At 34.6% G+C, this 72,089-nt stretch overlaps 5 protein-coding genes and 1 long non-coding RNA gene across 6 annotated transcripts in view; 4 read left to right on the plus strand and 2 right to left on the minus strand.

The window, feature by feature from the left end:
• Positions 1 to 5,300: 5,300 nt before the first annotated feature.
• Positions 5,301 to 58,749, minus strand: LOC128558280 (major facilitator superfamily domain-containing protein 1-like). Its single transcript, XM_053547195.1, has 15 exons — positions 58,596 to 58,749; positions 48,972 to 49,180; positions 48,454 to 48,521; positions 47,193 to 47,301; positions 45,963 to 46,059; positions 44,934 to 45,032; positions 43,103 to 43,214; positions 42,573 to 42,629; positions 41,582 to 41,738; positions 35,400 to 35,497; positions 29,293 to 29,405; positions 23,483 to 23,637; positions 23,077 to 23,222; positions 6,214 to 6,377; positions 5,301 to 5,458 (listed from the first exon to the last, which is right to left on the minus strand). Exons 1-15 carry the CDS (start codon positions 58,747 to 58,749, stop codon positions 5,301 to 5,303), a joined length of 1,896 nt encoding a protein of 631 aa, XP_053403170.1.
• LOC123558246 (uncharacterized) lies at positions 30,637 to 32,689 on the plus strand. The gene is made up of 3 exons (XM_053548431.1): positions 30,637 to 31,202; positions 32,158 to 32,283; positions 32,574 to 32,689. The coding sequence occupies exons 1-3, from the start codon at positions 30,845 to 30,847 to the stop codon at positions 32,648 to 32,650; spliced, it is 561 nt and encodes a 186-aa protein (XP_053404406.1). The 5' UTR covers positions 30,637 to 30,844; the 3' UTR covers positions 32,651 to 32,689.
• Positions 38,151 to 41,442, minus strand: LOC123534767 (uncharacterized). Its single transcript, XR_008371755.1, has 5 exons — positions 40,910 to 41,442; positions 40,047 to 40,106; positions 39,183 to 39,242; positions 38,786 to 38,843; positions 38,151 to 38,556 (listed from the first exon to the last, which is right to left on the minus strand). It is a non-coding gene; the product is annotated as an uncharacterized LOC123534767 (long non-coding RNA).
• Positions 58,750 to 66,060: 7,311 nt separating the features above from the next.
• Positions 66,061 to 66,756, plus strand: LOC128558281 (uncharacterized). The gene has a single exon (XM_053547196.1). The coding sequence runs from the start codon at positions 66,061 to 66,063 to the stop codon at positions 66,754 to 66,756; it is 696 nt and encodes a 231-aa protein (XP_053403171.1).
• A 9-nt stretch (positions 66,757 to 66,765) lies between these two features.
• Positions 66,766 to 69,807, plus strand: LOC123540116 (uncharacterized). The gene is made up of 3 exons (XM_053547197.1): positions 66,766 to 66,890; positions 66,977 to 68,070; positions 68,393 to 69,807. Exons 1-3 carry the CDS (start codon positions 66,766 to 66,768, stop codon positions 69,805 to 69,807), a joined length of 2,634 nt encoding a protein of 877 aa, XP_053403172.1.
• A 1,728-nt stretch (positions 69,808 to 71,535) lies between these two features.
• Positions 71,536 to 72,089, plus strand: part of LOC128558282 (coiled-coil domain-containing protein 1-like) — an 816-nt gene continuing 262 nt past the window's right edge. Inside the window, exon 1 of the mRNA XM_053547198.1 lies at positions 71,536 to 72,089. This exon is cut by the window's right edge and continues 262 nt beyond it. Within this exon, the coding sequence (XP_053403173.1) occupies positions 71,536 to 72,089 (554 nt within the window).

The following is a 72,089-nucleotide window of genomic DNA, read 5'->3' on the forward strand; positions in this document are numbered from 1 at the left end:
TTCAGGGGCCATAACTCTGGAACCCATTATGGGATCTGGCCGGTTCAAGAAAGGAACCGAGATCTTATGGTGACACAAGTTTTGTGCAAGTTTGATTAAATTCAAATCATAAATGAAGCTGCTATTGTGCAGACAAGGTCAAAATAGCTAATTTTGGCCCTTTCAGGGGCCATAACTCTGGAACCCATAATGGGATCTGGCCAGTTCAAGAAAGGAAACGAGATCTTATGGTGATACAAGTTGTGTGCAAGTTTGGTTAAAATAAAATCATAAATGAAGCTGCTATTGTGCAGACAAGGTCAAAATAGCTAATTCTGGCCCTTTCAGGGGCCATAACTCTGCAACCCATTAAGGAATCTGGCAAGTTCAACAAAGGAACTGTGATCTTATGGTGATACAAGTTGTGTGCAAGTTTGGTAAAAATCAAATCAAAAATAAAGCTGCTATTGTGCAGACAAGGTCGAAATAGCTCATTTTGGCCCTTTCAGGAGCCATAACTCTGGAACCCATAATGGGATCTGGCCAGTTCAAGAAAGGAACCGTGATCTTATGGTGATACAAGTTGTGTGCAAGTTTGGTTAAAATAAAATCATAAATGAAACCACTATCGTGCAGACAAGAAATTGTTGACGCACGGACGGACGGACGGACTGACGACGGACGAAGGGTGATCACAAAAGCTCACCTTGTCACTATGTGACAGGTGAGCTAAAAACAAAGTCCCATAACTCTGCAAATTTTTTTTCTAAAAGAACCTAACATGCCCCATGCACAACTACTGTTGGTACTGATCACTTGTGTGGTTTCATTAAATTCTGTCAAGGGGATAAGGAGAGATGGTGCGCACAAGATTGCGTCTACGGACAGACGGCCAGACGGACAGACGGACAGACAGACAGACAACCTGAAACCAGTATACCCCCCCTTACAACTTTGTTGTCGGGGGTACAATAACAGAGATAGAGTGAAAGTGCATCAAAACTTTAACCTGAAAATCTAAGTGAAAAGGGGGATAATTCATGAAATATTGGTGCCAGAGTTATGGCCCTTATGATAGATGATGTGGATGATGATGAGGAATAAGTATTTCAAGTTTGAATCAAATCCATCAAATAATTACAGAGATAAGTTGAAAAAAGAGAAAGTGCACCAAAACTTTAACCAAGGTGGGGGCCCCGGAAAGACGCCAACACCGGGGTGAGTAGGATAGCTCTCCTTATACTTCGTATAGTCGAGCTAAAAATAAAGTCCCATAACTATGCAGAATATTTATCTAAAAGAACGTAACATGCACCATGCACAAATAGGGTTGGTACTGATCACTTGTGTGAAGTTTCATTAAATTGTGTGCAAGGGTTCGGAAGATTAGGCGCGCACAAGATTGCATATGCAGACTGTATGTACATACTATGTTAACAAGAAACAAAGTCCCATAACTCTGCAATTTTTGTTGTTGAAAGAGCCTAACATGCCCCATGTACGCAAACTTTAACATTACATAAACATATTCTAAGTCGTAAAGGGGCCATAATTCAGTCAAAAAGTTTGACAGAGTTGCCTCCTCCTTTTTATAGACTGGGGTCATGATGGTTAACAAGTATGCAAAATATCAAAGCAATATCTCAATGGACTTTGAAAATAGTTGGGGTGGTATGCAAACTAACATTTGTGTGACACTCACGCTAACGCTCACGCCAACGCCGGGGTGAATAGGATAGCTCCCCTATTCTTCGAATAGTCAAGCTAAAAATGAAACAAGAGGGTCACTGACCCTAAAGTGCTCACCTGTGTACAAGGCTTCAAGTGTGTTTGTATAAGTACAGAGTTAGGTTTCTTCTATGTTAGCCTATATTATATACATATCACACACACTTTTGAACCTAGGGCAATAATTTAAACAATTATGGTAGACATTACAAATCTGATATTACATGCCAAATATCAAGACTCTAGCTATTAATGATTCAGAGAAGAAAAGTGACCACGCCCCCTGGCAGCCATGTTTTTTGACAAATCGGAATAATTTGAACAATATTGGTACAGGGTCACAAAAGAACCATTTTGTGTAAAATTATTTTAAAATCGGGCTTGCAGTTTCAAACAAGAAGATTTTTAAAGTTTCCACTATATACATATAGGGAAAAGTGACCAGGCCCTCTGGCGGCCATGTGTTTAGACGAAACCAAAATAATCTGAACATTCTTTGTAGAGGGTTACACTAGGACCATTTGTGTAAAATTATTTTAAAATTGGTAGCAGTTTCACACAAGAAGATTTTTAAAGTTTTCACTATATACATATAGGGAAAAGTGACCACGCCCTCTGGCAGCCATGTTTTTTTGTACAAAAAATAATTTGAACAATTTTGGTAGAGGGTCACACAAGGACCATTTGTGTAAAATTATTCTAAAATCAGGCAAGCAGTTTCACACAAGAAGATTTTTAAGTGTCCACTATATCCATATTGGGAAAAGTGACCATGCCCTCTGGCGGCAATGTTTTTTGATGAATTAAAATAATTTGAACAATCTTGGTAGAGGGTCACACAAGGACCATTTGTGTAAAATTATTCTAAAATTGGGCAAGCAGTTTCACACAAGAAGATTTTTAAAATTTCCACTGTATTTATATAGGGAAAAGTGACCACGCCCTCTGGCGACAATGTTTTTTGACGAATTGAAATAACTGGAAGAATCTTGGTAGAGGGTCACACAGCCATCTGTGTAAAATAAAATCGGGCAAGCAGTTTCATAAAGAAGATTTTTAAAGTTTTCACTATATACATATACATGACCAGATGTGGGTACACAACTTCACATGTTTATAATAAATGTACAAATATGTGTAAAGTTCGAAGGTCCTGGGTGAAGTGGTTTGCGAGTAAAGTGCCTTCATGCAAAAGGTTAATGTTGGCCCCCGTGACCTTGACCTTTGACCTGGTGACCTCAACGTCAGTAGGAGTGGTGTACTCAATAAGTACTATCAGCATGTGAAGTTTGAAGGTCCTAGGTGCAGTGGTTCGCGAGTAAAGTGCCTTCATGTAAAAAGTTAACGTTGGCCTCTGTGACCTTGACCTTTGACCTGGTGACCCCAAAGTCAGTAGGGTTGGTGTACTCAATAAGTACTATCAGCATGTGAAGTTTGAAGGTCCTGGATGCAGTGGTTCGCAAGTAAAAGGCCTTTATGCAAAAAGTTAACGTTGGCCCCTGTGACCTTGACCTTTGACCTGGTGACCCCAAAGTCAGTAGGAGTGGTGTACTCAATAAGTACTATCAGCTTGTGAAGTTTGAAGGTCCTGGGTGCAGTGGTTCGCGAGTAAAGTGCCTTCATGCAAAAAGTTAACGTTGTGACGAACGAACGAACGAACGAACGAACTAACGAACGAACGGATGGACAGTTGAAAACTATTATGCCTCCTTTCGGGGGCATAAAAAGTATATTTCCAGTAACTGTTCCCTTGACCCAATTTCATCAAAATGATTTTTTTCATCACAAAAATGTCCTGATCCAGATTTGAACCCCGGCTCTGTTCCACACCATAAAAGGTAACTATGATCAATCGCTTAAGCATGCAGAAGTTCTGCTGATCTTGCTCTTGACCCTTCTGACCCAATATAGAATCCCAACCTTGGTATTTCTATAAGCTACCTATAGGTCAAGTTTGAATTCAAGACATCAATGCATACTTAAAGTTATTGAGGAAAAACCGTTTTTTTTTCTATTTTTAGCAACAGTGACCTTGACCCTAGTGATCTCATACGCAATCCCAAACTCTTTCTCTTTGTAAGCTATATGTATACCAAGATTCATTGTGATCGGTCACTCAAGATATCAAGCGGAAACCAAATATTGACAGGCCCGCCAGACCTACATTACAATCTAATAATCAGTTTCTTTTTTTTGACCTGGTTAAAAATGTCAAATGTTGAATAAATCTGACTGACCACCTTTAACTAGAGTTCTCCAAGATATAAGCTAGTGGTCTGTTTAAAATTAAAGATGACCACATAACAATCTTGACCTAGATTTTATTGAGAACAAACACTCAGGTCATATTTCTTGAATATCAGGAAACAGTTTGGCCTCATAGCTTTTCTATGATTTGACCTAGTGACCTAGATTTTGTCCTCAGATGGCCAAGCTCTGACAGAGATGTCATTAAAATAATCATTCTGTGTTCATAAAGTAGAAAATTTGACCCCTGGAGTGATAATATAGGTCTTCTATGATTTTACATTGTGAGCTAGTTTTAGACCCAGTTACAGACTCCATACAGACATACATTCTCACCATGTTTGATGAAGATCAAGTAAAAAAGTGTGGCTGCAAGAGTGTTATCAAGGTTTTCTATGATTTGACCTGGTACTTGAACTCTTGATCCAGTTTTTAAGACCTAGATGTCAAAATGTCATATATTTTGACTAAATTTCAAGAAGATTGGTTCAAAACATGACCTCTAGTGTGTGAACAAGGTTTTACTTATATTTAACCTAGTGACTAATATTTAGATCAAAGATGACCGATTTACAAAGGTGACCTAGATTTTATTGAGACATACATTCTTAATTGGTTTCATGAACATCAGTTACAATATGTAACCTCCTGAGTATTAACAAGGTTGGTCTACAATTTGACCTTGTTACCTAGATGTTGATCCCAGATGACCAGGTTTACTCAAGGTTGGACCAAAATTGTGATCTCTCGAGTTTTAACAGTAAAATGTGATAGACACAGGATATCACAATAGTTCATTTTGAATACTTCATGCTCAAATAAGCTAAAAAGGACAGTTTACAACAACTTTCATTTTCTTATCTATAATATCTACAATTTCGAACGTGGACAACACAACATCAATTAAAACAATGTAAATATTTAAATCAGTCACAGTTAGTAATTTTCATTTAGGTATGAAATACATTGTACATGGTTGTGTTTAATGTGTAGAAACATTAAGTCTTAACAAACTTTAAACATGCCCACATATTTCTTATATAAATGTAAACTAATATATTAACTATATTACACATTCAGTATATTTAAACATTTGTTTTGAAAATTAAAATTTGTGTCATACAGTATGTGTATCCCTATATTTCATTATTTATTGTGAATTCCATAAGGTCCATCCAGCAGTTACCTCCCGTTTTTTAACTGTGAGAGATAAATCTCTTGTTTTACCTGAGAAAATGTATAGATGTGTAAGGAGATTTGATTTTTATCAAAATCCCCCATTAAAAAAAACAAAATGTATTTGATCACAATTTTGGCGGCAAATTGAGTATTTGGTATGTTAATTGTCAGGTCATCCTAGACTCCTTCATCTCTTGTAGAAGAGTATTCACTGTTTGTTTCGCTTGTAGCCCATCTTTAAGGGTCTGAGGTATATCTTTGCCTTTGTTTATTGCATTAGCCCCAAGTAAGGCTCCTAAGACAGCCCCTCGATGGCAGTTTTCTCCTGTAATTAAACAGAAATAAACAAAAGTTTTAAAATCTCTACAGGTTGGATATTTACAAACAGACGACAAATATGGTTGCTCTTCCCTTGGTTGTTCTGTAGGGATGTTTATTGCCTATATCTGTTATCATTACATACTCGTTTCTTTTCTCTGTTAAGTTACAATGGTAACGGAAACGTCAATGTTTTTCCATATACTGACGCCTGAATTTCATATCGGGTGCATGACGTAAATCAAAGTCTGTCGTTGTATTGATTCTTTATTTAGTTCAGTATTGTCAATCTTATTCAGGCTATTGAACAAATTCATAATATTTACATTACATTTATACTTGTAGATACGTATGTAATAAAAAGGTTATCCTCTTTGCATCAGGAAATATGCACTCGTTCTTTAGCGGAAGAATATTGCGCTCCTAAAGTCGCGCAATATTTCCGCTGCAGAACTCGTGCAGATTTCCCAAAACAAAGCTAATAACCTATTATTATTAAATTTGATGGAAGGCAACAGCCAATTCTTTTTTGATGGAAATAAAATATTTTTGTAGCTAGCAGAATATTGTTTCAATAGAACTGCAGAATAAATTCAAAAAGCACATGACCCAGTGTGATGTATAAAAGATTCTGTTTTAATACACTTAAACATGGCTCTGCTATATATTATTTCAACTGTGATATGTTTATTATTAAAAAAAGTTGGACAAAATAGTGAAACAAACAACCACTATCAGTAAAACTTCATATGCCAGATTTACCTCCACAATTAGCATTATTAAGTACACCAGCTTGGAAATCATCAGCAAACTCATATGCGATAAATAGCATTGAGCTCATAGCGTCCTCTATATAACACGCTGAACCAAGAGTCTGTGTAGCTCTCTGATATGCTTTTAGCTTCCCCTCCGAACCCTTGGGATAACTGTAAGGTGAAACAATATTTAAATTTAACAGTGGATATGTTTTTAGAAATAAGACATTGAACAATGTTACTTATCCTGCTAAATTTCTATAATGAACTTGTCTTCTTTCAATTTGGACTGTACCATTAACTGTTAAAAGGGGTGCTTACCTAAAAGATACTGACTGAATAGCAAACAGTGTAGATCATGATCAGACTGCATGGCTGATCATGATCTACACTGGTTGCAAAGGCAGGATCAATCATGTTCAGCATGATAAGGGTTAAATACAACCTGTAACCACAGACTATCAGTATATAAGGACATCAGATTCTCTCCCCCCACCCCATTTAAACATTTACTGTGTAAATGCACCTGTGAATAACACTTGTGAATAAAAAGCACTTTTTTTTTCATCCAAAAGTGGTTTTCATACATCTTAAGGGTATATGCTTATGGCCTGCAGTTCTGAGAATGCACTTATCAATAGAGTTGTAAACTTTAATCTTTCTTAGCTTTTACTGAATTTTCTTCCTTTTCAATTTCAAAGAACATGCATGAAATACTTCCAGGTTTTCATATAAGTTTGTTAGATTTTATCAAAATATGTTTATCTTTGGTAATTTGGAAGTGTGATAGATGTAGACGATGAACAAGAGCTTGTCGAACACGAAATGCCCCCCTTGGTGCATTCAGTAATTGCACAAGGAACAGAAATTGTATGCTCACTGTAAACAAAAGTTCTACCGTTCTGGTTCAATCTGACCTTGACCATTAACCTATTAACCTAACAAGAGATCACAGAGTGATCTTGGCGCCCACCACTGAGCCGTTTTTAAATGTTCCAAATTTCAAGACTAGCTCAAGGTCAAAGTCAAGGTCAAATTTCATTCGGTACAAAACACTGTGCATGTGGTACAAATTTGAAAGCTGTGGCTTTAGAAATGTGAAAGTAGGTCACTAGATCAATTTCAAGGTCAAAGTCCATTTCAGTACATAAAACTATGCATGTGGTTCAAATTTGAAGGCTGTAGCTTGAGAAATGGTAAAGTAGGTCACTAGGTCAAAATCAAGGTCCAGTTATATTTCAGAACACAGAACTATGCATGTGATCCAAATTTGAAGCCTGTACCTTCAGAAATGTGAAAGTTTCATTTAGTAACTATCATATTTAAAACTAATGCTGTAGTTTTATTTTGTTGTTTTTCCGATATTTTCATTATGTATGTATCATCTTTAAAATTAATGCAGTTTTCTGTTGTTTTTCAGATCGCGTGTTGTTTTCTATTGTTTTTTCGTTTGTGTTATTATGTATTTTTCATTAAGTAACTATCATCTTTAAAACTAATGCTGTTGTTTTATCTTGTTGTTTTTCCCATATTTTCATTATGTATGTACCACCTTTAAAATTAAGGCAGTTTTCTGTGGTTTTTCAGATCGCGTGTCATTTTCTGTTGTTTTTTCGATCGCGTATTTCTGTATTTTTCATTTAGTAACTACCATATTTAAAACTAATGCTGTTGTTTTATCTTGTTGTTTTTCCAATATTTCATTATGTACGTATCATCATTAAAACTTATGCAGTTTTCTGTTATTTTTCAGATCACCTGTTGTTTTCTGTTGTTTTTTCGATCGCGTATTTCTGTATTTTTCATTAAGTAACTATCATATTTAAAACTAATGCTGATGTTTTATCTTGTTGTTTTTCCAATATTTTCATTATGTATGTATCATCTTTAAAACTAATGCTGTTTTCTGTTGGTTTTTAATTTGCGGTCTTTGATATTTTTCATTCGGTAAGCATCATCTTTAAAACTAATACTGTTGTTTTATCTTGTTGTTTTTCCAATATTTTCATTATGTTTGTATCATCTTTAAAACAAATGCAGTTTTCTGTTGTTTTTGAGATCGCGTGTCGTTTTCTGTTGTTTTTCAGACTGTGGGTTGTTTTCTATTGTTTTTTCGATCGTATATATTTTTCATTAAGTAACTATCATATTTAAAACTGATGCTGTTGTTTTATCTTGTTGTTTTTCCGATGTTTTCATTATGTATGTATCATCTTTAAAACTTAGGCAGTTTTATGTTGTTTTCCAGATCGCTTGTTTTGTGTTGTTTTTTGATCACGTTTTTCTGTATTTTTTATTTAGTAACTATCATATTTAAAACTAATCCTATGGTTTTATCTTCTTTTTTTCCCAATATTTTCATTATGTACGTATCCTCTTTAAAACTAATACAGTTTTCTGTTGTTTTTCAGACCACGTGTTGTTTTTTGTTGTTTTTTCGATCGCGTATTTCTGTATTTTTTATTAAGTAACTGTCATATTTAAAACTAATGCTGTTGTTTTATCTTGTTGTTTTTCCTATATTTTCATTATGTATGTATCATCTTTAAAACTAATGCAGTTTTCTGTTGTTTTTCAGATCGTGTGTTGTTATCTGTTGTTTTTTGGCGGTGTATTTCAGTATTTTTCATTTAGTAACTACCATATTTAAAACTAATGCTGTGTTTTTGTATTGTTGTTTTTCCAATATTTTCATTATGTATGTATTATCTTTAAAACTAATGCAGTTTTATGTTGTTTTTGAGATCGCGTGTTTTCTGTTGTTTTTTTATGGTGTATGTCTGTATTTTTCATTTAGTAACTATCATATTTAAAACTAATGCTGTTGTTTTATTTTGTTGTTTTTCCGATATTTTCATTATGTATGTATCATCTTTAAAATTAATGCAGTTTTCTGTTGTTTTTCAGATCGCGTGTTGTTTTCTATTGTTTTTTTCGATCATGTATTTATGTATTTTTAAAGTAATTATCATCTTTAAAACTAATGCTGTTGTTTTATCTTGTTGTTTTTCGAATTTTCATTATGTATGTATCATCTTTAAAACTAATGCAGTTTTCTGTTGTTCTTCAGATCGCGTGTTGTTTTCTGTCGTTTTTTCAATCGCATGTGGTTCAAATTTGAAGGCTGTAGCTTGAGAAATGGTAAAGTAGGTCACTAGGTCAAAATCAAGGTCAAGTTATATTTCAGAACACAAAACTATGCATGTGGTCCAAATTTGAAGCCTGTACCTTCAGAAATGTGAAAGTTTCATTTAGTAACTATCATATTTAAAATTAATGCTGTTGTTTTATTTGTTGTTTTTCCTATATTTTCATTATGTATGTATCACCTTTAAAATTAATGCAGTTTTCTGTTGTTTTTCAGACTGCGTGTTGTTTTCTATTGTTTTTTTCGATCGTGTATTTATGTATTTTTCATTTAGTACATATCATATTTAAAACTAATGCTGTTGTTTTATTTTGTTGTTTTTCCGATATTTTCATTATGTATGTATCATCTTTAAAATCAATATAGTTTTCTACTGTTTTTTCAGATCGCGTGTCGTTTTCTGGTTTTTTTTTCAATCGCGTATTTCTGTATTTTTCATTTAGTAACTATCATCTTTAAAACTAATGCTGTTGTTTTATTTTGTTGGTTTTCCATATTTTCATTATGTATGTATCGCCCTTAAAATTAATGCAGTTTTCTGTTGTTTTTCAGATCGTGTGTCATTTTCTGTTGTTTTTTCGGTCGCGTATTTCTGTATTTTCCATTTAGTAACTATTATCTTTAAAACTAATGCTGTTGTTTTATCTTGTTGTTTTTCCAATATTTTGCATTATGTATATATCGTCTTTAAAACGAATGCAGTTTTCTGTTGTTTTTCAGATCGCGTGTTGTTTTCTGTTGTTTTATGATCGCCTATTTCTGTATTTTTCATTAAGTAACTATACTATTTAAAACTAATGCTGTTGTTTTATCTTGTTGTTTTTCCAATATTTCATTATGTATGTATCATCTTTAAAACTAATGCAGTTTTATGTTGTTTTTCAGATCGCGTGTTTTCTGTTGTTTTTTGATCGTGTATGTCTGTATTTTTCATTTAGTAACTATCATATTTAAAACTAATGCTGTTGTTTTATTTTGTAGTTTTTCCGATATTTTCATTATGTATGTATCATCTTTAAAATTAATGCAGTTTACTGTTGTTTTTCAGGACGCGTGTTGTTTTCTATTGTTTTTTTTCGATCATGTATTTATGTATTTTTAAAGTAACTATCATCTTTAAAACTAATGCTGTTGTTTTATCTTGTTGTTTTTCGACTATTTTCATTATGTATGTATCATCTTTAAAACTAATGCAGTTTTCTGTTGTTCTTCAGATCGCGTGTTGTTTTCTGTCGTTTTTACAATCGCATGTGGTTCAAATTTGAAGGCTGTAGCTTGAGAAATGGTAAAGTAGGTCACTAGGTCAAAATCAAGGTCAAGTTATATCTCAGAACACAAAACTATGCATGTGGTCCAAATTTGAAGCCTGTACCTTCAGAAATGTGAAAGTTTCATTTAGTAACTATCATATTTAAAACTAATGCTGTTGTTTTATTTGTTGTTTTTCCTATATTTTCATTATGTATGTATCATCTTTAAAATTAATGCAGTTTTCTGTTGTTTTTTCAGACTGGTGTTGTTTTCTATTGTTTTTTCGATCGTGTATTTATGTATTTTTCATTTAGTAACTATCATCTTTAAAACTAATGCTGTTGTTTTATCTTGTTGTTTTTCCAATATTTTCATTCTTTATATGTCGTCTTTAAAACGAATGCAGCTTTCTGTTGTTTTTCAGATCGCGTGTTGTTTACTGTTGTTTTATGATCGCCTATTTCTGTATTTTAGCTCGACTATTCATAGAGAAGTAGAGCTATTGGAATCGCCCATGCGTCGGCGTCGGCGTCCGCGTCCGCGTCGGCCTCCGCGTCCCGATTTGGTTAAGATTGTGTATGTAAGCTGGTATCTCAGCAACCACTTGTGGGAATGGATAGAAACTTCACACACTTATTCACTGTGATAAACTGACTTACACGCACAGGTTCCATAACTCTATTTTGCTTTTTTACAAAATTATGCCCCTTTTTGACTTAGAAATCTTAGGTTAAGGTTTTGTATGTAAGCTGGTATCTCAGTAACCACTTGTGGGAATGAATTGAAACTTCACACACTTATTCACTGTGATAAACTGACTTACACTGCACAGGTTCGATAACTCTATTTTGCTTTTTTACAATATTATGTCCCTTTTTTGACTTAGATTTTTTGGTTAAGGTTTTGTATGTAAGCTGGTATCTCAGTACTCACTAATTGGAATGGATTGAAACTTCTAGCACTTGTTCACTGTCATGATCTGACATGCACAAAGCAGGTCCCATTACTTTGTTTTGCTTTTTTACAAAATTATGCCCCTTTTTCAACATAGAAATTTTTGGTTAAGTTTTTGTATGTAAGCTGGTATCTCAGTATCCACCAATGGGAAAGGATTGAAACTTCACACACTTGTTCACTGTCATGATATGACATGCAGTGCAAAGTGTCAATAACTCAACTTCGCATTTTACAAAATTATGCCCCTTTTTCAACTTAGGAGTTTAGGGTTAAATTCTTATATGTAAGCTGGTATCTCAGTACCCACTAATGAGAATGGATTGAAACTTCACACACTTGTCCACTGTCATGAACTGATAAGCACTATGCAGGTTCCATAACCCTATTTTGCTTTTTTACTAAATTATGCCCCTTTTTCGACTTTCGTATTAATTCAATCGACAAGGCTGTTGAATAGTCGGGCGTTGCTGTCCTCCGACAGCTCTTGTTGGACTTTGAAATTGGTTCACACATTGTCATTTAGTGCAAAACTTATTGAAATCCACAAATACAGGAACATTGTTAACCTAGTCTAATATAGATTTTTCTTTTGTCTGAATATCTGTAGAAATATTTTGACCCCATTCTAATCAATTCTTCGAATAGCCGAGCGCAGTGTCATCCGACAGCTCTTGTTTTTTTCGTTTTTAATTTTCCATCAATATTTATAGTCAACATGTGAAGTTTTGTACCCTCACCTGCTCAACCCCCTTCCACCCCCACCCCCCGAAAAAAAAACATTTAAAAAAAATCTATTCCTTTTTTTTTTAGCTCACCTGAGCCAAAGGCTCATGGTGAGCTTTTGTGAGCGCTCAATGTCCGTCGTCCGTTGTGCGTCTGTCAACAATTTGTAAAAAAATCTTCTTCTTGAAAATCACTGGGCAGAATTACACCAAACAGGAATGATCCTTGGGTGGCCCGCTTTCAAAATTGCATAATTGAATTCCATGCTGTACTCTGTTTGCCATGGCAACCGAAAGGAAAAACTTTAAAAATCTTCTTGTCCAAAACCACATGGCCTAGGGCTTTGATATTTGGTATGTAGCATCATCTAGTGGTCTTCTACCAAGATTGTTCAAATTATCCCCCTAGGGTCAAATATGGCCCCGCCCCGGGGGTCACATGGTTTATATAGACTTACATAGGGAAAACTTTGAAAATCTTCATGTACAAAACCACACGGGCCTAGGGCTTTGATATTTGGTATGTAGCATCATCTAGTGGTCCTCTACCAAGATTGTTCAAAGTATCCCCCTAGGATCAAATATGGCCCTGCACCAGGGGTTCCAAGTTTTACATAGACTTATATAGGAAAAAAGTTTAAAAATATTCTTGTCTGAAACCACAACACTTAGACCTTTGATATTTGGTTTGTAGCATTGTCTTATGGTCCTCAACCAAAATTGTTCAAATTGTACCCCTGGGGTGAAAAGAGGCCCTGTCCTGGGGATCCTAAGTTTTATATAGACATATAGAAAAAAACTTTAAAAATCTTGTTGTCTGAAACCATATGACCTAGGCTTTTGATATTTGGTATGATGCATTGTCTAGTAATCCTCTACCAAAATGGTTCAAATTATGCCCCTGGGGTCAAATGAGGCCTCTGCCCTGGGATCACATATGTGAGTTGTATAGGAAAAAATACTTAAAAAGTCATCTGATCCTATTTCCAAGACTGTTTAATTATAATTACCTGATGACCCCAAGTAATATGATGTCACTTGACTGTGATCTTGACCTACTGACCTACTTTCCTGTTTTTTAAGATACAGCCTTGAAGTTTTGATGACATACACAGTTTTGCACACAAATCGTAAAACTGAATTTCATTGACCATGAATGTGACCTACTGACTTTCACAATATTTTATTATCAGTTTGACATTTGAAACATGTAGCTCATATTACTCAGGTGAGCGATCCAGGGTCATCATGACCATCTTGTTTACAAAATTATGCCTCTTTTTAGCTCACCTGTCACAAAGTGACAAGGTGAGCTTTTGTGACCGCTTGATGTCAGTCGTGCGTCGTGCGTCAACAATTTCTAAAAAAATCTTCTTCTTGAAAACCACCTGGCAGAATCACACCAAACTTCACAGGAATGATCCTTTGGTGTCCTCCCTTCAAAATTATTCAAAGAATTGAATTCCATGTAGAACTCTGGTTGCCATGGCAACCGAAAGGAAAAACTTTAAAAATCTTCTGCTCCAAAACCAAAAGAACTAGACCTTACATATTTGGTGTGAAGCATTGCCTAGTGGACCTCTACCAAATTTATTCAAATCATGACACTGGGATCAAAATTGACCCCGCCCAAGGGGTCACTTGATTTTACATAGGAAAATCTTAAAAAATCTTCTTCTCAAAAACCAGAAGGCCTAGAGCTTAGATATTTGACATGTAGCATTGCCTAGTGGACCTCTACTAAAGTTGTTCAAATCATGACCCCGGGGTCAAAATTGACCCCGCTCTAGGGGTCACTTGATTTTACATAGGAAAATCTTCAAAAATTCTCTAAAAGAAACCCAGAAGACCTAGAGCTTAGATATTTCACATGTAGCATTGCCTAGTGGACCTCTACTAAAGTTGTTCAATCATGACCCCCGGGGTCAAAATTGACCCCGCCCCAGGGGACAATTGATTTTACATAGGAAAATCTTAAAAAATCTTCTTTTCAAAAACCAGAAGACCTAGAGCTTAGATATTTGACATGTAGCATTGCCTAGTGGACCTCTACTATAGTAAAGTTGTTCAAATATTGACCCCGGGGTCAAAATTGACCCCGCCCTAGGGGTCACTTGATTTTACATAGGAAAATCTTCAAAAATTTTCTTAAAATAAACCAGAAGGCCTAGATCTTAGATATTTCACGTGTAACATTGCCTAGTGGACCTCTACAATATTTGTTGAAATCATGACCGCTAGGGTCAAAATTGACCCCGCCCCAGGGGTCACTTGATTTAACATAGGAAAATTTTCAATTTTGTTAAAAAATAAACCAGAAGGCCTAGATCTTAGATATTTGACATGTAGCGTTGCCTAGTAGACTCCTACAAAATTTGTTCAAATCATGACCCCCGCCCCATGGGGTTACTTGATTGTACATAGAAAAGTCTTCAAAAATTTCTAAAAATAAACCAGAAGGCCTAGAGCTTAGATATTTGACATCAAGCATTGCCTAGTGGACCTCTACAAAATTTGTTCAAATCTTGACTCTTCAGGGTCAAATTGACCCAGCCCCAGGGGTTACTTGATTGTACATAGGGAAATCTTCATAAATTTGCTAATAATAAACCAGAAGGCCTTGATCTTAGATATTTGATATGTAACATTGGCAATTTGCCTAGTAGACTTCTAAAAACTTTGTTCAAATCATGACCCCGGGTTAAAATTGGCCCCGCCCCAGGGGTTACTTGATTGTACATCGTAAAATATTCCAAAAAATTTCTAAAAATCATCAGTTTGACATTTGAAACATGTAGCTCATATTACTCAGGTGAGCGATCCAAGGTCATGATGACCCTCTTGTTTTACTTTTAAATTTTTGGTTAAGGTTTTGTGTGTAAGCTGGTATCTCAGTACTCACTAATGAAAATGGATTGAAACTTCACACACTTATTTACTGTGATAAACTGACTTACATTGCACAGGTTTCATAACTCTATTTTGCTTTTTTACAAAATTATGCCCCTTTTTCGACTTGGAAACTTTTGGTTAAGGTTTTGTATGTAAGCTGGTATTTCAGTACTCACTAACGGGAATGTATTGAAACTCCACACACTTGTTCACTGTCATGATCTGACATGCACAAAGCAGGTCCCATAACTCTATTCGTTTTTCTTTTCAAAGTTATGCCCCTTTTTCGACTTAACAGTTTTTGGTTAAGTTTTTGTATGTAAGCTGGTATCTCAGTATCCACTAATGGGAAAGGATTGAAACTTCACACACTTGTTCACTGTCATGATATGACGTGCAGTGCAAAGGGTCAATAACTCTATTTGCATTTTACAAAATTATGCTCCTTTTTCAACTTAGGAGTTTTTGGTTAAATTCTTATATGTAAGCTGGTATCTCATTTCCCACTGATGGGGATGGATTGAAACTTCACACACCTGTCCACTGTCATGAGCTGATAAGCACGATGCAGGATCCATAACCCTGTTTGCTTCTTTAGCAAATAATGCCCCTTTTTCGACTTTAGTATTCATTCAATTGACAAGGCTGTTGAATAGTCGAGCGTTGCTGTCCTCCGACAGCTCTTGTTATAAAACTTGGCCATGATGTTCCTTGGGTGGTCCTCTACCAAAATTGTACAAACGGTTCCACTTGGTTGCACATAGGGGCTGCCAGAGCTAAAAATAGAAAAAACTTCAAATGATATCTTTTCCTAAACCGATGGTCCGATTTTAAAATTATTTTGATTCGTCAAAAAGAAAAACAAGGCCGCCAGAGGGCATGGTCTCTTTTCATCAACAATTTCTTTAAACAACATCTCCTCCAAAACCACTGAATGGATTTTGATGAAACTACACAAATGATCTCTGGGCAGCCCTCTTTTAAGGTTTTTCAAATGGTTCTGGTTCATTGAACATATGGGTCTTTTTGGTTAGAAATAAATTTTCAGCTATCATACTTTAAACATCTTTTTCTCTTGGCATATGATATAAGGGTGTGATTCTCTGCCATAAATGTCCAAATTATTGCCCTAAGGTCAAAACAGTGGCTACGCCCCGTTCATTATGGTATATTTCTCATTTCAAATTATTTTACCTTATGAGAATTTCATAACGTTATGCAGCAAGAAATAAAATAAAATGGAACTTTATGTTGTATGCGTATTTCTAACGTCACAACACGTCTGACGTCATGTCCGTTTACACGCATCTGTTTCCAGCGCTGAGATTAAAATTTGTTGCAAAATGCATATCTCAACGTAATTAAGCATAAAATAAAAAAAAGAGATTTTTTTTGGTAAATATGGAATATCATGCCTCAATGTGAGAAAATTTTTACATTTTCACTGGTGCTACACGCTGATGAAAGTATTTGAAATGTTCTCACTTCTCAGTGAGATAGATTCCATATTCACTCAAAAAAACTAATCCTCTTTATAGTTTTTCAATTTTCTCTTACTGATATGTGCAAGTATATAAAGTTACATTAATTTCCCCAGAATGAATTTAATATAATTGTCGTTAAAATTATGAGTTTTAACAATTAAGTTCCATTAAAAAGGAGACTACTGGTATTTGTTAATAATAGCTACTTTATGTCAACTGGTTGTTGAACCAAAATAGGTTTATATTATGCCTTCACAAATTTCAGCTACTGCAGGCAAACAACAGTTCAAAAGGGGAATAATCAAAGTAAAGGGCAGAGTTATTAAACGTCATGATTACAAAAGTATATATAAATAGCTAAGGTTCAATCCAAGGCAGTCATTGCATAGATTTCAGAAAATATTTAAAGAAATGCTGTATATTGCACATTTTCCAAATGCAAAAATAGAAATACATTATGTATGTCTAAACATAAATCATGTTTATAGAACCTGGTATGTGAACATGTCACTATGACACTAGAAACCTGTTTTGAAGTTCCAGTTTTCAGACATATTCAACCCTTACTGTGCTAAATTTCTAAAATGGACTGGTCTATCATTCAATTTGGGCAATACCATTTATTATTCAAAGGGGTGTCCACTGTAAATTTACAGACTGAATAGCGTACAGTGCTGATCTTGATCTGCACTGGTTGCAAAGGCAAAATTGCTTGGTGCCAGCAGGCTAAATGTTAAGGAAAAGAACATGTGAAAAGGGGAAATAATTTTGTTATATCATAGTAAAAACTTTCATGGTTTGAATTTAATCCTATGGCCTTTATCAAGATGGGAAACTCATCATACAGCTATGTAACATCAATTGAACAATTTTCATATTATATAGTGGTAATAAGACACCAAAGTGTAATGTAACCATGCAATCAAAGCAGGTTAAATTTAAAACAATTTTAATTTACAACCAACGTTTCGACTTTTACAGAGCCTTCTTCAGGGTGTACATAAGAATAGATGAAACATAACTTTGTAAAGTGTTTACGTAAATTGACAACAGCCTTGAAGACAAAAGTTCAAAATACAACAGTTGTAAATTATCTGTGGTTATTATATCATGTTTGTTCTCGTCATGTTATTACACTACTAGTATGAATAACATTATACCTTTTATTAGTTATACTAATTCAATTAAAATAAAATATAAAATACAACAAACAATGTTGATTTGAACAATTATTTTTATTAAAAAAATACTTATTAGGTAACAATTTTGATACATGTATATATATATATTATATTAACATTGTAAGTTAAGTGTAATATTTCAGTTATGCAATGAAAACATGGCATCAGTACAGTTTTAAACATTTAGAGATTTATGTAGTGGCTTGAACATTTATTCAATCAACTATAAACAGAAATAAAATTATGTTCTTAGCACCTTACTCATACACATACAAAATATAAATGACAACAGAACATATTTTTTTTCAAGAAAAATTGAAACAAATCTTGTATTTCAGTGAAAAATATATTTAATAGAAAAATATGAAATCCTTATTTTTCACTGGTACAGAACAATAAAAAGGGTAAAATTTGGTTAAAGCATTAAAAAAATAACTTTAAGAATTCAAATTTAAGATCTAAATACCTGGCACTTGTGAACACCAGATTTTACATTTTCACTTGTATCTACCATTCATTAGAAACAGATTACGATTTTACACTTAAACACACAACTCTCGTGCATTAATCCTGCCTCAGACAGAAAAATACCGACCTACATGTACCTACCCTAATTTTTTGAGCATGTTACTGGAAACAAACACTTTTTTTACGCCTTAAAAGAAGTTATGATTATTACAATGTGATAACAAAACAAGAATGTAAAACTGATGCCGTAAAACTGATCACTGTAAATGTATCATTAAACTTTTAAAAGAAGAGCGCCGCCAAACGGGGCAATATACGCCCGAAGGGTTACATCACAGGATGGGAGCAAAATTTAAAGAACATGACTGTTGAAGCCCAAAGGACAGGAACAACAAAAAGAAGAAATTCCAAATAAAAAAAAATAATTCTAAGTCCACAAAAAAATTCTTATGAGGTAATGTCAAAATACATCTAAAAATTGGATGTACCATCCATGTTGTACCACAGAAAAGTGGTCTCGATTTTTCCCTACAGCCAATAACAAAAAAGTTTCAAAATAAGCTATATAAAGTAACAAAAAAGGGAAGTAATTAAAAACAAATTATTGTAAGAGAACAAAAAGGGATCTGCCAAATAAAAACAAGAGCAATGCAGTGCATAGCAATATATACAAAGCAAAGTCATATATGACCTTTGACCCCTAAGTATGACCTTGACCTTGAAGTTAGTCATCCAAAACAAGCGCTCTGCACGTCGTCTCAGTGTGGTGAACATTTGTGCCAAGTTTCTTTGAAATCCTTCAAGCAGTTCAAGAGTTACAGAGCGGACACAGCAAAGTTATATATGACCATAAACTCCTAAGTGTGACCTTGGACCTTGAAGTTAGTCATCCGAAACATGCGCTCTGCACGTCGTCTCAGTGTGTTAAACATTTGTGCCAAGTTTCTTTGAAATCCTTCGAGCAGTTCAAGAGTAACAGAGCGGACACGAAACACACTATTATAACCTTTGACCCTTAAGTCTGACCTTGACATGAGACATCCAAAACATGCGCTCTACCCGTCATCTCAGTGTGGTGAACATTGGTGCCAATTTTCTTTGAAATCCTTCAAGCAGTTCAAGAGTTACAGAGCGGACACGAAACACATTCATATGACCTTTGACCCCTAAGTGTGACCTTGACCTTGAAATGAGACATCCAAAAGATGCACTCTGCCCGTCGTCTCAGTGTGGTGAACATTTGTGTCAAGTTTCTTTGAAATCCTTCAAGGGGTTGAAGAGTTACAGAGCGGACACGAAATTGCTAACGGACGGACAGACGGACACCGGGACCATAACATAATACGTCCATTCGGGCGTATAATAAAAGTGACCGGAAGTATTATATACAATGCCTAAAATGTATCCCTTATGCTCAAGAATTGTAGCATCCAGAGAATGTTAGAATGTTTCTGTCATAATACTAACATAATTTGTTTACAATGTCACTATTTGTTCCTTAAATATTATTATATTCATTTTAATATATGAATCACAAAAGTAAAGGCACACCAAATTATGATAATACCCCTTCAAAATAACATGCCGCTGTTTTGACAACCCCCACATTATAAAATTAATATAGAAAATAAATATGTACTTAAGAAATGAATTTCTTTGAAATTCAGGCGAAATGCATGTAAATATATGATTGGCAAATTAACTATAAATTACAACATTTAATGCAATGCATGGATTTGAACATGGAAATCAGTGCAAAAATTATTAAAGGGAAGTAATTCAGACAGAAATGTAATAATAATAAAAAAAAATTCAGCTGTCAAATTTTGATATAATACAAATGAAATTTGAATAAGGTACAAGTACATATTACATACTATTGCACTTGAAGGAAAAACAAAACAAGAGAGAAGAATGCATAAAATAAAAGCAAAAATGAACCAATAAAACAATATGAGTATTGCAAGCATTTTGATTACCTCCCTCACAAATTTGTTTCTATTTTAAGGTGACCATAAATCACCATCTGTAACTAAAGTTAAGATGCTGCTGATAACAAGGTTTTGTTTTAAACAACCTTTACCTAATATATCAAACTTACAATCAAGCAAATAGGCTGAGAAGCAAATGAACCTTCATAAGTCCCCAAAACTACATTTGTTCAACCAATAGGGGACAAATAAAGTGTGCATGCTTAGAATATAATGGTGTATACATTTGAAAAAAAGACTGGACTGATGACAATGCTAAAAACTCACCCTAGGGACTGCCTTAAAGAAATATTGACCAAGAAAAACAGACAGTATTTGCACTTCTCTCTTTTGGAAGAATTGTAGCATCCAGAGAATGTTAGAATGTTTCTGTCATAATACTAACATAATTTGTTTACAATGTCACTATTTGTTCCTTAAATATTATTATATTCATTTTAATATATGAATCACAAAAGTAAAGGCACACCAAATTATGATAATAAATATGTAAAAAGCTATTCAGAATACAGGAAATTTTACTCCATTTAGGAGGTCCCCACAAATATAGGAACTCTATCAAAATGAGAGGAATTAAGAACTTGGTATAATAAGATCATGACCATCTAAAATCTACAACACCAATCCTAACATGATGAAATATGTAATTCTATGAACAAACAAATCAACACTATCAACCAATGAGTGCAGTTTTAGGTTTTTGGTCACCTAATAAAGTGTTTACAGGTCAGAGAATTGTTTTTAAAATTCAAAAACCTCATATGTTAATTCCACAGACTTTTCGATATATATCCCCGTTTTAAACTTCATAAAATATTCTCAAACCTATATTTAAAACAACATAAATATGTGTCTTGTGATTTTCAAGTCTTTTAAACAAGCCTATGTTAAAACAAGTGTATGTTAAAATAAGTGTATGTTAATAAAAACAAAACATTATAAAACAAAAAAAAAAAACTCTTAAAAACAACAACTTGTAGTCATCACTCTAAAAATCCATCCATGTTTTAAAACCTATACATATCTTGGATCAATGATTTTGGAATGTTTTAACTCTTGTAAAAGAGTGGTTTTTAATGCATATAAACAATGTTTGGCACCGTCTAATCAACTGGGATTGCCTCCCCTCAGTTTATCACTTTCCTGCAATGAAAATAATCATGTTTAGTATTTCACAAAGCATCATGTAAAACAAACAAGAGCTGTCACTAATGGTGACAAATGCCCCCGCAGCACCTTGACCTTTGACCTGGTGATCCCAAAGTCAGTAGGGGTGGTGTACTCAATAAGTACTATCAGCATGTGAAGTTTGAAGGTCCTGGGTGAAGTGGTTCGCATGTAAAGTGCCTTCGTGCAAAAAGTTAACGTTGGCCCCTGTGACCTTGACCTTTGACCTGGTGACCCCAAAGTCAGTAGAGGTGGTGTACTCAAAGTACTATCAGCATGTAAAGTTTGAAGGTCCTGGGTGAAGTGGCTTGCGAGTAAAGTGCCTTCATGCAAAAAGTTAATGTTGGCCCCTGTGACCTTGACCTTTGACTTGATGACCCAAAAGTCAGTAGGAGTGGTGTACTCAATAAGTACTATCAGCATATGAAGTTTGAAGGTCCTGGGTGCATTGGTTCACGAGTAAAGTGCCTTCATGCAAAAAGTTAACGTTGGCCACGGTGACCTTGACCTTTGACCTGGTGACCCAAAAGTCAGTAGGAGTGGTGTACTCAATAAGTACTATCAGCATATGAAGTTTGAAGGTCCTGGGTGCAGTGGTTCACGAGTAAAGTGCCTTCATGCAAAAAGTTAACGTTGGCCCCTGTGACCTTGACCTCTGACCTGGTGACCCCAAAGTCAGTAGGGGGGAGGTGGGGGGTGTATTCAATAAGTACTATCAGCATGTGAAGTTTGAAGGTCCTGGGTGCAGTGGTTCGCGAGTAAAGTGCCTTCATGCAAAAAGTTAACATTTGCCCCTGTGACCTTGATCTTTGACCTGGTAACCTCAAAGTCAGTAGTGGTGGTGTACTCAATAAGTACTATCAGCAAGTGAAGTTTGAAGGTCCTGGGTGCAGTGGTTCGCGAGTAAAGTGCCTTCATGCAAAAAGTTAACGTTGGCCCCTGTGACCTTGACCTTTGACCTGGTGACCCCAAAGTCAGTAGGGGGGAGGTGGGGGGTGTACTCAATAAGTACTATCAGCATGTGAAGTTTGAAGGTCCTGGGTGCAGTGGTTCGCGAGTAAAGTGCCTTCATGCAAAAAGTTAACAATTGCCCCTGTGACCGTGATCTTTGACCTGGTAACCTCAAAGTCAGTAGTGGTGGTGTACTCAATAAGTACTATCAGCATGTGAAGTTTGAAGGTCCTGGGTCAGTGTTCGCGAGCAAAGTGCCTTCATGCAAAAAGTTAACGTTGTGACGAACAAATGAACTAACTAACTAACTAACTAACTAACGAATGGACGGACAGTTGAAAACTAATATGCCTCCCTTTGGGGGCATAAAAATGTACATCAGTATAGAGTAGGGTTTTTAACCCAACAATTGTGTTGTTGGGTTTAGTGCCAGTTTGTTTTTTTCGACAGTATTTCAGTGATATACAGTATCTACAATATTTTCCCTAGTGTTTGGACACCCTTATATTGGGATGTCCCAAAAATTTGCAAAAAACATATTTTTCTCATACCAGACTTTAGGGACAGAAAATTTCTTGGATATTCTTCAGTTCCCTTTAGTTTGAGACAGTATGGTTAAGTAGTAATTAATCAAATTTTCCCAGAATCTATTACTTACTTCTCTAAAGAAACTGATAACTTCCCCACACAAATCAGCGGTGGAGAAATATTGTAATCAATCTGGAGGGAGAACAAACACTTTCCCTCTGATTCAATGATAACATCATTGCATGTGTCATGCTTTAAAATCACTTGTTGGAAAGACTGTTGTGTATTAAAGTTTTTGAAGTCTTTGCCTCATTTGCCTAGAATGTCGAGACTTTCAGTTACTTTGCAATGAACTGAAAAAGCCATGATTAGGAAGACTGTATTTTGAAATGCAATCAGTACCAACAATTAATGTTCTACAAAAACTTTCCTTTGTTATGTCTCTGTGATGTACATACTTTTGTTACTTATCAGACATGATGCCCAACCAAAAGATTTCAGAAACAAATCTTCAGATCTTGCAATAAATGAACTACCATTTTTGTACACCCACTCTTTTTAGCTTCCTCCAGTTCACTCTTTTTAGCTTCCTCCAGTTCCCCCTCCTTCTGTCGAAGTTTAGCAGATCTGTTAAGGACCCCTCCTTGTGCTGCATCAATCAGATATAACAAAACAGCAGCAATAAGGGCAACTGAAAAATAAAGTTGTCAGGTATAACAAAACAACAGCAATAAGGGCAACTGAAAAATAAAGTTGTCATCAGGTATAACAAAACAGCAGCAATAAGGGCAACTGAAAAATAAAGTTGTCATCACTGATCAGGTATAACCACACTGCAGCAATAAGGGAAACTGAAAAATAAAGAAGCAATCGGGTATAACGACACTGCAGCTATAGGGTACTGAAAAATAAAGTAGCAATTGGGTATAACGACACGGCAGCAATAACGGAAACTGAAAAATAAAGTAGCAATTGGGTATAACGACACTGCAGCAATAAGGGAAACTGAAAAATAAAGTAGCAATCGGGTATAACGACACTGCAGCAATAAGGGAAACTGAAAAATAAAGTAGCAGTCGGGTATAACGACACTGCAGCAATAAGGGAAACTGAAAAATAAAGCAGCAGTCGGGTATAACGACACTGCAGCAATAACGGAAACTGAAAAATAAAGTAGCAATCGGGTATAACAACATGGCAGCAATAAGGGAAACTGAAAAATAAAGTAGCAATCGGGTATAACAACACGGCAGCAATAATAGAAACTGAAAAATAAAGTAGCAGTCGGGTATAACGACACTGCAGCAATAAGGGAAACTGAAAAATAAAGTAGCAATCGGGTATAACAACATGGCAGCAATAAGGTAAACTGAAAAATAAAGTAGCAATCGGGTATAGCGACACTGCAGCAATAACGAAAACTGAACAAGAGCTGTCAGTGGACAGCGCGCTCGACTATTCTCAGTGCTTGATAGTATAATATAAGCAATTACAAGCATATTCTGTCGAAAAGGGGCCATAATTCAGTAAAAATGCTTGACTATAAGAGTTGCCTCCTCCTTTTTACAGACTGGGGTCATGATGGTAAACAAGTATGCAAAATATGAAAGCAAGATCTCAATGGACTTTGAAAATATTTGGGGGAGGTACGCAAACTTTAACATTTATTCTAAGTTGAAAAGGGGCCATAATTCAGTCAAAATGCTTAATAGAGTTGCCTCCTCCTTTTTACAGACTGGGGTCATGATGGTAAACAAGTATGCAAAATATGAAAGCAATATCTCAATGGACTTTGAAAGTATTTGGGGTGGTACGCAAACTTTAACATTTATTCTAAGTCGAAAAGGAGCCATAATTCAGTCAAAATGCTTGATAGAGTTGCCTCCTCCTTTCTAAAGACTGGGGTCATGATGGTAAACAAGTATTCAAAATATGAAAGCAATATCTCAATGGACTTTGAAAATATTTGGGGTGGTACGCAAACTTTAACATTTGTGTGACGCTCACGCTCAAGCCGACGCGAGTAGGATAGCTCCCCTATTCTTCGAATAGTCGAGCTAAAAATAAAGTAGCAATCAGGGATAACAATACAGCAGTCAGGGATAACAATACAGCAGCAATAAGGGAAACTGAAAAATAAAGTAGCAATTGGGTAAAATGACACTGCAGCAATAAGGGAAACTGAAAAATAAAGTAGCATTTGGATATAACAACACTGCAGCAATAAGGGAAACTGAAAAATAAAGTAGCAATTGGATATAACGACACTGCAGCAATATGGGAAACTAAAAAATAAAGTAGCAATCAGGTATAACGACACTGTAGCAATAAGGGAAACTGAAAAATAAAGTAGCAATCTGGTATAATGACACTGTAGCAATAAGGGCAACTGAAAAATAAAGTAGCAATCAGGTATAACGACACTGTAGCAATAAGGTAAAGTGAAAAATAAAGTAGCAATTGGATATAAGGACACTGTAGCAATAAGGTAAACTGAAAAATAAAGTAGCAATCAGGTATAATGACACTGCAGCAATAAGGTAAACTGAAAAATAAAGTAGCAATCTGGTATAACGACACTGCAGCAATAAGGGAAACTGAAAAATAAGGTAGAAATCAGGTATAGCGACACTGCAGCAATAAGGTAAACTGAAAAATAAAGTAGCAATCAGGTATAACAATAAAGCAATCAGGGATAACGATACAGCAGCAATAAGGGAAACTGAAAAAAGTAAAGTAGCAATTAGGTATAACAACACTGCAGCAATAAGGGGAACTGAAAAATAAAGAAGCAATCAGGGATCACGACACTGCAGCAATAAGGGGAACTGAAAAATAAAGTAGCAAATGGGTATAACGACACTGCAGCAATAAGGGAAACTGAAAAATAAAGCAGCAATAAGGGAAACTGAAAAATAAAGCAGAAATCAGATGAAACAATACTGTAGCAATACAAGCAAGTGAAAATTAAGCAGTCACCAAGCATAACTAAACAGCAGCCATAAGAACAGCTGAAATATACAGCATCATTTTGGTGCAAAAATATAGCAGTGATAAGCGCATCTAAAAACCAAGAACAGCCAATGCGCGACTATTCAAATTGTTGTCCCAGAAGCAGGATTATTACTGTAAATGTTAAAATATCTACAGAGTTTCAATCCAGTTTCTGCATTAATTTGGAGATAGTAACTTGCATGCAAAACTTGAACCAAAAATTTCTGAGTTCAAAAGGGCACATAATTTTGCAAAATGCATGTCAGAGTTACGGAACTTGATGCTATGACCTAGTTTTATCAACCCAAAGAAACCTGTGAAGTATTAATTCAATATTTGCACTAGTTTTGCATGCATAACTTTAAGCAGTATTTTCTAAGTTCAAAAGGGGACATAATTTGGCTATGTTTGTGTAATACAGTGACAGAGGTCATAACACTGTTGTGAGTCAATCTGAACATGACAGAAGTAATGCCTTTTCTAATTTGATACAGTACAATTACCCTGAAATTGTTAAACAAGAGGGTCATGATGACCCTGGATCGCTCACCTGAGTAATATGAGCTACATGTTTCAAATGTCAAACTGATGATAAAATATTAAGAAAGTCAGTAGGTCACATTCATGGTCAATGAAATTCAGTTTTACGATTTGTGTGCAAAACTGTGTATGTCATCAAAATTCCAAGGCTATATCTTAAAAAAAACAAGAAAGTAGGTTAGTAGGTCAAGGTCACAGTCAAGTGACATCATATTACTTGGGGTCATCAGGTAATTATAATTAAACAGTCTTGGAAATAGGATCAAATGATTTTTTAAGTATTTTTTCCTATATAACTCACATAATAACTAAGTGACCCCAGGGTGGGGCCTCTTTTAACCCCAGGGGCATAATTTGAACAATTTTGGTAGAGAACTACTAGACAATGCATCATACCAAATATCAAAAGCCTAGGTCGTACGGTTTCAGACAAGAAGATTTTTAAAGCTTTTTCCTATATAAGTCAATATAAAACTTGGGACCCCCAGGGCAGGGCCTCTTTTCTCCCAAGGGGTACAATTTGAACAATTTTGGTTGAGGACCATAAGACAATGCTACAAACCAAATATCAAAGGTCTAAGTGTTGTGGTTTCAGACAATAATATTTTTAAACTTTTTTCCTATATAAGTCTATGTAAAACTTGGAACCCCTGGTGCAGGGCCATATTTGATCCTAGGGGGATACTTTGAACAATCTTGGTAGAGGACCACTAGATGATGCTACATACCAAATATCAAAGCCCTAGGCCCGTGTGGTTTTGTACATGAAGATTTTCAAAGTTTTCCCTATGTAAGTCTATATAAACCATGTGACCCCCGGGGCGGGGCCATATTTGATCCTAGGGGGATAATTTGAACAATCTTGGTAGAGAACCACTAGATAATGCTACACACCAGATATCAAAGCCCTAGGCCCTGTGGATTTGGACAAGAAGATTTTTAAAGTTTTTTCTTTCGGTTGCCATGGCAACCAGAGTTCTGCATGGAATTCAATTCTTTGAATAATTTTGAAAGGGGGCCAGCCAAGGATCATTCCTGTGAAGTTTGGTGTAATTCTGTCCATTGGTTTTCAAGAAAAAGATTTTTAAGAAATTGTTGACGCACGACGGACAACAAGCGGTCACAATAGCTCACCTTGTCACTTCGTGAAAGGTGAGCTAAATAAATTGTGGTCATGAAATTGTATTAAATACGTTTAAAACAGAACGTATTTTTGCATTTCTTTGTCTTTTTATGGCTACGTTCCAAGGCAGATGAATCATTTCAAACAAATCCAAACACATTTACTTTTTATTGGAAATGAAGTCAGATCTCGGAATGATGAATAACTGCAAAACCAATTAAGATTTACAGTCTGGCAGCTGTTCTTATTTTTTTTAGATCACTCTGCACATGTCTACTAATTACAAAAAAACCCTGGATTCTAAAATTAATCTGATACATGTCCAACAAGAGCTGTCTCCATAGGATGACACATGCCCCCGATGGCACTTTAAATGAATAGTTATGGCCTATGTTAGAGTTAAGGACCTTTGACCTACGAAGCTGGGTCTTGCGCGCGACACGTCGTCTTACTGTGTCACACATTCATGCGTAGTTATTTTAAAATCCATGCATGAATGACAAAGATATGAACCGGACACGCCCATCAATGCACTATCATGAAAAATGACCTTTAACGTCTAAGTGTGACCTTGACCTTTGAGCTACGGACTGGGTCTTGCACGCGACACGTCGTCTTACTGTGGTACACATTCATGCCAAGTTATTTGAAAATCCATCCATCGATGACAAAGATATGGACCGGACACGCCCATCAATGCACTATCCCTTAATGTCTAAGTGTGACCTTGACCTTTGAGGTACGGACCTGGGTCTTGCAGGGTAGAGAACACCAATTGTTTTCCCATAGACTTCCATTATAACATTATGGCGTGTACGGCCTTCCATATATCGAAACATGTATATCCAATCACATTTTTTTCAAGAACTATCTTAGTTCCACCAAAATATTGGACGAAAAACATATGAATAGTGATACTTTATTTAAGTAATTTTCGTGTGAATGAGATGATCCCATGTTTACATCGTTGTCATTGCGGGAGAAATTCATTTGATGAAACTTTTTTTCAATACACATAAAATGTAGCAAATTTTGTCAAAATGTATAATGAAATACTGTAAATGCAGTAAAAACATTCCATTTTGAAAAAAATAATCACTTCTTGGGTTTGTTTACATGACTGACCAATCAGAACGCACAGATGCTACCTTATTCCCAGGTATACACTTACCTCATTCCAAGTAAGTTCCCTGTACTTTTTTGAATTGGTGGTCTCTGACCTGCACGCGACACGTCGTCTTACTGTGGTACACATTCATGCCAAGTTATTTGAAAATCCATCCATCGATGACAAAGATATGGACCGGACACGCCCATCAATGCACTATCCCTTAATGTCTAAGTGTGAGATTGACCTTTGAGCTACGGACCTGGGTCTTGCGCGCGACACGTCGTCTTACTGTGGTACACATTCATGCCAACTTATTTGAAAATCCACCTATCGATGACAAAGATATGGACCGGACACGAAAAATGCGGACAGACCGACAGACAGACGGTTCAAAAACTATATGCCTCCCTTCGGGGGCATAAAAATGCAACAGATGGAAACTAAAATTCTTACTCACTTTACTGATCAATGTAAACACAGATTTTTTAAAGATGGATATACCAGTATATTAATTTTTGCCACTATACCTTATAATACTTTGGCTTAAAACCAAACGGTAAGATCAAGTGTATACTCACTACACAGCCAGGCAAGAAAGAAGACTTCAAGGATAAGGTAACCTTTGGAATCTACTATACTGCCAGCAGCAATTGATACAATTGCCAAACCAAGGTTCAGGATAGCTTGCATTCTATAAAAACACAAAACATGTTCCTCTATCATACACTTGGTTAAACCTTGTGTATATTTCATTGCTTTCAGAAAAAAGTTTTTACAGCTGATGTGGACTATGCACAAAGACTCTTTGTTGTCCTTCTAAGCTATATAAATGGACTCAAATAATAAGTCTTCTTGTCAATAATAAGAAAGCTAATATTCCGGCTGCATTTTAAAATCTGCTAAACACCAATTTCTCTGTGTAACATCTTGCATACTTAAGGTGGAATGCGCCCCAATTTTTTTTCCGAATTTCGTCCTGAAATGTATACTGTAAAAAATTCAGGATATATGCGATTGAGTACCGATTTTATTTTGATGCCATTTTGTTCGAGGTTTTCCTATTGTGTCACAAACATGGCCCCTGACGTCGCTTTTCGTGCAACGCCCAGCTCCGAGTGCTCACGGCATTTTTCCTTTCCTGCGCTCTGAATGTCACATAAATGAAAAATACAAAATAGTTGTCACTTTGCATGCAGAAAATGCCACTCGATGGTATAAAATTTAGCGAAAAAAGATTGACGCTTAAGACGTCAGAGGCGAAATGGTCACGTCAAAACGGAAAAACTCGCATCGAGTTTTACTGCAAATTTTGCCTTAAAATCCAATTTGTGAAAAATTGGCTCGATAAAAAAACGTATAACTTTGGTATGTTGTTTAACGGTATTTGTACTTTTAGCCGACACAAAGATAATTAGGGGTCACCGACTTACATTTTTCAATATTTGACAATGTTTTACCCCTATCCCCATTAAGAAATGACACGCTAAATCTTGTTTTATCTGACAAATTAATCTAAAAAAATCCGCGAAACTGCATATGTCGTCATTTTCTCCATCTTTGACGTCAAATTTCATTCACACGTAAACATTTAACGGATTGATAAAATGGATCCACATGGAAGTATTGAGAGACATAAGGGGAGATTTGTTAAGAAAGTGCTGAAGAAAAAGTCAGATTTTTTAAAAACAAGTAATAAACTGAAACATTCATGTGATTACGGACATGTTCCGGAAAGAAGAATTGTAGATATGAAATATTTTGGCGAGATATTTGATAAAGGGTGTAAATAAACCCTGAATAACCAATAATGACACACTGACCAGGATTCGCACCGAGAGAAGGAAATGTGGAAATTACGGTCAAATTCCGCTGACAGGATATAAATCCGCAACCTTAGATTTAGGAGTCAGAAGCTTTATCTCTACACCACTGCGCCTCCCAAAATGTTTTAGATTTTTGTGTAGGAAGTTTTAGTTAAATTCGTGATTTTTGGAGCAAATTTGATTATGTAAAACAAATGAAATTAAGAAAATTAAAAAGAGTATTTATTGAAATTGACAGTTCCCGATCTTTCCGTAGGTACACAAAGAGTACGTTAATTCACAATTATTGTAATTAATTTGAACAGGCATGATCCACGCTGGTATAGGAGAAACACACATGAATGGCTTTCTTGTGACATTAGGGATACCACCAATACACCATAAAACATTGAAAAAACATGAACGGAAATTTGGAAAAGTTATGGAGGAAAATGCACGAGATTCATGTGCCCGTGCGTGCGAAGAGGAAAAGGCGGCATCACAAGCTTGTATGTTACCAGCGACTGTCACAGAACGAGGTGATGGCGATAACATAAGAGACACGTTCCTGCATGAACCAAATACTGATCGGGTTGCAGCAGACGACAAAGAGATCTACGCAGCAGATGACACCGACACTGATCAAATAACTTTTGATGAGGCAATGGCTATGTTAGAAGAATATGGTAATAAATCATTATTATCTCTGTTATATGAGACGAATGTCTACGAATTGCCTACACTAGCCCCTAGACTGACAGTTAACATACTTCCTACATTTTCTCCTTTTTATTTTTCTAATTCCATTTCATAGAGACAAGAGCCAGTCTAAGTTAGATATTTTCACAATGATGTTGAAATTTCAGACTATGATATTAGACATGTGATATAGACTGGCTCTGTCCAATTCATTCAATCATAAAAAGTGTAAAAAGGTACATCATAGTCTAGGAGCTAGTGTACGATTTGCCTACACCGTCTCGTCTCATGCAGAATGTATTCTAGTACTGAAAAGTGTGATTAAAGCACTCATTCTACACGACTTTGCGCAAACACTGGGAAAACTAGGATTTATTTATTATGGACTTCTTTCGACTACATCGAGGAAGCACATTTTTGACCGAATTACTAACCTTATTCCTAATATACCAGATGCTATGCAAATGCTTAAGCTTAAAAAATGTGTTAAAATTGTCTTTCATTTGAAAACACGCAAAGAATATTTTAACTTAAAGCATCACCGAAATCAATATATCAGCTGTATGGTTATCGACCACGTGCTATAATCACGTGCACTAGTTAAGCGAGTTATAGCGCGTATGTGCGGGAACTTCCCTGTCTCCTGGTTATCCCTTACCCTGCTAAATTTCTTAAATGGTTCGGTCTTTCATTCAATTTGGGCAGTACCATTTATTATTTGAAGGGGTGTTCACTGAAAATTACGCACTAAGTAGCGAACAGTGCAGGTCATGATCAGACTGTACTGGCCGCAAAGGTAGAATCACTTGCCGCCAGCAAGCTTTGGTTAAACATCTGTTTCGACAAACGGGATAATGATTTAATAATTAGATTAAAATGTTTTCTTAAGATATAATCAGAATGTGCAGGCTGAAACGAAATTTTCATCTATCTTTCTTTTAGACAGAGCTAGCGCATCAAATGAGATTCAGACTACAGACCAAGCAGAGGGACAGTCATCCTCTCACATCTCTGCATTAAACGAAGATACATCACAAAATATGGTAGAAATGGAGACTTTGCAGAAAGGTATTATCATACAGTGTTTATTCAAGGTTTTGCGCTGATCTTTATTTTATTAGAAGCACTTTAATTGAGGAGTTTAGCTATAATTTCTGGTTACATTTGTACAATATTGCATATCAACAAGACTGCATGAAAAAGGAAGAAAAACAGAAAAAAAAAACATAATTTCTATAATTTCTTCATGACTGATGTCTCCAAGAAGAAACAGCAAATCTATTAGTATATACCCTTTCTTATTATCGTAATTCTATATTACTAGTTTATTGGTTTTATCCTGTATAATTTTGTTACAGACCAAGTTGAAGTTGTTGTTAGCCAAGACGCAGCATGGTCAAAACGTGGCCGCGGAATGAACAGTTTATCAGGTTAGTACAAGAACGATTATCAAGATGAATGAATTGATAAATTATTCCACTTTAATGTATCATTGAAGTTTGTGTATCATTATATTTCCCTGACAATGCACTGATGGAAAAAATCAAGGCTGCTGATACGCTTGAACTTCAACTTTCAATGCAGTACCTTCCTTTTTAGCTCCACTAGCCTATTCGGAGAATAGTGGGGCTATTCTACTCGCCCCGGAGTCGGCGTCGGTGTCGGCGTCGGCGTGACCTTCCTTGGTTAAAGTTTTACAGTAACCGTCGTAAATGTTGCTTATATCTTACTGTAACTTCTGTAAACATTGTACAGTATACAAACAATGTATGTGTAGGGGCTGAGTCCATTATACACCAGGTCAAGGTCACCAAGGTGTTATACCTAGGTTATTTTTAAGGTTAAAGTTTTTCGTAAACTCTGCGTGGAGAACAAAATAATTTCCAAGTATTTAGCAAGGAAAATAGCTGTCACCGGACTTTCCTATGATCATTTACAGCTAGCATTTGCAAGGGACTGTGTGAATGGCTTGCGGTATGTATTAGGAGAAAAGGTTAACGGTAAAGCGAGAGTAACCGAAAAGACAACTATTATTCGAGCTTTGAATCTGCATTTTGAAAACATCAATAGGAAATAAATAGTGGGTAGTACAAAACATATATTGTGTCAAAAGTGTTTTCCTTTCACCATTAATGGTATCATTAATTGTAGCTCACGGCAAAAATATGCATAATTTTGCATGTCCGCACGCATTTAGTGTAATAAGCATAAAATACTGACTAAAGGTTAGGGTAAGTATCACCATGGTTACAAAATATATACATTTAAGATATTTTTCGTTCAAATTTAGTTAACCCGGTATATACCGGAGTCTGTAGTTTATACCGGTGCTTCAAGTCTGCACTGAGTAATTAAAAATACTGTCTCTAAGATTAACGAACGTGACTTGTGTAAGCTGAAAACAGTTTTAAACGCTAACGTCGCATAGCCTCAAACCATGTAGGGGTAGGGGTAAAACATTATCAAATATTGAAAAATGTAAGTCGGTGACCCCTAATTATCTTTGTGTCGGCTAAAAGTACAAATACCGTTAAACAACATACCAAAGTTATACGTTTTTTTATCGAGCCAATTTTTCACAAATTGGATTTTAAGGCAAAATTTGCAGCAAAACTCGATGCGAGTTTTTCCGTTTTGACGTGACCATTTCGCCTCTGACGTCTTAAGCGTCAATCTTTTTTCGCTAAATTTTATACCATCGAGTGGCATTTTCTGCATGCAAAGTGACAACTATTTTGTATTTTTCATTTATGTGACATTCAGAGCGCAGGAAAGGAAAAATGCCGTGAGCACTCGGAGCTGGGCGTTGCACGAAAAGCGACGTCAGGGGCCATGTTTGTGACACAATAGGAAAACCTCGAATAAAATGGCATCAAAATAAAATCGGTACTCAATCGCATATATCCTGAATTTTTTACAGTATAAATTTCAGGACGAAATTCGGAAAAAAAATTGGGGCGCATTCCACCTTAACAGTATAACTCTTCATGTAATAGCTAGAACAGTAATTTATCCTAAAAGTCATTCAATGTTTATAATTATGTCTGTCTTGTCTGGATATGTATCATACATGTATATTTTGATATTCATGTTCGGTATACTTCTATGACTTGAATGAAGCAAGAAAAAATGCTTAACATCCACCAATTCCTTTTTCTTTTCCTTTAAATGCACCAGTCTACAATATATCTTCAGTATATGATAGTGAAAATGTAAAGAATTCTTTGGGATACTACAAGAGCTGATCAAAAAGTAATGTCACTGTGTACATTTGCATATTCACTCATCACTGTATCATTACAGAAATTGTATCAAGATATATGCTAATTCAACTATGACTACATAGGTAAATGTTATTTTCCAGAGTTGTTTTGTTTAAAATACATAGATGATATTTCATTGAAGAGAAATATGGTGTTTCATAAAAAAACCCAAAAACAATCCAATAAAGATAATCACCAACTGACATTAAAATAACATCTTAACAATTTAAATAATGTGATGTTAAATCTTTCAGAAGTCAACTATAAAAATTAAACTGTCCTAGCAGGTTAAGTTCACTGTGTAGTGCTGAGGCTTGTTATTGCTTAGTGACAAAAATATCACTTTGTGACGTCAATAACGTCAGTGATGTGGAATCATCTTTACTGTGCTTTCGTTTCATGTTTATACCTCGGCAGTGATCTACAAGTTTTTGTGATATTTCCAAACAAATATTGCAAATAGACCAATGTACTTGGGAAGGAATTTTGTTGTTTTCTTTTCAATGTAAAAAATTTTATGACCCCAGTGACAGTACTTTTGGATCAACACTCGGATTAACATTTCTGTGAATAACTTGTGTGGATTTAGGTCATATAGGAAAGCAGAGTGTGTCAAGTCATTACAGGCATTGCATCTGAAAACTATGTAATGATAACAAAGCTTGCACCAAAATTGTAAAATTATCTGACTTATTTATCAATGTAAATAGTTAACTAATTGTGACTGAAAGACAGCCCAGAGCTTATTTCAAAACTCTTTAAACTTTTTGAAGAAATAAACAGCAGTATTAGTACCATATGAGGGAGTACAGCCACACCCTGGCAGTCTGAACCCACAAACTCTGTCTTAAATGGGAAACATTTTTGTTTCAGAATTCCTTTATCCAGTATGCGCCAGACGGCTGCTTCAAATTTACTTACATGCCATATGCTGTCCCAAGTTGATGTTGGTGCACTATCATTGATACTATTGGCCACAGTGCACTGGAAAGTACTGAGTAAGCCAATCCCATTATACTCTGAAATTGTAACAATCAAGTCATTCCAAATATCCATTAAAGTGTGATACACAATTAAACATTCCTCAAACAAACTTTTAGATAAAATCAATTTGGAATATATGAGTAATGTAATGATTTTTTTCTATAAGGAAGAGTGTACTATGCCACCTCAAGTTCCCATCCGCAATATAAAAGCACTCATTATATACCATCCAGCGATAAACTGCTCATTAACAATATAAATGTACTGATTCTGAAGTTTACACTGACAATAAAAGATTAATGCAAAGGGGTACGTAGGATTTGGGCCGATTTTGGCCCCCACCAAAATGATGATAAAGTATATGCCTTTTTTTACCTAAATGCATGTATTTTCCAAAAATAAACATTAAAATCTGCAAGGACAATTGTTTATGGAAAATTTAATGTTTGCGTTATGTGCTGTTGTGAAAGAAAGCATTAGCGTGTCTTGGGGGTATACTTAAATAAATTGGAAAAACAAAATAATAAATGATTACTGTTACAAATGTTTAATTAAAATATTAATGTAAACCCATCAGGCTATTCAAACATGTATAACCCGATAACAGAATTGTCATAGAAACGGTTCTAACTAAGGGAAATAACTCTTTGGTATCCTGAAACTAAAAATTTCTTAAAAAACAATATTTTATTGTTTTATTTTTGTTAACGTTTCAAAGTATGATTTAAAATCATGTTCAGAGGAAGAATTCTTGGTCTGGTATATTTGTGAATAAAAAAGGTGTACTTTTACTGTTGGTTGCCATGGCAACATGGCTAAAATTTAGCATTTTTTAACTTTTTTGCATGTTATGGCTTCAATATTTTGATTTTTTGACATTTATGGGCTGATCACTGTTACAATTGATAATTCACAATGCTCCTGTAAAGAAAACAGAAAATAGCCTTTCAGTTGCCATGGCAACGGGGCTAAAATTTAGCATTTTTTAACCTTTTTGCATGTTATGGCTTCAATATTTTGATTTTTGGACATTTATGGGCTGATCACTGTTACAATTGACAATTCACAATGCTCCTGTAAAGAAAACAGAAAATAGCCTTTCAGTTGCCATGGTAACAGGTCATGTGGTAATCCGTTTAATAATGTTTCCATAGGATAAGGTAAGTTTTCATCATTTGTTGTCACAACTTAATTATAAAGATAAAACTGTTAGCAGTGATAAAATGGGTTTAAATCCACTCACTTTGTTTTGCATGCGAAAAAGGTATAAAAAATTTTCATTGCCATGGCAACAGAAGAGAAAATGTAGGTTTCAAAGGTTAAGGTACTATTACTGGAGAAAAATAAGTAGAAACTGCACAATTTCGAAGACAGCCAATTGAAGAGCTGGTCTCATAACAATGGCAACAGAAAAAAAAGACAAAATTATATGTCTCCCATGATGGCCTGTCAGTGGTGACTGGGCATGTAACTTACATTTATGTTCAGTATGGTTTGAATTTGAACTTTGACCTATGTGCCAAATTATTATAGTGGTCATCTACTGCACATAGTATATCAAAGTGTTCTCAAGCTTATATAACCTGAATCACTGTTTATCTAATTGTCACTGTGACCTTTATCTCTGATCTACTGACCCCAAATTATTCATCTGTTACATTTAAAGCCTGATGACAATGGGCAAAATTAAGTATCATTCAGCTTTTGATAATAAAATATTCCAGTCTTATATAGGGTCACTGTGATATTGACATTTAACCTACTGGCACCTTAAAGAAAGAGTTCATCTATTAGTCTACAATGAATTTTGACAATCATAAGCTAAAGTATTCTGCTATTATTGCAATGATCAGTTACTGCTTTCAGTCTTCTCCACATTTTGTGTATAATCATAAATTCCTTTTATTGATTTCCCTTTCCGGTTATTGAAAGCCAAATATGAGTAATAACCAAATGCTAACTATTACTTAAGAAAATGAATGCAATGCTTTTTCAGTTGTGTACACATTCATATAATTGTGATACTTGGCTATTTTATATGAAGTAAAGTTTATGATTTCAAAAGAAAGGACATATGGAGCTAGTTCCAAGCATGATTATGCAGCTTACTAGAAGACTCTAGACTGTATATATCAGCTTATTTTCTCATAACAAATCACCATTTAAAAAAATATATTTAACATATAGCTGCATCATACCTTATCAATATTATTGCCAGTAAATATTTATTGATTTATATATGTAAGGCCATACTATATTAATTGATAGATTATCATCCACTCCCACTATTTTTATGCCTCCCCTTACCATTTTTATTATGGAAAACTTCTATAAAGAATGTAATAAATTATTTTCTTTCAGTTGTTATTCCTTATAATCAAATCTATTTGACAAAAATAACTATTACATGTCATTATTTCTATTTAACTCTTCATTAAACAAAAATAAAATATATCTGAAAAAAAAAAATTCTTACCCTTGTGAAGAAAATTTAATCTAGCAATTAATTTATAATGGCCTCAGATACAAGTTAGGAAAACTACACAATGTTATGTGTATTCTGCTATTCAATATTAACCTGTGAAAAGTAATTGGATAACTTTTCATCAGTTTTGTTGCATTTATAATAACTTGTTGACAGAAGATGGTCACTGAATGTTTCATTTTCGTTTTTCAAAAACAAAGATATTTACACAGAAACAAAATTTATTACCATATAAACATATATTATATAACCACAAACATTTTATGTAAAATAATGATGTAGGAATGTGATAAATTAAACAGTTTGATAAATAATTAGTATCCATAAGTTACTAAAAACACTTGACTATCAAGAATTTAGAATTAGCATCCACACTGTAACTTAGATTGAAATGTAACACTGGCAGTCTCTTTCAACACTGTAACTATTACCCCCATGTAAATGTTACAAGCATGGATATTGCACTTTATTAACATAAACATTAGTCATTTTTCAGTAAATGTTACTTGTATATTATGCAAATATCTATTCCAAGTCTGTAATTTCTGATGCTCCAGCATGCACCTCCAAATTCATTGTCCATGGCTAATTTCAACCTAGATAGTATACCTAGAATAAAAGAAATAAAAATAATTTTCAAAGTATTTAAAATATTTTGCTTTCTGTGTAAAAAATGTTAAATGTTAAAATTTTAAGAAAAGATACATCTCAATTTTGCTGTCCCTTGTAAACATGTTGAAAGGTAGATGCAAATTACTGGAAAAAGTGCCATCACTAATTGAAATGAAATATTCAATCACAGGGTTAAAAAGAGAAATCAAACACTCAAAATACTCACAAGTCCTTAGAAAAAACAGCTTAGTCTTTCAACATTTTGGGAAGCTGTATATTCTGGCCTGTAATGTAATATAAAGCAACTTGATAAATTTTTAATATATCCTTTTGAAAAGGAGTTACTGAAATATTGAATTTTGTTAGGACATATATTGAAATCTGTCTGCTTTTGTCATAGTTTATAGAAAAGTGATTCTGAATCTTGTTCAGAAACAAATATATACATGTACGATCTTCCCATCTTTACAAAAAACAAAAATGCAAAGTACAATCTGTGTGTACATCAGAGCATAATTAGTATTTTGAAGTTTTATTTATCAGATCTTCCTTAGGTAATTCAATTCAATTCCACAGTTACAGGTTTTGTGTTTTGTGAAAGGCAAGGAAGAGTTCTAAATTACCTTCTTATCATACTGGTTGTTTTGGGGCATTCAATGTTTCAAGACACACAATAATACTCTCTGAAATAAAAAAGTCAAAGAATAATTTATGACATAACCAATATGCATAATTGTGTGTTAATTTAATTACAGAGGTCATAATCCATAATGTTTCAGAAAATATTTCAACTTCAAGTCTCTAACACTTTCAATGCTTAGAATAAAAACAATGCCTTCATATAACCAGCATTCATCACACTACAAAGGCAAATTCATAGCAATATTATTAACAGTTTTGCAAAATATGACTGAACATCTTTTAATATTCATCAAATAAAATTTTACATTCAATCTTAGATGAAAATATAGAATAAGATGAAAATACAAGAACATATTGAATATCTTAAATGAAAATAATCTTAGAAGCTTTATGAATATGGCCTCAGGTTTATAGCTATATAGTCACAAAATGAATTTCAAAGCAATTTTCTTGAATTAAAAGGTAGTGCCCTGACAGGTACACATGTATCAGACTGGCATTCCACAGCAGCTGCTCTTTCACTGTATAGAATGTGTCATGAGAACAGAAGTCATAACACCACTGCTATATCTTGGGTCTTATAGTTGATCTGGTGTTACTCTTGCATAAATATGACAAACATTTCCTTTTATTCTAGAAAATACAGGTCAAGGAAATTTCAAAAGGACCTTGTAATACACTGCAACCCTGGATATACAGAATATAGAATAATTATTTTAAAGTGTTTATGCCTTCAGTAGAAACAAATATATAGATGGTTAAAGAACCGTGGAGATTAACTTGGAAAGCCTATATCATAAGAAAAATTGTGTAATGAAAATTTTACAATTATCAAAAAGACATACCTTGTTGACCACTGACCAGTTGAAGGTAACTAAATAAATCATCTCAATTCATACCATTACCTGAAATATGATACAAAACAAACACTGATTAGTGCAAGACATCACAATAATAATGTTGATAAGACCTTTACAATTTCAATCATATTCTGTTGACAATGAAGCAGACAGTGAAGCACTCTTTTATACCTGAAGGGTTTGTCTCATCTGTGAAGGACATCAGAAAAAATATTCCATATTTTAATAATCAGTGAACAATATCTGCTTGCTTGTATTTGTCAAATTACTGCCTTATTACTTTCAGTAAATATGAAATATTCATATAGTGATCATGTATGCAATTCAATGAGTAGAGTCTACACACCTTTCATCAGGTTGAATCTACTGTTATAAACAAATCAGAAAAATAATGCAAAATGTAAACACTACATGTCAGTAGATTTTTTTTCTTTTGCAGTCTTATCAAGGTGGACAGTTATGACCAAAACACCACCGTTTTAAGCGTGATAAATTAACAGACATCCCTTCCCAGTCCATTTATTTTAAAAATAACTTTTTATGAAATTATGTCATTATTGTTGTGGACTTCATAAACATCGTCCGGTTACTATGTTTGTCCGAAGCTCTAACGATGTCAAATTTACTAATCAAGTGCTGAAAAAAAAATCATTCGAAAATACAGAAATGTTGAATATCTCTAATCACTATGTATCGATACTGCAAGTTATTGTGTGACACTGTCACAGATAACTGTATCGTTGTGACACTCGTGTGTCAATAATTCTGCTTGCTTTCCATTGAAAGAGAATCGAATGAATACTCTTTTGGTTTATTTAACACAACAAAATGGCATTTAATCTACTTACCATATAAATTCCACGTAGAAGGGTAAACAATTGTAATTATTCCACGATAAATAATCTACTTTCGTTTTCACATCCACATGTTGACAGTGGCGCCACCTATAATATTGCCTGGCAACGAGCACCTAGCTTCGAGGGAGGCTACTCGTATACGTGAAAAAGGCCAAACAAATATTATCGTTTTTTCCAAAATTCGTTTATTAGCAACCCTTGCTCCGATTTCTGGTTAGGAAAATATTAAATGGAATTAACAATTTTAATAGCTGTTATAAATTGTTAACCGGAGCAAGGGTTGCTAATAAGCGAATTTTGAGTCTGAAATGGCCGAATTCAGCAATTTTAACACAAAATGCCAGTACCGTTCGTACTTTGAACTCATTTTATACCAATACTGAGAATGTGTTAATATTAAAAACGACATAGTTCGGTAGTTTAAAGTTTTGTTTAATGAAAACTGTCGATTTTTAACACTGTCATCGATCTTTTTATTTTTCAAAAATCGGGGGCCATCTGCCTATATAAATCCTACGTACGCCTTTGTAGAACACATAGTCTGAATATTTTAGAATTGAACAAATATCAACTTAACTTTTTTAATGTCTTTGGGTATCACAACTTATTGCAAACAATTAATATAAACCTGAATTGGGTATAAATACACTTTGGCTTTCTTACCATGGCAACAAAAGGTGTAATGAATGTGAAGGCAAGCAGTGCATGGCAACCAATAGTTGTAGAGGTCCCAAGAATTACCCAGAATACATTCCTGCCACTCTTGTCTATGAGGAAACCAAATAGAGGGGAGGCAACTGCTAATATGATGTACACCAAACTAAAATAAATAAACATTCATATATATAACAAGACAAACAATGATGTGCAAAAGAGTAACTGGTAATAATGCCGTCTATGGTTATATGTATAAAACAATAGTTGGAGACTATTATCAAAATGAAGCCATTTCATTGGTCAATTTCAAAATTACACTTAGAAACAACTAATCAGGTACTAGACTTTTGTGACTTATCTCACAACCTTGTTTTATACATGTTATACTGATAACAGTTAACTTGAAACTTGACCCAGAAAAATATGAAAGGTCTGTAAATTAACAGCATGTCTGAATATGTCAGACCTCTATCACTGACCTTAGGTAAAATACATATTGACATAAGCTGAGCTACAACATCCATTAAAATTTTCATTGCTTTGTCAGAATTCAGCAAAGAGAGCCAGTTGTTTATCACAGAAGAAATATTTCCCAGAAGAAATATTTCCTTATTTCTTCATTGTAAAAATCAGACCAAAAATTAGTTTTACCTGACATGTCGGGTGGTCTAACATGTTTCTTGGGGAACCATGTTTTGTAATATTGCAGATTTAGTTTCAAAATTTATTATTGTAGTTATACATTATTCATAGAGATTTCTCATTTTTCTTCATACTGAATCATTTTTCATTCTGTTTTATTCAAATTTTCCTGATCGTGCTAATTTTAAAGACACAGAATTATTTCCAAGTAGTTATCAATGAGCTAAATGATTAAATTAAAAGATGTCACATCACTTTACTGTAAAATTTTTATCACTTTTTGTATATCTTACATACAGTTTTAATCTTGTTTCCCCTGGCAAAAAGATAAATATTCATGTTGCAACAGACTTACCTGTTTACACTATTAGCTACAGAAGGGTCCATTTCAAACTTCATTTCAAAGAAAACACTGAAAGAAAAACAATTTATGTCATTAAACAAATATATACTGATCAATTTAAATGTTACAAATAACAAACACTACAGATAACTGGATTTATAGAGTGGAGAAATTTGAGGGTCAGTACAAGAATTTCTCAAAACAGAACAGTATTCTGTTTAATGATAAAACATTTTCTTGTATTGCTGTTACATATGTAATCTTTAAATGTGTGAAGGATTCTGGTTAGTGTTCTTACATCTTCACTACATTTTGCTGGGTTTGGAAACTATCTCTATTAGATATGTATAATTCTGACTCCTAAAATGGCGGCCAATTGTTTCAAGGGAGATAATTATTGCAAAAAACAGGTACTATTTTTAAGGAAAAAGTCAACAACAGTGTTCTTTGGTTAAAAATAAAATAGTGTGATGTTAGCTCACAAACGATTACCACTCCATAGCTTAGTAATGGACCCTAAAATAGAAACATGTCCTACTTACAGACCAAGTCCTATAAAAGGGAACACAGCCACGTAGTAAGCCACACAGATAACACATAGCAACCAAAACTTGAAACCAAAATCTTTCACATCCTTGATACTTATAACTTCCTCTGCAAAATAAAGAAAAGCTTGAGTGACTTGGAAAAGGGTTAATTTCATATTCCTATTCCAGAAAGGATGTTCAGAGTCTTTACAAAAAAATAAAACAGCCATTGATTAGAAAAAAAAAAAAAACAACTTGCAGGGCCTTTTTCTCTATAACTAAGCATGTTGTTCACCTAATCCAACTTCAAAAATTCACAAAAGAATTTTTTTGTTTTGCTGATGTATAGAGTAGATAGATTCTTAATGATTTATTTACCTGTGAAAAAAGTACTACAAAGTATTTGATTTGTTCGTTAATTTTGTAAACACAAAATAGCACAAAATGATACTATCTTTTAAACAGAGCTGTCACAGCAGACAATGCGTTCAACTATTTTGGTGCTGAATAGTGAAACTGAGCACATCTAAGGAAGCTGGAGCTGTCACTGGAGTGTTTAATGACTCCAATTTTGAAGACGATATTGGACAATAGTTTAAGACTGAGTCAAGTGTATTTTGTATTAACTGACAGATGCTGAACAGATGCCAGACAATGTGTGTTCACAACAGCTCAGCCCCGAGCACTTTGTGTTCCTTAGCGTTTCTCTGTGTGAATAAGCTGAAATAACCTTTAATAAAACATGCAAGGCGAACACAGCCTAAATGCATGAATTAACCCTGTACCCAGGTAAAGCATGATAACTGGAGTACTGACATGAAACTTGATAGTATAAATATAGCTTTATTGTTTTATTTCCAACATTGTAAGAAATATCTGTGATCAGGGAAAATGATCTGGAAAAATCGTAAGGTAATTTCTATGAAAAGAAGTGCATGTTGTTTTTACGCTTACTATGATCTGAGATCAAACAGAGGAAGCTGAGCGGTCCTTTTGTTATGAAGATAAAACTTTTACAACCCTGATCTTTAAAAAAAAAAACAAGAGCATGGCCATCTTATTTTTTTTTATCTCTGTATAACTGAAATATTGTCATACTCGTGCTGGTCCAAAAGGGCCATATTTTCCGCAAAAAGCAATGTAGAGTTACTGTACTTGCTGTTCAGAGTCAGCTTTTTAATGTCGAATAACTGCTCCAAGTTTTAAAGCAATAGCTTTGACTGTTAAGGAGAAAAGTTGACATAAACGCAAAACTTAACCAAGAAATCTGATATTTTCTAAGTCCAAAAGGGGCCATAATTCTTGCAAAAAGCAGGATGGAGTTATGTTGTTTCTTGCTGTACAAAGTCAGCTTTTGATGGAGAACAAGTGTTGCATGCTTTATGGCAATAGTTTTGATAGTTCAGGAGAAAAGTTGACCTAAATATGAAACTTAACCAAGAAATCTGATATTTTCCAAGTCCAAAATGGGCCATAAGTCTTGCAAAAAGCAGGATGGAATTATGTTTCTTGCTGTACAGAGTCAGCTATTGATGGTGATCAAGTGTTACAAGTTTAAAGCAATAGCTTTGATAGCTGACCTAAACATAAAACTTAACCAGGCAACACTGACGGCAATCAAGTGATGCTAATAACTCATCTTTTTTTAAAAAAAAATCAGATGCGCTAAAAAGACTTTTTTTTGCATATAAATTTAGATACCTTAAAACCATAAGTGATGTGTACAATGACAAACTTCTCTCATGTAAAAACTACTTTTATGAAATACTTGATACTAAAATGTTTGTTTCAATATTTCAATGCAAGTATAACTGTAGAAGTTTCCTGATATATGTATTATCTTTACCTGAAGTAACCGAGGCCCGTTTCAGAATTCTATCCGCCCTCTTGTCAAAATATCCAAGTGCCAGTGCACATATCAAGGACAGGAAACACATAACACCTCCTGCAAAATGTAACACATTTAAATATTTTTGCCAAAGTATTCAATAAGCTATAATAGTGGAGCTACTGCTTGACAAGACTTTTCTCTTTATGATTCTCTAAGATGAATCAAAACTAAAGCAGAATCTATTTTGAAATTCTTATAACCCTTTCTTAAAGGCACATCCGGTAGTTTCTTTCTTATATACAGATTCTCATAACTTTCTTAGATATTAAAATTATAGGCAAGAGTCAGATATCAACAATTAAAATGATAGGCTGTGGTGCAAAATTTTGAGATACCAATATTTAACAGAGAAGACCCATTTAAAAACTAGAAAAAAATAATAAGTTTTCCACGAAAAGCATAACAACCTTATCCGACATTTTATAAATGGGAAACATTCTGACCAAGTTTCATTAGGACTGGGCCAAAATTGTGACTTTTGGAGTGTCTAAAGTATTAACAGTCAAATTGACGGACTACAGACAAAGGGTGATTACAAACTTGAAACTATTTTTCAAACATATGAGTATTCTGACAAGCTGAAATCATCTTATGTGAGGCATACATTTTCCCTTATAATGACATACATGTCTATGTTATTGATCATCATAAAATATATCTGAATATACTGATTCTACCTCTATAAATTTTAAACCCATTTTCAAAAACTATACATGCTTTTAAAACTGAGACAGAGATGCCTCTCCTAAAACTAAAGACAAGTCTTAACCTTTAGTATGCTGGTGGAAAGTGATTCTGCTTTTGCAACCAATGCAGGCCAAGATCAGCCTGCACAGATCTTGGTCTGTTCTGTCTGCTATTCAGTCAGTAAATTTTCAGTGAACACCTCTTTGAATAATGAGTGGCACTGCCTAAACTGAGTGATGGACCTGTCCATTTCAGAAATTCAGCAGGGTAAAGGTTAATGAGTGGATAGATACTCACCTACAAACAAAGTGATACCAAGACATTTGAATCCCTGGACTGTATGTGATATGTACTTGTAGATAGGCTGCATAACATTCATATTAACTGTACTACCCTGAAAATAATTGACACAAACCATTTAATTATAAAAACACAGGCAATCTGCCAAAAGACAACTTGGCCTTTTTCCCAAATAAAGCTTCTTCAAGTAAAAGGAGGCATTCCCAGAGCAAAAAAAATTCTGAACTAAAACTTCCCAAAATGACTGTTAGCTTTTAGAGATTTTGCTGTTGCTACTTTGTTATCTTGTGTATTTGGATTAAGTAAATAGTAGTATCTCTTGCACAATCATTAAAATCTTATGCCATTCCACAAATATCTAAAAAATATATAGAGCAAGTTAAATAAGTTTAAATTTTTCCATATTTAATGACATTTTCCCAATTCAATTTGTGTTGGTGGCATTCCCAAATTGATGGGGAAAAGGCTTGGATTTCCACCAGAGAACAGCAATTTTCCTTTCTCGGGAGCTGTTACGTTGACTGCACACACAAATAAAAATCAAATTTCATACTTTGTGTATTTATTAAGTGTATGAAAGCATAAATGAAGACTTAAATTCTTGTTTTGTTGGTTCAATAGTATTTCAGTTGCACTAAAACTGTCCATTTGCCTTACAATTTTCTTATTTTTTACACAACATGTTCTCCATGGTAATTTGTTTACTAGCATATTATACATTTACTGAAAGGCTTGCTAGTCACTAGTCAAAACAACTGAGTGAGGTCCAAATGTCAATAGTTTTGGCTATTAACCAGCAAGCCTTTCAACAAGTATTTAATTACATGACATTAGAAATAATTTTTCACTTTTATTTTTAACTTTTTGACTTATTAGCCTAGAAACCATGTGTTGAACACAGATTGGTCATATAACACAAAATAAAGACAAGTGATTCATAAAAGGAGTCATGTTATAATATACATATAACATAATGCAGCTACACAAAAAATGTCACACAATGAATAATGGGTCATATAATTATGCCTGTTACTAAATGTCTGCACTTCTGAGAATACAGGCAATAAATACAACCTGAACGAGCAAATAAGAGGTCAATTTAATTGCTCCGGTAGTTTTTCTGTCATTATTCTCAGCGTAACTTTTGGCGTGAAATAAAGAAATCTGTTAAAAATATAGAAAACTGTTGGCCAACAGCCTGTTATAGTGATATAACATGGTACATACAACACTAGAGAAGCTGAGCTGAAGACCAAACACCATGTTGAGTTCTTTCCCCTGAAACCATTTCACCGCATATATATTCTGTGCTACTGAAAGAGACTCACCACCAATTCTAAAACAAAAAAGTAAAACTGTTGTTAAAACAAACTCAGTTTTTTCGCTATTTCAATGTGTGCAACCAAGTAATATATGGGCCTCCATTACAGGGTTCATATTTTTTGCAAGTCTTCCTAGCTTGACACTTAAAGATGGGGTCAAACATATCAATATCTGCCAGACAAAGAGCGGCAGTGAAAGAAGAAGAAAACTGGTATAAAAAGTATATTGATTTTTCCCTCAAAAGCATATACATAGGAGCCTAAAGAATATTGATTTGTGCTGTTTGGGGAGACTTTATAGAAATAATTTTTACCTGGCAATAAACTTTAAATAGAATTCACAAAACTGAATAATTAAATCATTTTAACCATATATCATTCTATTCTCTACTGTATTCTTTTAATGCGTCTTTTTTTAAACAAAATCTATAGCAGTTCAACCCTTAGCCTGCTGGTGGCAAGTGATTCTGCCTTTGCAACCAGTGCAGACCAAGATCAGTCTGCACATCTGATCATGGTCCGCACTGTTTGCTATCAGTTAGTAAATTTTCAGTGAATACCACTTTGAATCATAAGTGGCACTGCCCAGACTGAATGATGGACCAGGCCATTTTAGAAATTTAGCAGGCTAAAGGCTAAAAGAATGCTGCCTTGACAAAGATAAAACAAGTTTGGCACTGTACCATTACTCTTCACAGGGCAAATGGTTAATTTTTCAAAGTGCTATCAGCATATATGTGACAACATTTATGCATAAAAGTGCTATTTGCTTTATGTTTATGCACCGAAGAGCTACTTGGCAAATAGCACTTTGATACACATTTTGATCTGATACCAAACAACATAATTCAAGTGCAAAAAGATGTATTTGACAAATGGGGCCATAACTTATGATGGTTTGAATACTATATTCTAATTAAATAATGTACACATCTGTTGAATATAAGAGATATAAATCCTACTGAAGTAAACAAACAGTAAGCTACAGCTCAATGTTTGTATGGTCCCAAACCTTTAACACAGTGTTATCTCGAAATCATGAAAAATGTACATAGCATTTTGATGCACAAAAGGGTCAATATGTAATGTTGAAAATCAAATTCCTTAAACTCGTATTACCAGATTACATATAAAGCTATCTCTCAGAAAAATGTAGGAAGGCTCACCCAAAAATGAATCTGCCAACACACATAAGCCAGTATTTGTTAACTAAAGCTCCAGTTGCAAAAACAATCTGCAAATAAACAGGCATATTTTCCAATTACAAAGGTATACAGCATTCAGCTTTTATTTCATTACTTATAATAGTAATATCAACTGAAGTCTAATTAATATCAATAAATCTTTCACTTTATTTATATAAAAGAAGCTTATTGCTAACAGAGCAAGATAAAATCTATAGGATTAAAGAAATAAAATGCAAACAGGCTTCACTCCAAACAATAAACATATTTGGAGATGCAGCAGCGGAGAGGTAACGTAACAGACTTCTAAAATGTAGGTCTTAGGCTCAAAGCCTAGTTTTTGACTTCTGCCTTTACAATAATTATTTACCTCTTATTAAACCAAAAAACACTTGTCTCAAATCCAGTTAGCAATCATAATGTGCAGTTTACATAAGTTGTAAGAATTTGCCATACAAATGATGTAAAATAAATTGTTTTAAACTAAACTGTTAACAAACCTGTCCTGCTGTAACAAACAAGCTGAAGATGACCGTACCAACCCGGACACCAAACACTCTGTCAATCAAAAATCCACCAAAGAAACAGAGAATTACATTCGGCCATGAGTACCAGGAATAAAAGCCCATGAATTTACCGACTGATATTTTCAAATCCCTTGTCATGTTGTCCTGAAGAGCAGCTGGATTGTCATAGCAGAAATAACTCCCTGAAAAGAGATGAAAAGTCACTGGTCATCTGGATAAATCTGGATTATTACAGCAAAAGTATGTCGCTAAGGTCATCTGGATAAATCTGGATTATTACAGCAAAAGTATGTCGCTAAGAAGGAGAAAAGAGGTTAATATGTAAACTAACTGCCAAAAATCATGGTCTCAAAAATATACAAATGACATGAAATGTCAGACTAATTAGATGACTGACAAGGCAATGAACTTATTATAATTTAAATTGGAATTTGGATTGCACAAAATCTCAGTGTTAAAAAGAAGGCTGAAAATGTACATTATGTTAGCTGCCTTTGAGAACATCAATTCTATTTCAATTTTATCCATTCCATCCTAAAGACTTTAGTTTTACAAAAGTTACAAAAAGCTCTACTGATGTGACTCGCATCTTTCGTAAATGGCAAAATATACCAAAGCCATTTTACCCGCAAAAAAGAATAGGAAAAATAGAATTAATGTACCCACATAGTGACATACAAATGATAAAATACTATGTATCTTGTTTAGTAAAAATACTGATGCTGTTGTTAAATATTTTAAATTCAACAGTATGATACGTGTATATAACCAGTGGGATACCTAAATAAATCAAAACAGAATCCTAAAAAATTCCTATTTCATTACTAAGCTAAAAAGATCACACATGTAATGATGTAGGAACATTCACAACGAAAATCAATAGTTAAAAATACTTTATTTTATTCCACACTCATTTCCTTTTATATCTTTGCAGAAAAGATATACTATCGAATTTTGGCTCTTTGTGGGTATATTTTGGTTTGGGTATGTTTTCACTATAAAATATAATTCACTCAGCATTGGGTACTGTGCACTCTGGAAAACAACAAATGCAAAGCTCTTCTTGTTTCCGATTGGATAAAAACACCTCATTATGATTCCTAAGGATTTATATGTCACATCTGCATATACCGGTACTAGTTGGAATGTAATTTAGCTTAGCTTCTATAACAGTTTATCTCAAAAGTCTGAATTTTCTTACAATTTTTACTTTACAAAGTTGATAAATTTCAAGTTTTCTTTCTTTCTTTCTTTCTTCCTTTAATGACTTCGATCATTATTGATCATAACGTCATGCGGGTGGCAATTTGTACAGTCAGAAGTGTTGATTAAAAAAAAAAAAAACCCAAACAACTACCCATATATAATACAGTTAATAAAATAAGTAATTTTGAAGCCAAAATCGCTCAGCCAAATTATATGTTTTAAAAAGGGCAGCTGACACAACCTGTTAAAACTATGTACAAGGCTATATTACCTTACACTGTCATAATGGCCTTCTTAAAGGAGTCCACTTTACTAATGGAAACAGTTGACACAGACAGGCCATTCCAGACTGGTATTAACCTAGGAAAGAAGGAGTAGGCGGCCCGTTGGTCTAGTGGCAAGACGCTTGATTGTCAATCCAGAGGCCCGGGGTTCGAATCCCGGTCCAGGCACGGGAAATTTCTGAGATGCTCTTGAGTGTCTCCCACCTAACTATATAGGCCTGTACTGGTTCTTCCCAGGAAAGACGGCTTCGCGTGTATCGGTGCTATACACCGGGCACGTTAAAGAATCAGACTGTCTATTCGAAAAGAGCTAGGCTAAGTTAGCCGGCCACGTCTGTATCTAAAACGTTCTCTCTGTCTGTTCTGGGGGCTTTATCTCACTCTGTCCCTCTGGTCAGATCGCTCTGTGTCTGTACCAGTAGAGGATGAATTTCGCGCCCTGTGTGGCTGTGTTTGCTATATGTAAAGCGCCTTTGAACATGTTTATCATGAAAAGGGCGCTATGTAAATCAGGTATAATATATATATACTTAAAACAATCTGTATGTGGAGACGGTCTATAGTATTGGAAGGGATGACTGTGTCTGGTTCTAAGTGACCTATTTGTAATAGGCGTCAAATACCTATCCTTATCGATACAGACTAGATTGTTATGAATTTTGTAGAAAAAAGTTAGCCCTCTCTTCTATGCTCTAGACTATTCAAATCTAATTCTGTCAAGGAAGTGGCTATTCTTACGGTCCCGTAGGAATAGCCTCGCAGACTATTATTATGGCTCTCCCGTAAGAATAGTGAAAAGCCCGCAAGTGGTTATTCCTACGGCAGTTTTGTATTACAATTCATTGTACTGAAGTCATTCAATTGATACATTTTCAACCGATTTGGTCATAGTGTTACAAATAAAATGCCAAGTCTGAATTGATGCAAACACGTCAAGCTGATGTGTGACAAACGTCAAGTATAAAACTAAATTTAAAGTGCAATAATCATGTTTAAAGTGGTAAGAGATTTGTACTGATGTGGAAAAATTCCATGTATATACACAAATTATTGATCCATAATGTATAATAACTGGTTTATTTGAAAACACTTGGTAAATATTTTTTTTAGTGTTTCAGTATTTATAACGTATGTATTTACATCTACACCTGTACAAACAACAATCGTTTTCCGATTTATTTAGAAGACAAATTTCAGTTGAATAATTATTTTACACTTATGATAAATTCGTTGTATAATTTCTGATTTATTTATAAGACAAATTTCAGTAAATAATCATTTTACACTTACGATAAATTCAATATATTGTATCAGTATTTACTACTATGCCCAGGTTACTCTGTTAGATTTTAAAATTCACTAAACTACAAGGAACACAAAAGCGGTTTACCCGGTTCAAGATGTATTTTATTATTTTCACATGGCTCGTTTTACATCATAGACAAAATACACCAGTAACAGTTTATACATTTTCAGTTCACAATGTTCAAAACAACTACGCCATAATTACAACCTACAGAAATTAAAGTCCTATACCTAACGAAGCTAACGTAATTTTGAATAATTTTGTCTTTAAATTTAGATCCCGGTCCAAAAGGAAAAAATATACCCAAAGACAGTAAGGGGGAAAATGGCTAGTCTCTGACTAAAGGTAGAAGTTACCTGTCGAGAGTCTGTGAACACTAGCACAGAGACTGCCAAAATCAGGGCTTATATACCCTCGCATTGGTAAAACACATGAAAAACCCATGCAGAAAAATTGCAGTACACATGGAGTGTTCAATAAATTCATAAAAGTGAAATTATTACCTGTAGCATTAACAATACATAAAGAATGGTCAAGCTTATGTAAACATTTGTATCAACCCTTACATATATGACTGTATGCTAAAGTTACACCTGAGTGATTTCAATATCATAAGTATAGCAAGTACATGATAGTGTAAGCCTATTACCCAAAATAAGGTTGTATAAATTTAAGTAGAAAGAATACTGTAATTAGCAAAATGCACTAATATCTATAATAAAGTTATAAGCAAAATTACGTTTGAAAGCGCTCAAGCTTATTTAACTTAACAGTGTTTCAATAATATTAAGACTATGACAAGTTTCAGAATACCGACTGCTAGCTATACAACAAACTTTAATTGTTATTTTAAACAGTATATATTAGGATATATGTGTAAGATAAGGCTAGAAAAAGTCATTCCTGCCACACTCCACCTTCCCTAAAGAACAAAATTATTCAATTTTATGAAAACAAAAAAAAAAAAAAAAAAAAAAAAAAAAAAAACTGGCAGGAATGTAAAATAATCAAAATAAGTTTAAGTGAAAAAGACTCTAAATCTTTTTAAAGAAAATACATATAAGCATGTTAACTCCAGACACATTTACTGTACAGATTCATATTGTATACCTACTTCTAAAATAAATGTACGATTACGGTTAAACACATAATAACTGTTACTATCCACACTATGAAGTTCTTTTTCAAATGCAAAGAATTTATCCATGTCATGTAACCACTATAATGTAATGTAAAGATTATGTGATATTTTCTGAATTCAAAATAAACACAAATGTTTCACTATTATATTAGATTGAATGTATCTCAAATTCACTGAAATCTGTCTTTACACGTAATTAATTATAGAACCCCGGTAAAGTTTTTCTTTTTCACAGAACACTTCCAAAACCGAAATAAAGAATTGTTCATTTTCAACTGTTGCGGCTCCTCTTAAACACTTTCCCCGTGAAATTGTCTTCGGCATCATACATGACAACTTCGTCGCGGCAATCTGCCCCTTCCGTAACGAGGGCATCTCCCGGTGTCGCTTCTCGACAGCGCTTGTTTGCTAGCCTCAGACGATGATTAGCTCTAAACGGCAGCTTCTCTCCTGGGTCAACGAAGCGTTCATTTTTCTCCACGGTCTCTTGAAGAGAGGCTACGATCTTGTGTTTGAGCCTCAGATGGTGGGTTGCCCGGTCCTTTCTGAAGAACTTATGCCCACAGCAAGGACACGTGTACGCCTTCTTGTATTCTAGGTGTACCTGCTCCCAGTGGCGCTGGAACAGGCAGAATTTTGCGTACCCCGCCTGACAACCTGTAACTGGACACATGGTGTAAACCTCAGGCCAAAGAGGCCTTTCCTTAGAGGCAGGTTGATCCTGAAGCCCATTCTCCTCCAGAAACTCATCAATTTCACCTTCATCCCCAATCAATTGTGAAAATTCGGCCATACTGAAAGTTAAAGAAATTTGAAAATATTTCATTGACTAATTGATTGATTGATTAACTGATTGACTGACTTGGTTGACTGTTTGGACTTAAGCTATTTCAGATTATCATTGTCAAACATCCTGGGCTGGACAATTTAAGTATCCAGGATTACTCCCATAGTATAAAACTACAAGTTTAATTAAGTGAATAAATGCTGTCGGATAGGAACGTAAGTTCCCTTCACAGCAATTAAATCACGAAAACAAAATTGTCCGTGATTCACAATAACAATAAGAAGCAACAAGTGCCTTCACAGTCCCAAAGTAAGGTTAAACAAAATGAGTTAAAGAATGGCCTATATCAAGAAAACAGCTAAATTATAACCGAACAATACATCCTGGCCCGGACAATACAAATTTTCCAGGATAAACCCCATCACAGAAATAGAATTTCTAGGACTTGAAATAAACATCACAAGTGCGAAACCGTAGGAACACGTCTGTTCCTTTGTGTAAGCACTGTATAAATGTTATCAATAATATTGTCCTTGTAAAGTTTACTTATAAAGAACGAAATTCAACGATATAAACATCCTTGTAAACTTATTTAACAGTTGCTACTGGAAGTAATTGCTTAATGCAATAAACTGTTGAAACAAAATTAAATAAGAGGGTTTATGCAAAGTTTTAAAATAAATAAAGTTCAGCTAGCCATTTCCACCAACTAAAATATGGACAAATATTTCTAAAAGTAAATATGCACAAAACATAATACAATAGGTCTAGAATGACCTTTTATGACCAGATAAAGTAATTTTAGATGTTTAACTACTTCTTGAACCCTTTTTGTATTCAAATTTAATATTCATTTATTTTACAAATCAAAATTATGTTCATTAGACTCGGAACATTTATATATATATACTACAAAACATTGATGTGTCAAATGCTTAATAAGTTTTAAACATTGCTTGACAAAACACAGTTACATTACTTTAGTAATAATCTATTTTCAAATACATATCAATATAATTATTTTTCCATTGTCCAAGAAAGAAATACACCATATATGGTCTCCCTTTAAACAATATTATACTAGTAAGTGGAACAGGAGAAACAATCTCCTTTCAATGTACGATCATAAGGACAAAATTGCATTCAGATTATTTACAACATAATAAAGATTCAGTATGAATAACTCACTACACTAGGTCTAAGTTACTACACTGAACCCCTATAAACTCACTATACCTGGTATGAGTTTTAAGAAATATTTACAACTGTTACTTAGCGCCTCAGTCTAATCAGTAACCAACTACAGAATGTCTAGGTTAATGAAAAGCATTATATAACTAGGTGAAAATATCACCTTTGGTTTCACTGTACGCCCGGTCCTTGTTTTATAAGGCGTTATGTTAATGGCTTGCTCTGAAGTTGCAGTAATGCACTGATAATTCCCTGAATCCTCTACCCTTCCCGAAAAAGGAGTTTCAGTAACGGACTGGTCAGGACTCACTTCAGAGATTGATTCTTCTGAAAATAGGACTTGTAATAAAGGAGCAGTATTGTCAGCCTCAGAATTGTGATCTTGCCCTTCAGGTAAATATTGGGTATGACACACTTTCAAGTGATCTACATTGACTACGGCCTTTTATGGGACACTTGGTGTTCTATTTGATAGGTTACACTTGTGACCTTTTAAAAACCTTGTATGGACCAACCCAACCTAAACCTAATTTGGCATTAGCTGTAGGGGGATATCATCTCCTAACTAAATCGTTCTGTAAAAGTGATTGTGGTTTTAAGCCCTTTGTATAGGATAGAGACTGTAACATTTAGTTGAGTTGCCACCTCTCGATAAAATAATGGCATTGAATGCCTTAGCCATTCTACATATAATAAACTGGGTATTTCCATTTTGAATAAAAAATATGCAAGAACAGAAGATTAGAATAGCGTAACACCAAAACTTTGAAACAATTTAACAAAACATCCCAGCCCGGTTAAATAAAGTTTTCTGGGATAAACTCCATCGAAGGGATATAACCTAGGTTCATAATTGAAGAGTCAGGACATACAGTTGATATAAAAAAAAAAGGTTTGCCAAAACCTAAAATTATCAAACAAGTGGTCTTCTTCAAATTGATTTAATTAACCGTATTTAGTCAAATTAATAACCAGTTAGGGTAAAACACCAAACATGCATTGTAAATTGCATAAAATTAAACCACCTTATTACAAGATAACTCTAAGATGTTCATCAAGGCAATATGAAGTTATTAAAGAAAAGAAAAAAAAGAGTTTTTGATGGTACTATAACAAAAAAAATTATTCCATAAAACATTATTATTTGCTTAATAGATATACTCTAGCAAGATGCGGATTACATCTTTTGCTACTTATGTTATACACTGAGGTAATGTGTTATAGATTTATTTATATACAACAAATTAAAACTTAATCAAGTTATTTACATTTATGTACGACTTCCCAAACTATTAGCAACTAATAGCTGGCTATATTATATACTAAGTACTATGTAGACTATATACATAAAGGGGAGTACATTAATATATCTTAAATGCATCTAGCATTTTGGTCAATAATGACTCACACAAAGAAAACGATAGACAAAAGAGAAATTAAGATGTGTAGTTTTAGAACATTAATCTATTGTAAGACACCAATCGACAAGAATTTAATTAACACTATAGGTAATTATTTTACTGTAGGTACTGTGCTGGAATGAGGTGAACCTTTTTGCACTGCCCTGTACCTTGTAGAAATCTCTAAAAGTAAATGGCTGTCCTAGAGTTTTCGGGACACCCGGTAGTGTGTAATTGTTATATGTATTATCATTTATAGACATATAAATGTAATCACTCTGTGTAAGATCACCATTGTCAATATTTAGTTCAGATAAAAGGCATCCGTTTTCTTTGTAATCTCAATAGAAATACACCATGGCTGTGGTGGGATAGCCATTCTCTTTTTTATGCAGCAGAATAATTTAACAGAACGGACGAGCCCCCAAAATGTAGCAGTATTTACTACTATGCCCAGGTTACTCTGTTAGATTTTAAAATTCACTAAACTACAAGGAACAAAAGCGGTTTACCGGGTTCAAGATGTATTTTATTATTTTCACATGGCTCGTTTTACATCATAGACAAAATACACCAGTAACAGTTTATACATTTTCAGTTCACAATGTTCAAAACAACTAAGCCATAATTACAACCTACAGAAATTAAAGTCCTATACCTAACGAAGCTAACGTAATTTTAAATAATTTTGTCGTCTTTAAATTTAGATCCCGGTCCAAAAGAAAAAATATACCCAAAGACAGTAAGGGGGAAAATGGCTAGGCTCTGACTAATGGTAGAAGTTACCTGTCGAGTGTCTGTGAACACTAGCACAGAGACTACCAAAATCAGGGCTTATATACCATCGCATTGGTAAAACGCATGAAAAACCCATGCAGAAAAATTGCAGTACACATGGAGTGTTCAATAAATTCATAAAAGTGAAATTATTACCTGTAGCATTAACAATACATAAAGAATGGTCAAGCTTATGTAAACATTTGTATCAACCCTTACATGACTGTATGCTAAAGTTACACCTGAGTGATTTCAATATCATAAGTATAGCAAGTACATGATAGTGTAAACCTATTACCCAAAATAAGGTTGTATAAATTTAAGTAGAAAGAATACTGTAATTAGCAAAATGCACTAATATCTATAATAAAGTTATAAGCAGAATTACGTTTGAATTTACCTTAACAGTGTTTCAATAATATTAAGACTATGACAAGTTTCAGAATACCGACTGCTAGCTATACAACAAACTTTAATTGTTATTTTAAACAGTATATATTAGGCCTAAAAAAAATCTTTGTTTCCGGTAACATGCTCAAAAAAATTAGGGTAGGTAGGTCGGAAAAATATTTTTTTTTTTTGGAATTTTTTTTTATTAAGGGAGACTTTTCGGAAATTATTTTTGTGTCAAAACATGAATACAAATAGGGGGGTTATGCCTTTAGAGCATCAGGAAGTTGATTTCTAACATCACTGACCATGTTTAAAGCATAAAAAGTGCAGTTTGGCAACATTTTGTCAAAAAGTTGAAAAAATTATTCTCCAAGGCCATAAAAACATTTAGGGTCGGGCCAAAAATTTAGGGTAGGTCGGGATACCGGAAACAAACAATTTTTTTTTACGCCTTAGGATATATGTGTAAGATAAGGCTAGAAAAAGTCATTCCTGCCACAATATAATTTCCAATTTATTTAGAAGACAAATTTCAGTTAATCATTTTACACTTACGATAAATTCGCTGTATAAAAATTGTTTGTTTATGTTACAAATGGAAGTAATCATTATTCGTACGGGAGAGCCGTAGGAACAGACACATGTGGGCTTTTCACTATTCTTATAGCCTGCTAGGCTATTCCTACGGGACCATAAGAATAGCCACTTCCTTCTGTCAATATGTCACCCACAAGACTAGTCCTATGCCACATGCCACCTCCTACATGCCCATCTTGCAGCAGTGCGTTGCACCTTTTCAATTCTCTGTACATTCTGTTGTGTGTAAGGATTCCATACTGGGGATGCATACTCAAATTGGGGTCTTACCAAGGTTTTGTCTGCCAAAACTCTTGTCCCCTGTGGGGCAAAGGAGAGGTAACTACCGGAATTAGTATGCAATGTCTTTTAATACTTCTCAAGGTACTAGAACAACTACTTTATAATTGTATTAATTAGGATCTACAAAGTCACATTATTTAAATGCGATCAAACTGGGATTAAATTTTTTTATGTTGTCGGCGGGTCGAACATTTTTGAGTACGAATTTACTCTTTTCAAATTAATCATCTTACCAAAACTTAGGAAACACATGATGAACAAGATCAGGTATCTATGAAGTGATCTTCTTGGGTTACAGGCCAGGGTTGCCCCACAGCCCGTAAGTTCTTCATCTTCTCCGTCATAATCCTTTATTAAGGGAGTTTCTTCTGTGTCTGTTTCCGTCATTTTGTTTTCTTGTCGGTCAATAGCTATACATAGCTAATGTTGTCTGTATATAAATAAAATTTGTATCTTGTATCACGTGACAGTCACGCGCAATTAGTACATCAGTCCAGGGGAGGTAACACGAATACAGCCGCCGATTAATATACAAAGGCGTAGCAGGGGGTTGGGTGAAGGTGCAAAAGCTCACCCTGTTTCCTCCAACTTGCAAAATTGATTACATTAACCTATGTCTACTTTTATGAGTTGTCACATATGTAGATATATAGTCTGCACGCAAAACAGTTCTTACGTTAATGTTTACAAAGACCAGCGATAGATCTACTGAATTTTTAACTGCGTAAGTTATTGAATCACGAGCATACGGAACAAATGAATTCAACATAAACATGAGCTATATCAATAGGTGCATTAATTTTATTCTTAGTTAACTGGCCAGCAGTTTCTAGCGCTATATATCGTATACATGTGTGAAATTGCTGACCAAATAGAAAAAGAACAAAGAACAAAATCGTCAGCAATATGTAATAGTTATAGTATGTGTGAGAGTGTGTTACCAGGATGTATCAGAACTAGGGGTACATCGAGGGTATTTTTCTCTGCACATATCGTCGAGGCCTGTAGGCCGAGACAGATATGTGCAGAGAAAAATACCGAGATGTATCCCTAGCTCTGATATATCCTCGTAACACACGAGCATTACATATTATAACTGTTTTATCGCATAGTTTTATCATTAAAATTTATATATTATTTTCATTTAAATTTGTTTATTATTATTTTTACTCTTTTGATTCCTTTTCTGCGCCTCGCTGACTGAAACACTAAAACTTCTGTTTTAGAAAATGTGTTCCCCAGATAAAAGTATCCAACAGATTTCTGCATTGGTTTTAAATCTTTGCATTTCATTGGCCAAACATATTGTAAAACTTGTTGTTTTGTTTGTAAAAAAAAAATCAAATTGAGAAATCTCAGAATTTCATATATTTCATGTATTTCTGAATTTGGCGATAACTATCGAGTTTTTGAAATATTCTAGTATATTTATTCTTTTACTTTATAAATGTAGGTGTTTGTGATAATTCTTTCTCTGTGAACTGTAAATTGGAGCTAAACTCATCTTTGCTTTGAAAGGAAAAAGTTATACTCCCTCGATAGGACCTCAATAGAGAAAAAAGTGTTGCGATATATATCGGAACAGTTTTACTGTTCTGATATATATCGCAGCAGTTTTTCGGCGACGCCGTCTAAATTCGTTTTCGTTACCTATGCCACGTGACTTCAGTTTGCAAATCAAACTACTTGATAACGCATTATAGATAATTTATCAAAATGGAAGATTTATGCAACAACAACAACAACATTTTATTCAGCATTAAACACCTGAAAGGTGTATATAGCCAATAATTTACAAACATATACAATTGTGAACTTGAAATGATGCATTAACACCATAAAATATAAAAGAAAGTTGTCAGAGAAGTATAAATCATACTATCCATCCTTTAAATTCTTGAATTATTTGCGAAGTATATAAATTTTGCTAAATTATTTACAGTACTTTTATTATGTTCGGACATAAGGTTTTCAAATTTAAACATATTTGGCCAATGACAATAGTATCATTTAAAATACTTCTGTCTTAAATTTCTAAACTTGGGACAAACTAACAAAAAATGATATTCATCTTCTAATACGTTCAGGTTACAATTGTTACATAATCTGTTTATTTTATCTATGTTATCATATCTTCCAGTTTCGATGTTTAGACTGTGCGAAGAAGTTCCGAACCTACTCAATGCAATTCTGAAACGCTTGTCTGATATAAAATTCAAGTAGTTTTCAAAAATAAAATCGTGTTTAAAACACGCATACGATATAAGCCGTCTAGAATTGTTGATACATGCATACCACCTCTGCATATAGATGTCAAGAATACGTTGTTTAATAACCTGAAAACTGACATTCATTTGCTTCTGGCTTAACCATACATTTGACATTCCTATTTCATCAAGCAATTGTTTTATGTGATATGCCCAATTTGAACCATTATAATTATTTTGATTATCCGCATCAGTACTTAACATGCTGTACACATTAAAAACTGTACTATTTTCTGGTAAGTTTAAGATTTTAAGCCAAAATTTTATCATAATTATTTGCCTTTGTACATACATCGGGTATCTACCAAGCTCCCCGTATAAACAATCCCGGTTAGTCGATAATTTTACCCCGAGAACTTTTCTACAGAATTTGGTATGAATAAGTTCAATATCTTTACCTTCATGATAACCCCAAACCTCGGCACTATAGTTCATAATAGAACTGACTAGACTATCAAAAAGTTTACATTTTTGGGATGCTGGTAGTTCCACTTGATTACATACGATAAAAAGATTATGTAATGAGAAAGATGCGTGTTGTGCCAAGCGTTTCTGTGTACGATTCCAGTTATTATTTTTAAAGAAATATACTCCAAGATACTTAAATGATGTAACAATATCGAGTTTAACGTTATTTAAGTAAAAATCATACGTTGTCCCCCTATTTCCCGATTCAAATATCATGACTTTAGTTTTATTTGCATTTATTTTCAAGGACCATCGATTACAATAAGTTTCTAAGTCATTTAACATAAGTTGTAGTGATTCTGGATCTGTCGCAAACAGTGCAGTATCGTCTGCAAACATAATAAGGAAAAACTGGATTTCATTGACACTAATTATCCCATCTAAATTTGAATTTATGTTTTCTTTCATATCATTTACGAAAAATAAAAATAGCAGAGTCGAACTAGGATCTCCTTGTTTCAATCCGATCCCCGATTCGAAAAACTCTGACGTTGTCTTGTGTCTAACACAAAATTTTACGGTTTCATACATAGGTCGGAGAGTTCTAACAAATCTAGAACTGATGCTTTGATGCAGAAGCTTACTTAAAAGAAGCGTCCTATCTATTTTATCATAACATTTTTCAAAATCAATGAAGATGCAGTAAAGTTTTTTGCGATCACTTAATACCTTTGAAATTAGCGAATGTAATATGAAAATACAATCCACCGTTGACTTGCTTTTCTGAAACCCAAATTGGTTCGGATTGATTTTGTCGTATTTGACAGACCATTTCGTAAGGCGGTTTAGCAAAATTTGAGAATAAATTTTTCCTAAGATATTAATAAGGGCTATTCCTCTGTAGTTTTTCGGGTCATCAGCATTTCCACTTTTAAAAACAGGAACAATTATGCCTTCACCCCAAGATTTTGGATATTCAGCATTCATAAACATCTTGTTAAACAATTTAAGCAGAAAAGGGCTTATCAGATCAAAAGAACACTTAAATAATTCCGCAATTAACTGATCGAGCCCAGGGCTTTTTGCATTATTTTGGGAAAAGACAGCGTCCTTTAATTCTAACGGAGAAATTTCTACGTCTAATTCTTCATCATATTGGTCGTGTATATCTAAATTTTGTAAATTGGCATTTAGACCCCCGAACAAAGTCTGAAAGTGATTGCTAAGATCGTTCAAATTTAAATGATCTGACTGTATATTCTGCTTTTTGTATTGTTTCTTTATATGTTTCCAGAATTGTTTAGGTTTAGATTTAGCGATATCCGCGATTTTCTTTCCCTCATCAATTTGATACTTTTTCATTTCGCGGAATTTAACTTTATTGTACACTTTCCTTGAGTCAAAGTAATTCTGTCGGAATTGTGCATTATTTTTATTTTTCAAAAATTTGTTTCGTGCGCTCGAAAATTTTTTTCTCGCTTCATAACATTTAGCATTAAACCATTTCTTTTTCTCGTAATTAAGATGCTTTCTTACGTTATTTGAATTCTGTTTATTTAATCTGCCAAACACTGAAAATGCAGTGTCTTGTATTAAAGTAGTGAATTGCCCTACGGAGTTATCAATACTGTTATTTTCAATATTTTCACTTAACAATTGAAGCGTGTATTGTTGCTCGGCTAGACGATCAATAAATACTTGACCTTTAGTCTCGTCCCAGACAATACGCATTTCCTCGTGCGCATTATCTGTAGGTAAACACTGTGTAGGTGAAATATCAAGAACTACTTTTACAGGTGTATGGTCTGAAAATTCATTCAGCGGAAGGATTTCAAAGTCAGAAATGATATCAATGTCGTTAATATTTAAGATGAAATAATCAACAACACTATTTCCGTTTCTACTGTGAAAAGTAAAATCTCCTATATTCGCATCTTTAATCTACCGTTAGCGATAATCATGTTCGTAGATTTACATAAATTCAGTAACCTTGTACCGTTGAAATCTGTCACGTGATCTTTACTTACGCGCGGTGAAATGTGGGTCAAGTTTAACAGCTGATCGCTATCAATATACCTGTCAAAATGTAAATAATCAACCTGATTCGAAGTACGGTTATTAAAATCGCCATTTAAAAAGACCTTGCCTTTATTTTGATATTTTTCAATACCTGTCTCAATAATATCAAAAATATCTATTTCCTGCCTATTTAATACTTTTGAATTTTGTGGCGGAATATATACACTGCAAATAAAAATATCATCTGTCAAATGGAAATGTGACTTAAGTATTTTTATCCATACAACGCCACATGCAAGTTTTTCCACAATCTTAATTTTGTTTCTCAAAAAATGCTTAAAGTATACTGAAATACCACCGCTGTAACGGCCTTTCCTAACGTTCTGTGACTTATTTCCATATAAATGTTCACTATCAAAACCTTTTATTTCTACATTTAAACTAGTTTTCTTTGATAACCATGTTTCTGATGCAATAAATATGTCATGATTATACACTATATCCAAAAAGTCAGGATCACATAATTGTCTGCTCAGTCCATTTACGTTCCAGGAGAGAAATTTTAATTGCTTCCCTCGACTTCCCTAATAATTTTGCGTAGTGGCATTCTTTCCAACATATAACTGACCGTTAAATGTACAGTTTTTTTCCCGACAAATTTTGTATCATTTCCTTTTTCTGCTTCGGCATTTTTTTACTGAGTAAAGCTCCTTTCTTGCATCTCGCACCTGTTTAGGTTGTTGTATACCGACTCCTACTTTTCGCTCTTTCAGCTGCTCACGCTTATCGAATCCAGCTTTACGGACCTTTTCCCGCTCCGAAAAATAATGGAATTTTACCACAATAGGCCGTGGTTTCTTTGCGGTATTATTTCCAATTCTGTGGGCACGATCAAATGTCATATTTGATGCATCAATTTCAAGATTATCCTGACAGAAAACTTTTACTTTTCAGAACAGTCTTCTTCACTATCCTCCTTTAGTCCGTAAAACATCAAATTTTCCCGCATTGATCGGGCCTCAAGATCATTCAGTTTATCGTCCATTTTTTCTCGCTCGGTTTCATGCTGCTTCACACTTGTTTCTAAATTTCTACAAGCTTTATGAAGAGTGTGAATTTCTTTTTTAGCTTCTTTCAGCTCATTTTTCTGTAACTCTGCTTCAGAATTTATAAATGAACATGACTGCTCTACCGCATCAACCCGGGTCTCTATTGTATTCAGTTTAACTTCAATTTCCGACACTTTTGCACTTATTCTATTTACTGTTTTTTCAATGTTTTCCATTTTGGGTAGGGACTGCTTCAATGACTTCATATCTTGGATAAGTTCATTGGCCCATGGGGGTGGGATGCTTGGTGGGACACTTGGCACCTGCTGGCACATCTGCCCTTGAGGAGTTTGAGGAATATAAGCAAAAGGCTGTCCAAAATTCATAATCGGTGATGTCATTCCCTGAGACATAATTGCATTATAGTCATAATACGTACTGTTTTGTTGATCAATGTTTGTGCGTTTGTTTACATTCTTCGTCGCTCCATTTACTGAACCGGTTTGACAAGTTTCATTGTCCGATAACAATGGCGAATTTGCCTTACGCTTTGCATTTTTCTGTTGTTTATTTTGTTTCTGTTCTTTTTTACTTGAAATTTTCGGTGGCATCGACAATGTCTATCTACAACATTTACAGTCACTTTAATCCACAATTTTTTATAAAAACACAAAATTTATGACTTTTTTCCACAAGCAGTATGGTATGCAAATATTGAACTCAGTTGAAATCTGTTTTATCATATATATATGCTATATAATGACTGAATCTCATTACACTGACATCATTACTTTCGCTGGGCCTACGATTGATTAGTTAGACTGGAAACAGTCATAACTACGCAGCGCAGCGTAAACAAATAAAAATGAATAAAACAAAACAAAACACTGAAATGAAGGTACGCTGCATACAGTTTATCTATGTAATATGACTACGGTCAAACTTTGCTTATGAAACAGAAATATTGAAATAATTACAATTGTATGTTTTGCTTGACCTTCACATTTTTATTGGTGTGACGTCATTGTCCAAAGATTCATGAATAGCGAATGTCGCAGACTTAGCGATTGTATAAAATATATTGTTTAAATTTTCCGGCGGACCCTATTCTTTTATTTAAGTTCTCCGTCGGCACTTATATTCGTGGATTACATTTAACATGTATTTCATGTTTTTCATGCCTTTCTTTTGTTTTTAAGTAGTATTCTTGGCGGGAAAGCCTTATATAAATAGAATGACTTGTGTCGACTAAAAAGGACTCGAAATAAGTTTGATGTAATTACGGAAGGTTGTGTTCATGATAAAATAAATAGGTAAAAATTAAATGAAATAACTTTGATAATAAGGTTTTGCTTTTATTGTATATCCAATGTGTGGATAAATAAGGTATAATAAAAAATAAAATCAGGATATCCACGACATTGTTTGGCGCCGGAACCCGGGAACACAACTAATAAGGAGTTGGAAAAAAGGAATTGGAAATAAACATGACAACTGCTGCATATGCCAAAGGTGTTCGGACTAGATATAGGAACACTCTTACAGAAGAGATAACAAAAGGTAATTACTTTATCAAATCTGACATTGATGATAAAGATTTACTAATTTCAAATATTGAAAAATGCATTGAGAAACTGAAGTTGTACATTGACAAACTTGAGATACAATCAGAGAAATTAGCTTCTGTATTATCCGAGTTAGAACCGGAAGACACAGAACAAATACAAAAGATTGTAGATGAAGATGAAGATTTACGTTCAGTGGCAATTGATTGTCAATTAGATCTTAAGAATTTAAAAGACAAACTCCTGACAGAAGAGAAGAAACCAAGCCCTTCTTCTGAATATAAAGAAATGATTGAAATGCAAGAGCAGTTTCAAAAGCTTGTGGTAAAACAAATGAAACAACAACAAGCTTTTTAAGAACGACAAGAAAGTAAAGAAAACGATAAAGCAATGACAGTGAAATTACCAAAGTTAGATATGTGCTCCTTCAACGGAGATAAGTTGAGATGGCACGAATTCTGGGACACATTCAATACATCAGTGCATAGTAATAAAAATATCTCCGATATTCAGAAGTTCAATTACTTACGAGGTAAATTATACGGAGAAGCGAAGAGTACCATATCTGGTTTGGAACTTTCTGGCGATAATTATTGTATTTCTGTAAAGTTACTCTCTGAACGTTATGGAAACGAACAGGAGTTGATCGATTTACACTACAACAAAATTATCAACATTCAAAGTGCATACAATAGTGTGCAAAGTTTGAGAACGTTTCTTGATACCATGGAAAGGTATCTCCGAAGTTTAGAGGTGTTACATCAAGACATTAATCAAGATGTGTTTATTGCAATGATTAGAGCAAAACTTCCAGAGAACGTGCTCGTACAACTAGAAATGTTGAACGGAGCAAACAATAAGTGGACATTGCAATCACTCCGTGGGAGACTAAAAGACTATATTGTTGCTCGTGAGAGAGCCGAAAAGAAACCTAACACGAATGAAAACAAACCAAAGGTAAACACTGGGGCTCGAGAAACACTGGTGTTGGATATAAGAAAGACGTCTATGGACCAACGTCAAGTTTCGGTCCAAGGAGAGGCATACAAGGAGAACAAAGAAGATTTACATCTGGTGAAGCTTTAGTGGCTAATAATGCTAGCAAACAACGTCCTTCTAATTCAGCTAGTAAAGACTATTCTACACTCTGTAGATATTGTGGAAGAGGACATTGGAGCGATGAATGTCCAAAGTATCGGTCGATTGAACAGAGAAAGGGGGTATTAAAGGACAGTTGTTACAAATGCCTAAAAATTGGACACAAGTCAAGTGACTGTACAAGAGGCAAGGTATGTGTTTATTGTAGTGAAAGAAACAGTCATCACAGAAGTTTGTGTCACACCAAATTTAAAATATCGAACTCTAGCACACATATATCAGGGGAAGTAAATAACGAGCAAGTATATGATTGTGATTCACCCGGAACTCCATCGGAGAATGGAAGTTCGCCGGAGAATGTATTAGTTTCATCTGGAGAAATGATACTTATGCAGACTGTTAAAACTAAAGTAAATAACTGTCAAAGTGACAAATCAGAAAATGTCCGAATACTGCTTGATTCGGGATCTCAACGTTCATATGTATCAGAATCATTAGCGAAACGACTTGGCTTAAAGACAGAAGGTACCGAAGAAATCCATGTAATGACTTTCGGTAGTGGTAGATCAAAGAGTGTGAAAACAAAGATCTCATCTTTGCAAATACAGTTGAGAAATGGAGAACATATGAGCATGTCTGTGAACATTGTACCTATTATTAGCGGGTTTATTCAAAGAAAACCTGTTGGACAGTTGTCAGAGAACGCAAACCATATACTCCAATCTGTAGACTTAGCTGATACAGTTGCAAATGGAAACGGATCTTGTGAAATCGAGATGCTACTAGGCAACGACTACTACTTAGATATCGTGTTGTGTCAGAAACTCGAGATTCAACCGGGACTTTATTTACTCAGCTCCAAGTGCGGGTGGATACTAACCGGAAGAACTCAAAAAGTTGACGAAGACAGTTATGATGTCAATATGCTGATCTTGACACATTGTAGTTCTTTGGCGAAGACATGTGCGTTCACAGGTGTTGATAATTTATTGCCCGTTAAACCAAACTTAGAAGACTTCTGGAAAGTGGAGTCGATTGGTGTAATGGACAACCCAGAGATGTCTAACGATGAAAGGGCTATGAAAAACTTTAGAAACACCTTGAAGTTTTCTCAAGGTATATATCAAGTAACATGGCCCTGGAAGGACGAAGAGCCACTTCTACCGATTAATCGCGAATTAGCCTATGGTAGACTTAAATCTACTATTTCAAAATTGCAAAAGAAACCAGAACTCATGAAAATGTATGGTGATGTGATCGACGAACAACTTAAGAAAGGGATAATTGAAGAGGTTGATAAAAGTACTACAAGAGCATAAATTACAGACAAAACAATCTCAAAATCAAACCGTTAACAGCATGTGTGTGAATTCTGATGCAGGACCTTTCGGAATTGATATTGAAAAATATTCATCAATTACAAAAGTGTTGAGAGTGACAGCCTATGCTTCTAGATTTGTAAAGAACATTCTTGGCAGATCTAATAAAACATGTGGTAATCTAACAAGTGAAGAAATAAAAGATGCAGAGACAACGTGGCTGAGGTGCATTCAAAGAAAATATTTTTCAGACACTATAAATGCAACATTAGCTAAAAAACCCAACAACCTATAACGTCAACTAGGATTATTTGTTGACGATAGTGGACTTTTAAGATTCCGAGGTCGACTTGAACATTCGGATCTCACATTTGGTGCTAGATATCCAATATTACTTCAAAAAGGTGATACGTTTACAAAACTGCAGATACGGAAAACACATGTAGAATTGTTACACAGTGGTGTTTCTCAGACTCTCAGCAAAATAAGGTACAACTATTGGATTGTCAGAGGTCGTGCCACAGTGAAATCAGTAATCAAAAAGTGTTACGTGTGCCGCCGCGTAGAAGGCGGGCCATACAAGATGCCGTTAATGCCATCTATACCAAAGTCATGCGTCTCAGAATCTGCTCCATTTACTCGAACAGGTCTTGACTACTTAGGTCCGTTATTTATCAAGACGCAAAATGGTCCAAAAAAGATATGGGTATGTTTATTTACCTGTTTAGTAACCAGAGCGGTTCACTTGGAGATAGCTGAAGATATGACTACAGGCGAATTCCTAATGGCATTCAGAAGATTTATTTCACAGAGAGGATCACCAGACATTGTGATAAGTGATAATGCGTTACAGTTTAAAGCTGCAAACAAAACGCTAGAAAATGTTCTTCGAAACGTAGTACATTCCGAAGATGTTCAGAATTATGCTGCAAATGCAAATATAAAATGGAACTTTATCGTTGAAGTTTCACCCTGGATGGGAGGGTACTACGAGCGATTGGTCGGACTGGTAAAACGAACTCTCCGGAAAACAGTCGGTCGTACTCTAGTTACAAACATGCAAATGCAAACATTTTTGAAAGAAACAGAGGCTGTATTGAATTCTCGACCCATCGTGTACGTCGAAGAAGATATAGATTCGTGCATAGCAATCACGCCTAGACATTTTCTGTCGTTAAACAGAAATCTTGGTCTTCCAGAAACGGTCAAAAGAAACAAAAGTGACGAAGAATACTTGCCTTTTGAAAGTTCGGAGAAAGAAATTTTGAAGTTGTGGAAGAAAGATCATAGACTTCTAGATTCCTTTTGGCAACTGTGGCGTAATGTGTATCTCCTGAGTTTGAGAGAAAGAACTCAATCAAAATTAAAATCTGGAAAAGTGCTGTCAGCAGAAATACCTTTTATCGGTGAGGTCGTCCTTATAAAGGAAGATTTACCCCGCGGATGTTGGAAATACGGAAAAATAATTGACTTGCCAAAGAGTTTTGACGGAAAAATTAGATCAGCAAAAGTGATGGTGTCGTCAGGTCGAATCGTTAATCGACCTTTGAATTTATTATTTCCACTAGAAACTGCACAACATACAAACAAAACAACAGCAGGCATTGAAACTCCTACGGGTCATGATAATCTACAGTCATTAAATAGCTCCGCAAGAAAATCGGAGCGAAATGCCGCAAAAACTGCGAGAGATAAAATAAAACAGATCTTTGACAATTAAGTGTTATAATTAGTACTATAGGACTGTTTCATTCACGGAACTGCGAGTACATACACACTAAAACTGAACAAATACTAATTACAATATCACGTGAAATTGTATACTTGTTTAATAGTGCGGGAATTATTTTTACACAATACATTAAATAAACTCCGCCGTAGAAAGTTATTGAATAGAACGCACGAATTTATCGTGCACGGGTTTATATATGTATTAAGTAACTATTCATTTATATTCTTGGTCGACAGGTAGTCGTGTGCATTATTATCCCCCGACGAAAGTCGGAGGGATATAGTTTTGGCGTTGTCCGTCCGTCCGTCCTTCCGTCCGTCTTTCCGTCCGCCCGTCCGTCCTTCCGTCTTTCCGTCCGTCCGTCCGTCCGGAATCATATCTAGGAAATGGTTGGGAATATTTATTTAAAACTTCATATACATGTTCACCACAATGAGTTCTTGCGGCCCGTCAAGTTTCAGACAGATTGCCCAAGTAACACCAGAGTTATGGCCCTTAAAAGTTTCTAGTGTTAACTATATAGGGTACTATAAATATGGCAATTTCTGCATCATAACTTTTGATATATTTGACCTAGAACTATGAAACTTAAACAGAATTTAGATCACCATAATGTGGTTGTGTACACACAATTTCATTTGGATTTATTTGTAAATTAAGAGTTATTGCCCTTTAATTTTATAAAAATCCACATATTTGTACATAACAAACTTACCATTTTGTAGAATTTCATTAAATTTCTTTCATTCTTTTCCATGAACATTTATTGTAAACATGTGAAGTTGTGTACCCACACCTGGTCGCCCCCTTACCTTGATCACACACCTCCCCCCCTATCCCCCGACACCCCCCCCCCCCCCCAACCCCACAAAAAAAAAAAAAAACATTCATTCCTTATTTTAGATTTTTTTCAAACAAACTTCATACACATGTTCACCACTATGAGGTTATGGGGCCCATCAAGTTTCAGACAGATTGCCCAAGTAACACCAGGGTTATGGCCCTTAGAAGTTTCTAGTGTTAACTATATAGGGTACTATAGATATGCCAATTTCTGCATCATAACTTTTGATATATTTGACCTAGAACTATGAAACTTTAACAGAATTTAAAGCACTATAATGTGGTTGTGCACAGACAATTTTGTACGGATTTCTTTTTGTAACTTCAGAGTTATTGCCCTTTAATTGTCTAAAAATCCACATATTTGTACATTCAAAATAAATTCTTTAGTCCGGATCAAAGTATCATACATTTATTGTGTACTCTTTAATTAAACATTTGTTTTCTGTTAAATTGATTTTGACTAATGAAATTATTTGCTTCTTATTAACATCCTTAACTTTTTGCCGGATATATCTTTTTGCCATTCCTCACCACAAACCCTTTCGGCGGGGGATACCAATTCATCGAATTTGCTTGTTGAAGTTAAAATTTGTGGAGAATTAAGATAAGGAAATAAAGATGTACCGATGTGATACATGTGAAAGACAATACACAAACTACAGGAATCTAAGACGACATATCTTAGAAAAACACAGTTACATTGAAAAATACTGGTGTGTGATTGAAAATTGTAGATCATCATTCATTCGTAAAGGATATCTAAAAAATCATCTATCTATGGTACACGGTGTTTCAAGAGCTGACATAAACCGATATACATTTAACATTAAAACAGGATACCATCAAAGGAGATGCGCAGAACCTATCGTGATGGATGACGCTATTAATGATTTTGACATCGATGTTATCCTAGACGAAAATGAACGCAATATGAATGACAGATTAGTGGTTGAAGTCGAGATTGATGATAATCACAACGAAGTGTTACCGGACTTTGATGATAGTGAGCCTGATGTAAGCATAAACGGTGACGTACAGGATGACGTAGAAAGTGTGCAGAATGATGACGTTCTGAGTGACGTAGTAAGTGTGCAGGATGATGACGTGCAGGATGATGTAGAAAGTGTACAGAATGATGACGTTCTGAGTGACGTAGTAAGTGTGGAGGACGATGATGTGCAGGATGACGTAGAAAGTGTACAGAATGATGACGTTCTGAGTGACGTAGTAAGTGTGCAGGACGATGATGTGCAGGATGATGACGTGCAGGATGATGTAGAAAGTGTACAGAATGATGACGTTCTGAGAGACGTAGTAAGTGTGCAGGACGATGATGTGCAGGATGATGACGTGCAGGATGACGTAGAAAGTGTACAGAATGATGACGTTCTGAGTGACGTAGTAAGTGTGCAGGACGATGATGT

This window comes from Mercenaria mercenaria, chromosome 7 (genome assembly GCF_021730395.1).
Source record: "Mercenaria mercenaria strain notata chromosome 7, MADL_Memer_1, whole genome shotgun sequence".
NCBI lineage: Eukaryota > Metazoa > Mollusca > Bivalvia > Venerida > Veneridae > Mercenaria > Mercenaria mercenaria.

Coding starts and splice junctions, on each gene's coding strand:
- LOC123558246 (XM_053548431.1), top strand. CDS start 30,845: ATGATCCACGCTGGTATAGGAGAAACACACATGAATGGCTTTCTTGTG. Junction 31,203..32,157: donor GGCTATGTTAGAAGAATATG/GTAATAAATCAT, acceptor TCTTTCTTTTAG/ACAGAGCTAGCGCATCAAAT. Junction 32,284..32,573: donor AATGGAGACTTTGCAGAAAG/GTATTATCATAC, acceptor ATTTTGTTACAG/ACCAAGTTGAAGTTGTTGTT.
- LOC128558280 (XM_053547195.1), bottom strand. CDS start 58,749: ATGACGGAAACAGACACAGAAGAAACTCCCTTAATAAAGGATTATGAC. Junction 48,522..48,971: donor TGTTTGTTACAGCAGGACAG/GTTTGTTAACAG, acceptor GTTTATTTGCAG/ATTGTTTTTGCAACTGGAGC. Junction 46,060..47,192: donor AGCTCAGCTTCTCTAGTGTT/GTATGTACCATG, acceptor AATTATTTTCAG/GGTAGTACAGTTAATATGAA.
- LOC128558281 (XM_053547196.1), top strand. CDS start 66,061: ATGACAGTGAAATTACCAAAGTTAGATATGTGCTCCTTCAACGGAGAT.
- LOC123540116 (XM_053547197.1), top strand. CDS start 66,766: ATGCTAGCAAACAACGTCCTTCTAATTCAGCTAGTAAAGACTATTCTA. Junction 66,891..66,976: donor CGATTGAACAGAGAAAGGGG/GTATTAAAGGAC, acceptor TGTTTATTGTAG/TGAAAGAAACAGTCATCACA. Junction 68,071..68,392: donor AATTGAAGAGGTTGATAAAA/GTACTACAAGAG, acceptor AACGTCAACTAG/GATTATTTGTTGACGATAGT.